Source organism: Triticum aestivum, chromosome 7A (assembly GCF_018294505.1).
Source record: "Triticum aestivum cultivar Chinese Spring chromosome 7A, IWGSC CS RefSeq v2.1, whole genome shotgun sequence".
Classification (NCBI taxonomy): domain Eukaryota; kingdom Viridiplantae; phylum Streptophyta; class Magnoliopsida; order Poales; family Poaceae; genus Triticum; species Triticum aestivum.
The window spans coordinates 592,937,045-593,008,204 of record NC_057812.1 but is presented as its reverse complement, the minus strand read 5'-3'; the positions used below and the strand labels follow the sequence as shown (position 1 = coordinate 593,008,204).

Here is a 71,160-nt window from a genome sequence, read left to right as displayed (position 1 = left end):
CTCAACAAATCAGCGCTTCTCGGGAAGAATTTGTTCCTCCATGCTTGAAGTGCATTGAACGTGAATCTGCTAATTCTTCACCTGAATGTTCAAATGCTGCTAATGTTTCAAATTCTTCACATGCCTCTGCTATCACTAATTCCTCATCTGAGGACATTGCTAGTATCACTGACAATGCAGGGCTGAAGGAATTGTACACGACAGGCATGTACAAAAGCCTCAAAGGGCATCAGGCTCTTTGTGATGTGCTTAAAAAGCAGATCCTCAACAGGAACCCTAGGAAAGAGGGTATCGCCTTTGAGAGGAAACTCAATGCTGATGGTACATATTGGAAGCCTAAGCAGTACCCCAAAACTACATGGGTTGCTGCAAAGGGACCTCCAGTTGATCCATCTAACTTATCTGGATTTGCATGTGAATCTCCTCATTCTGATGATGAGTCAATTGACTCCAACTATAAGCTATTCAAAAATCAGAATGGTGAAGTATTTGCTAGATATGTTGGCACTAACTGCAGGAACGGCTCCCCTATGAAGAAAATCTGGGTTCCCAAAAGATGTCTTGATAATCTTCAGGTGAATGTCATCATGACGCCACTTGTGAAGAATAGGAACCCCAGATCAAATTCTTCATATGGACCAAATTCCTCATATGGATCAAAGTCCTCACATGAACATCATCATGCTAATCCGTCTGTTCCGCAGGGAAGATCTAAGGATTATGTTTATGTGCATTATTCTTCAAATCATTATGTCCATAAGTCCTCGAAGAATTTCTCTGCTTACTCTTATGCTTACTCTAACCCCTCTTATGTGAAACGAAATGGGCTGGCTTCTATGCCATCCTTCTTGTATGGAGCTCGCAGAATGATGAACTCTTTGCCACCCCTTCAGATGTGGGTGGTGAAGAAAAAGAACTAATCTCTTCTGCAGGGTCAGGTCTCCAGACGCACATAATCGTCTGAAGAATTTGCTGGAGACCTGAGCATGCCTGAAAGGACGCAGGCTAACCATGAAGAAATGAACTTTCATTTCTCACGTCCTCATATTGCTTTATCAGTTCTTTTACTTGATGAAATTGATCTGATGAATTGATGTCATATTCTTCACTGATGAAGTATATGAGTTTGTAAGCTGCACTAATTCATCTGCAGGATGATCAACCCAAAGCCACTGAGTGGGTCCTCGATAGTGGATGTACAAACCACATGACTGGTGACAAGAATCTATTGATGGATGCTCCATTATCTCCGTCGCATCTGAAGCATATCATCTTTGCTGACAAAGGCAAAAGTCAGGTATTGGGTCTAGGTAAGGTTGCGATTACAAAGGATCGACACATGGACAAAGTCATGCTTGTTGAGTCCTTAGGATACAACCTTATGTCTGTCTCAATGCTTTGTGATCTTGATATGGTTGTTGTCTTCGGCAAGTACCGTTGTGTTGTGGTTATGGAAGCTGACAATTCCAAAGTCTTCGAAGGCTTTAGGAGAGGAGACCTGTATATTGTTGATTTCTCTACAGGACCACAACCAGCCGTGTGCTTACTTGCAAAAGCTTCAGAAGGCTGGCTCTGGCATCGACGACTTGGTCATGCAGGCATGAGGAATTTGCACACGCTTGCGAAGAAGAAGCATGTCATTGGCATCGAGAATGTCAAATTCCTCAAGGATCACCTATGCGGAGCCTGTGAAGCTGGGAAGATGACCAAGGCCAAGCATCCAGCGAAGACTATCATGACCACCACTCACCCATTTGAATTGCTTCACATGGATCTCTTTGGTCCTAATCATTATTCTGCTATTTCAAATGAAGCATCTCAATATGGCTTCGTTATTGTTGATGATTATTCTCGCTACACATGAGTACACCTTGTTACTTACAAACATGAAGTGCAGGAAGTCTTCAAACGATTTTCCTCAAGGGCTTCAACCAACTTTGGTGTGAAGGTCAAGCACATCAGAAGTGACAATGGCACTGAGTTCAAGAATTCTGGTCTCGATGACTATCTTGACGAACTTGGTATCACTCATGAGTTATCTACTCCTTACACTCCTCAGCAGAATGGCGTTGTGGAGCGCAAGAGCAGGACTCTTGCTGAGATGGCTCGCACTATACTTGATGAATACAAAACGCCTCGTCGTTTCTGGACTGAGGCAATTGATACTGCGTGCCACATCATCAACAGAGTATATCTTCACAAATTCTTCAAAAAGACTGCCTATGAACTCCTCACTGATAAGAAACCCAATGTAAGTTATTTTAAAGTCTTCGGTGCTAAATGTTGGATTAGAGATCCTCATCACAACTCAAAATTTGCACCGAAAGCACATGAAGGTTTTATGCTTGGTTACGGAAAGGACTCGCACACCTACAGAGTCTTCAACCACGTTCTTCACAAAGTTGTTGAAACTGTAGATGTGCGGTTCGATGAAACTAATGGCTCGCAAAGAGAGCACCTACCTACTGTGATAGATGAACCAGCACCTGAGGAAACTATCAAGTTCAAGGCTACTGAGGATGTCATTCCTACTGAAGAATCTGCTGAAGAATTCATTCCAGAACATGAAGAACGTCGAGCTAATGCACCTGAAGAAAATGCTGAAGAAAATGGTGCTGAAGAAAACGCTGATCAAACTCTTCAACGACAACCAGCTCATCCTCGCATTGCAAAAGAAGTGCAAGTTGAAAAGATCATCAATGACATCAAAGCGCCAGGTCCTCTCACACGCTCAAAAGCTTCACATTTGTCTAACTTTTGTGGGCAGTATGCTTTTGTCTCTATTACAGAGCCCACTAAGGTAGATGAAGCATTTCTGGAGCCTGAGTGGATTCAGGCCATGCAAGAAGAATTACATCAGTTCGAGCTCAACAATGTCTGGGAACTGGTCAAACGTCCAGATCCTCGCAAGCACAATATCATCGGCACAAAGTGGATCTACCGCAACAAGCAAGATGAAAATGGCCTTGTGGTGAGGAATAAGGCACGGCTTGTAGCTCAAGGCTACACACAGGTTGAAGGAATTGATTTCGATGAAACTTTTGCACCTGTTGCTAGACTTGAGGCTATTCGCATATTACTTGCTTATGCTAACCATCATGATATCACTCTATATCAAATGGATGTGAAAAGTGCATTCCTCAATGGTAAGCTTGAGGAAGAAGTATATGTTGCTCAACCCCCAGGTTTTGAAGATCCAAAGAATCCTGACAAAGTCTTCAGACTCAACAAGGCCCTCTATGGCCTCAAGCAGGCCCCACGGGCTTGGTATGATACTTTGAAGGAACTCTTCATGAAGAAAGGCTTCAAACCCGGTTCACTCGACCCTACTCTTTTCACTAAATCTTATGATGGTGAATTGTTTGTGTGCCAAGTATATGTTGATGATATTATCTTTGGCTGTACTGACCAACGTTATAGTGATGAATTTGCCTATATGATGAGTGAAGAATATCAAATGTCTAGGATGGGAGAGTTGAAATTCTTCTTAGGTCTTCAAATTCGTCAACAACACAATGGCATATTCATATCTCAGGAGAAATACCTCAAGGATGTACTGAGGAAATTCGGCATGCAAGATTGCAAAGGCGTCAAAATTCCTATGCCCACAAATGGCCATCTGTGCACTGATGAAAATGGTATTGACTTCGATCATAAGGTATACCGCTCCATGATAGGTTCCTTATTATACTTATGTGCATCTAGGCCAGATATAATGCTTAGTGTTTGCATGTGTGCCCGATTTCAAGCTGCACCGAAGGAATCACACCATAAGGCTGTGAAGCATATTCTTCGATATCTAGCTCACACACCAACACTTGGATTATGGTACCCCAAGGGCTCGGCTTTTGATCTTGTTGGATATTCTGACTCTGACTATGCTGGTGATCGTGTGGATCGCAAGTCAACATCTGGTACATGTCATTTCCTCGGACGATCTTTGGTCTGTTGGTCCTCGAAGAAACAGAACTGCGTATCACTATCTACTGCTGAAGCTGAGTACATTGCCGCTGGTTCTTGCTGTGCCCAATTGCTATGGATGAAGCAAACTCTCAAGGACTACGGCGTCAACATGAAGAATGTGCCTCTCTTCTGTGACAATGAGAGTGCCATCAAGATTGCTCACAACCCAGTTCAGCACTCGAAGACAAAGCACATTCAGATTCGTCATCATTTTCTTCGTGATCATGTGTTGAAGGGCGACATTTCTATTGAGCATGTGAAGACTGAAGAACAGCTAGCCGATATCTTCACAAAGCCCTTGGATGAGAAGAGATTTAGCAAGTTGCGGTGTGAGCTAAATATCCTAGAATCTTCGAATGTTCTTTGAAAAGGACACTCATCCTAACACTTATGCAAAATTGATGACTTAGATGTGCAACACATGAAGAAACGTTTTACTTCAATCAATGAAGAATAACACTCTTAGTGTGAAGAAATTAACAAAGAATTTGATTCTCAGAACCCTACGATAATTGTACGCGGTGTCTGAAATCATCATTCTTATACGGTGGGTCACGCCACCACCAAAAGTTGAAATTCCTCAAATTATTCATATTCTTCAACTTTGCATAGTCTTCACTGGTTCCGTCGTTTTTCTTCATTGGCTATATATATATATATATATATGAGTTTATGTCCTCTACAACATTCACTTATTGCTATTTCTTCAAGTTGGTTTTCTGCTAAGTGAATGTGATCGGACCCTTCCCCTCTATGCTATACTCAACCCAATCTGTTCACAAATTCTTCATGTGCGTTCTATTTGAAACTCGTTCAAAATCTTCACTGTGTCCTTGTCAGCTGAAGAAATTGCGAACGGAACTTTAAAACCTATCTTATCGAAATTTTCGGTTTGCCGCTCAAACCGTTCCGCATCCCACGATACACTTATCCACTCACCCACGATCTAACACGATCTCCACCTCTCACTACGTGGGTGACACATGTCATGCGAATGAGAAGGGTCAGGGGCACGTTCGTCCAATTTCTTCGGGCGAGCAGTTTTTCACCGTGGCTATAAATACCCCTCCTTCCCTTCCTCACTTCTTTTACTCCGCTCGACCTCTCTCTCCAGCTCGAGCTTCTCAAACCCTAGCGCCGCCGCTACTTCATCGCCGCCGGTGAGGAAGAGCTTCACTGCCTCGACCTCGTCGCCGACGTACTCGCGCCGACCGCGGACATCTTCACTCCGCCGCCGCCGTAGCCGTCTTCCTCCGCCAAGTTAGGGCGTGGAAGATCTGCACAGACGAACTTCACATCTCCTCACTCCAGTTCGTCGTGTTCTTCGTCCAGGGTAAATAAAAGTTACTTTTACTGCCCTCGTTGATTCGAATGATTATCTACAAAATCTTCAAAAGTGTTTTTCTTCATATCTTCACACACTGAACACCTCACAAGTCATCTGTTCTTGATTCGTTTCTCTAAGCATCATTTTTCTTCAAGATTCCTCAATTGTGTGGATCTTCGATCTATACAACTCTGGAACCTAAGACAAAGAACGCTTAGTGAAAATCTTCAAGACTCATCTGGTCAAATTCCTCAAACCTGTTCATTTTGAAAAACCTTCTAAGAACGCATATGACCTCTCCAAATTCCTCACAACTATACTCTGTTCACAGGTACACATGTTAGCTGCTGAATCACTAGGTTCTCATCAACTTAACTCATTTCCAGTGTTCCTCGAAAAAAAGTTGCATACTTCTTTAGAGAATTCGATTGTTCAAATTCCTCAACTGAAGAAAATGGCTGATGGTAAAAGGCCACAGAAGGGAGGAAAGAGGCCTGAGGAAAATACAGCGTTTGAGATCCCTGATGACATATATGCTGGGTACTGCACACCTCCTGAGGAAACCAAGAATGAGCGCAAAGTGCGCATTCAAAAGATAGAGAGGAGATGGGCAAGAGAATGGAGGGAGTACAGATATGTCACTCCTAAGTATATGAAGAAATTCGCACTCAATCCTCCATGCCCAAGAGCACCACTGGCACCTGGCCAAATTGCTGATCCCACCAGCCTCAAGCAAGGTGAGGACTATCGTGATGAATGGGCCAAGCACCAAGGCAAGTTGGCTAAGCAAGCCAAAGAAGCAGTGAGAAAATTCAATGAAGACTCTGCCGCTGCTGGTGCCTCTGCTGAGGCCTTTGCTGTCAAGCCAAAGAAGGCTATGTCAAAGAAGCCTGCGCGCAAGCCAAGTGCTTCCTCAGCAATGCCCTCACGGCCAGAATCATCAAAGCCCTCACGGCCAATTCCTCATGCTGCTCCTGTTCCTCCAAAGTCCTCAGCTCCTCCGCCAAAGCCTTCAGCTGTTCCGACCAAATCCTCAGCACCTGTGTATCTCGCTTCATGCCAAAGGACTGCCGGCATCTCCATTGCCTCAGGTGTCTCAGCTAGTTCCTCAGCTGCACCAAGTTCCTCAGCTGGCCCCTCACTGCTGAAGACAAAGGCCACTGCTGGACGAGGTCCACGCCCAAGTCCTCAAAAGAAGCAAGTCGCTTTCCAAGTGTCGTCTGATGAAGACGAAGCTGATGATGATGAACTTGCAGAAATCATCAGAGACAGGCAAGTCAGGGCCGCTAGAGCCAAAGGATCAGAGGTGCCACTACTTTTGGATCCCAAGCTGATCCTCGACTACATTGATGATTGGCACAAGGACCCCAACACTCCCTTGCCTGACTTCAAGCTGACTCCTGGCCAAAGTCACATGCTGACCCACTTCATTCAAGAAGAAAAGTGGAAATTTGAGAAGGCCAGGCAGATCAAGAAAGCGCAGTACAAGAAGGAGAAATTTCTGAAGAACAACGTTGTCACTATGACAACTGATGAACTTGTAAAAATCCAATCTAAAATCAGAACCCTCAGCGATGACTTCAAAGCCTACTATGCTGATTGGCAAGGAGCCAAAGTTAGATTTGTAAAGATAACTGAACAGTTCACTTCAAATGTTGCTGCCCCAACGCAACAGGAAATTCCTCAGGCTGAAGCATCTGCTCAGCCGACTGAAGAACATGCCAGTACCGCTGATGACAATCAGGCTGCTGAAGAAAATGTGAGTTCCAGGGCTGATGACTGCATTCCAGCCACTGAAGAAATTGCCAGGGCATCCACTAGTGGTGCGCCTGAAGAAACTGAAGAAATCAGGGCAACTGCATCAGTTGTGCCTGAAGAAAATCAACCAGATTCCTCTGCTCCTCCTGCGCCAACACCAACTCCGATCCTTCCATCTGCATCAGATGTGAAGAAGACCAAGGCTGCAGAGCGTGCTGCAGTGAAGAAAAGGAAAGCATCAGCTACTTCATATTCTTCAGCTCTGAAGAAAATGAAGCCTATGACAAGTTCATTTGCACATCCGATTGATGTTGTTCCCATCTCAACCAGGCCATCAAAGGACCTTATTCCTTTTGATGAAGAATATGTGATCCCTAGCGGATCTGATGAAGAAACTCATTCTGCTGCTTCGTCTGAACCATTGGATGAAGAAATTGAAGTAGATGCGATCCCTTCAACACCTATCATCTCCTCGCTTGTGCCTCAGTTCACAGCTGAAGAGGCTGGCATTGAAGAAATGGAAGATGATGATGTGGACATTGGCTGCTCCACGCCCGTAATCAGTGATGAATTCTGGGAAAGTCAGCATCCAAACTCTCCAATGTTCACTCCTCTACAGCAAATTCCTCAGTCCCCCACACAAACTGTTCACATGGGCTCTGAAGAAACTCATCCCACTGGATCTGTCCATGAGGAAATTCCAGCCACTAGCGTTGAAGAAACTGTTGCTTCTGAACAACCAACGACGCAGACTGCCATTGAGGAGGAACCAAAAATTCCTCAGCCTGAAGAACATGCGATTGAGATTCCTGAGGTCGTGATGCAACTCACTGACACTCCTCTGCCGAAGCCAAAGGATCCATTCTCACGCAAGCAAAAGTTCAAGGCTGATGATTTCTTCGGCGAGCACGTATTCTTCGAAGACTACAACCCATATGACTCTGCTCGCATTAGGAAGAGGCGTTTCTGGACTGCTAGTCAAGCCAATTTCTATTCCTCAGTGTTGTTCAATAACGAGAAGATTTTCTACCATGAGCATATTCCTCACGTGGATATGGAATCTCTGTCGTGCTTCGCACCAGTCCTCAGTGTTCTTCACTGGACTGCTCAACTTTTGCTCTGACATCTGCGATTGGAATGAAGAACTGTTTCTTCAATTTTATGCAACGCTGCACATCACCAGAGATGCTGAAGATATGAATTCATGGGTGCTGGACTGGATGTCTGAAAACACTCACTACACTACACCAGCCTCTGAATTGCTTCGTGCTCTACCACTCAGTCCTCCCCTTGAAGAAGCTCGCTACGTCTACAGTGAACCTGAGCTCACACATCATTACATGCAGGTGCTGATGAAGCCTTTGAAACCAGGTCAGGCACCAAGAACCAAATTCCTCATGAAGGAATTGATGTACGTGCCCAGAACTGTCTATCGTATTCTTACGAGGAAATCAGTCCTATCAAAGGCCACGACTCATCTGATGAGGAAATTGTTGGCATCATGAAGAATCTGGTATTCAACATCGTTCATGGCATTCCTGTCAATTATCACGATTTCTTCATGAGGACTATGGCCAATGTTGCACTGTCTCCGTTTGAGCTGAAGCCTTATGCACCTTGGATCATGAGATTCCTCAGGACAAGGTCTTCACTCAACTACAAAGCTGATTTCCAGAATCATCTCAGCTACTTGCCCCCAATTGAAGTCCTCAAGCAGACATATTCCTCAGTTGATGGAAAGGGCAAGGCACCAGCTGTAATTGATGAAGGCATTCGTCCATTGGATGGTCAGTTTCGCAAAGCTGCATCTTATTCCACCAATGATGACTCTGCCACACATGACTCTGCCAATGCACCCAAGTCCACTCCTCAAGCCACTGCTCCGCGCGTGATGACTGACCGTGAACTTCTGCTTAGTCTTCACCAGAAGGTGGATCGAAATCACAAATGGGTTAAGCGTCAGTTTGGTTCACTTCTTCACAACATGACTGCCACACACAATGCAGTGAAGAAAAACCACTACTACCTCCATCAAGTCTTCGGTCGCACCTGGGCAATCCTGTCACATCTGTATGGTGAAGAAGATCTGAAGAACATGGGTCTTAATGAAGATTTTGACTGGTCTGCACCTCCACCGAAGAAATTCAAGAAGGTCAAGGTTCCTTCTCTGGTGGCCAGCTCATATTCTTCATCGCGCGACACTGATGAACATGAAGATTTGGACGACACTGCGGCAGGCCCTACATCAACCAACGACCCCAACAACGCTGGCGCTCCTTCATCAACATGATTATCTTCAGGGGCGTTAGTCCTCATTTTCGATCCTTTTGGTCATTCGATGACAAAGGGGGAGAAATATGAGTTAGTCTTCAAGCGGGTCTACTATATGGGCGTTTTTTTTGCTAAGTTACAACTCTCGTTCTTCTGAAACTTTATTGGATCGAGTTGTAATCTTAAACCCGATGGTGCTCTGATACTTTTGATGCACTGTGCTCTGATACTCTTGATGCACTATTCTGCATGCTTATTCCTCGTTAATATTATTGCACGCATGCTGAATTTCATCAGGCACCATATTTCATCATGCATTTCAAATTCTTCATATTATATGTTAAATGCGTGTATGAATTACAAGATATAGGGGGAGATCTCCATGATTCAACTCTTCAAGTGTGCATTGCTTCAAAAGCAAATTCCTCACTATGCACATCTTCAGGGGGAGTTCTTCTATATCTTGCAATCAAATTCCTCAATATCAGTATTTACACTTCATATGTTTATCCCCGTTGAAAACTTAACCTATATTGTCATCAATCACCAAAAAGGGGGAGATTGTAAGTGCATCTAGTGCCCCTTAGTGATTTTGGTGTATTGAAGACTTATAGGTTAAGGGACTAATGCGTGTGTGAGTGTACACAGGTCTATAAGTCTATGAGGAGTTTGATATTTACAGGAAAAGTCGACCCCTAAAAATGAATATCTTCGACTGAAGATTTTGGTATTTCTGAAGACTTTCATGAAGACTTTGAAAGTGAAGAAATTGGTGTGTCCGTGAAGACTTGATATTCATGCGAGGAATATGAAGCTTGAAGACTTTCGTTTTCATAGTTTTGTTTTTCTCTTTCTTGAGTCATAGGAAACACCGTACTGTTAAAGGGGGTCGAGGAAATACTAAGGAAAAATTTCCATGTGATGCTCAACTCAAAATCCTACACCTACCAATCCCTTCGAGTGAAGCCATTGGAAATCTCATACAGTTCAGTCAATTTCTTCAGTGACAGAGACGAAGTTCTTCTGGTCTCTGAGGAATTTGTCCTGACTGAGGAGTTAGGAATTCGCCAGTGCGGATTGCCTACACAGTGAGGAACATGATAGCCCTGAGGATTTTGCTACTCAAAATTCCGACCGTTGCTGTGCTATGCGCCAGCTGTCCCAAAATATCTATCCACCTAACGGTCATATCATTGAAGGGCATTTATGTCTTATCATGTCGGGCTGCTCCCTAGGCTATAAATAGCCGCCCCCTACAACCACTAGCTGGTTGGCTGCTCCGAGAGAAACTGACACTTGTCATTTGAGAGCAACCCATCCTCCGAGGACTTTGAGCGAAAATCATCAAGTGAGGAAAAACCAAAAACCCAAAACCCAAACACCTACAAACCCCAAGTGATTGAGCATCACTGAAGAGATTGATCCTGAGTGGATCCGACGCTTGTTACCTTTGAAGACTGTGCTTCTTCCAGACGGTTAGGCGTCATGGTCTAGAGCATCCAAGAGGAATTGTGGATCGCCGAGTGACCAAGTTTGTGAAGGTTTGGAAGTCGCCTGAAGACTTACCACGAGTGATTGGACGAGGTCTGTGTGACCTTAGTTCAAGGAGAATACGGTGAGGACTGGGTGTCTTGGACTAAGTGTCCTTGACTGGGTGTCCGGGACTGTGTGTCCTCGAGTTTAAATACTCAGCCGCTCCAACCAGACGTACAACTGAGACAGCAGTTGGAACTGGTCTACCAAATCATTGTCTTCACCGAGCTTACTGGTTCTATTTCCTCAACTCTTTCATTTCCTCATAATTGTGTTGTATGTTTGTTCATATCTGTGTTTGAAGACTTAGACTGAAGACTTTCTCAATTTCCTCAGTTCAATTTCTTCAGTCTGTTTGTCTTCATCCTGTGGTATCCTGTGATTACGCTTCCTGTACTCTGTGCCTGTCTTCATTTCATCATGATGACTATGATTGTATTCTGTTGTGTTTACATTTGAGTACTTATTCCGCTGCTAGTAGTTCTTCGCTAAGGAATTTCCTCACCAGCAAATTCCTCAGTGAAGAATTTCGTAAAAGTCGCCTATTCACCCCCCTCTAGTCGATATAACGCACTTTCAAGTGGTGGCATCCATCTCCGCCCAGTATGTTTTGACACGGGCAAGGGTCATCCGCGAGCCTTCTATGCACGCCGACCTCTTCACATCATCGATGCGTGGCAAAGCGCCAAGGAATTGTTGCACTAAGCTAAAGTAGCTATTCGGCCTTGGCCCTCCTGGCCACAAATGATCCACAACGGACCTCATGGCCAGTCCGGATAATCTATGGAGCTCGGCCCAACCGGTCAATCGCTCATTCAGCAGCAGCAGACGGACTGGAGCGTGAAACTGTGACCAGAACAGTTTCTCCACTTCGGGACCTTTTTGATCCTTGAAGTACTCGGCGGCATCAGCAGCGCTGGCAGCCAAATCCATGTGCGCGTCCGCAGAACTCCATAGCCGGTCCAGAGGAGCATACTTCGGATCTCCGAACTTAGTCCGCAACAAGAAAGGCTTCCCAGACACGATATCTGCAGCCTGATTCAGCTCCTCCTTCGTCGCTCTAATTTTGGAGCGGGCCTCCTTGGCAGCCACCCGGGCCTTCTCCAGGTCCGTCGCTTTTGCCCGACTTTCCTCTTCAAGAAGCCAGTAACGGTCAGCAACATCTTTTAACTCCACGGCCATCTTGGCAATTTTTTCTTTGCTCCCGCAATGTGCAGCCTGTTCGGCCCTTAACTCTTTGGCCGCCTTTAAAGCGACTGCATTGCTACTCCTTGCTTTCTCCTTGGCTCGGGCAAGCTTCGCCCGAAGGGTCTCCACGGTGGCAGCTCCATCTGTAGTCACAACATATTAAAGATACTGGCATCATGCTGCTCTTACTTTGTGACATTCACCAGAAAAATCACCTACCATGTGCCTCGTCAAGCCGCTTGTTAACAAGCACGATGTCGGCATCTGTCAGATCCAGTTGCCGCTTTAGTTCGACAAACCCATCAGTCCGGCTAGCCACGGGAGCTTCAACCACTTGCACATAAAGGCGGTCTGGTTATTACCCGGGACTACGATCCTCTGTTTGCCGCCATTCTCGACGACAACCAGAGTCTCAGGGGCTACTATCTACACAGGGCACACCTAAAAATGTGCGGTACTGTCAAAAATGCACATCATTTCACGTATCTCAAAACCCGTCAGTAGACTCATAAAGGCTTCATGCAACCCCTTTCGGCGGACGAAATCCTTTCAATCACCATACCCATCAACGTACAGTGCTCTTCTGAGATAGTCGCTCGCTCTAGCAGATCCCTCAGCACGTCCGACCGCATACCAGATGGTGTCGGACTCTTTTGATTGCTCTCTTCAAGAGCCGGATACTGGGGACTTCGGGTGGCTATAGGATTACCTTCTGGCCTTGCCGGATCAGGAGAAACCCTCCACGATGACACCTCAGGGTCGCCCGCCTCGTGAGGCGGTGTGGCAGGGGGAGGCGTTTCTCTCTCCATCATCTCTGGAAGAAGATCCCCCGAAGACGAGCTCTGCTGAGAAGGGCTAAGATCCGAACTGCAAGATAAATGCTTCGGTTATTTTTCTCAGAAGTAAGATAGGATATCTTCACTATTAAGTACTTTTTGATTACTTACAGCTCGTTAGAGGGCTGATCCCCGTATGGACATTGTGCGGCAAGAACACCCTCCAAGGCAGGACCCTCTGGCAGAGATTTCTTCTCCCGTTTGGAAACCTTGGTTTCTGGATCTTTAGAGGTAGTCCTCTTCCTTCCCCGGGGAGAGAGAATGTCAGATTCTTCCCCTTGGTTATCCTCCCTCGCGGAGGCGCTCATTCCCTCGGTTGAAATAGGCAGCGATGGAGGCCCGCTTTCGTCCTCTTTATTCCCCCCTTCATCTTCCTTTGAGGGCACCAGGCAAGGTGCTGGCTCGAGCATCTTTTCCAGCACCGGATTGTCCAAGCCTTCAGGAAGGGGGGCCGAACACCTGATCATCTTCGCCTTTGTTATCCAGTCCTGGTCAAAGAGCGGTTCTTCAGAATGATGTCATGATAAATGAAAGGACAGTGTGTTTGGCCATGGGATTACTTACTTGGGCAGTGGTGTGGTTGCTGCTCAGGCCCACGTCCTCGGTAGTGTCCGGACACTCTATTTGGGGTCCGAAGAACGATTTGTACATCTCCTTGTGCATCATGCCAAGGAAATTCTGAATAGTGCGCAGTCCTTCCAGATTGAATTCCCACATGCGGAGGGGCCGGCGTTTGCAAGGCTGGACTCGACGGACCAGCATAACTTGCATTGCCATAACCAGACTGAAATCTCCCTCGAAGAGATCTCGGATACGGCTCTGCAGTATTGGCACGTCCTTGGCTGGACCCCAGCTCAGCCCCCTACTGATCCATGACATCAGTTGTGGTGGAGGGCCCGAGCGGAAGGTGGGGGCATCTACCCATTTGGCACTTCGGGGAGCTGTGACGTAAAACCACTCCCGTTGCCACAATCTGGACTCCTCTGGAAAGGAACCCTTTGGCCATGGAGCATCAACAATTTTGCTTATTAGATCAGCTCCGCACGCTGCGTACTGCCCCTCGACCATCTTCGGCTTCACATCGAAGGTCTTGAGCCACAAGCCGAAGTGAGGGGTAATGCGGAGGAAGGCCTCACACACGACAAAAAATGACGAGATGTGAAGAAGGGAATCCAGGGCCAGATCGTGAAAATCCAGCCCATAATAGAACATGAGACCCCTAACAAAGGGATCCAGAGCGAGGCCTAGTCCTTGGAGGAAGTGGGAGACGAACACAACGCACTCGTTGGGTTCGGGGGTAGGGACGACCTGCCCTCGGGTGGGAAGCCTATGCGAAATTTCAGCGGTCAGATATTTGGCCTCCCTTAACTTCTTGATATCCTCCTCCGTGACGGAGGAACGCATCCACCAGCCTTGAAGGCTGGATCCGGACATGATTGAAGGTCCGAAGCACCTGACCTTGGCTTTGGGTGTTAGAACTCGAGGCGGGGGAAGGATTTGATTGAGCACGGGAGGGAAAGAAGTAAAAGCCTTGTCCCTTTATAAAGAGGGTGAATATCAAGCGTCCTCCTCATGGCCGTTTGGGACTTGCCTAAAATCTAGGAGTCCTAGGCACGCTTGGGTTACCCACTCCCGTATTGATGAGAATCCCGTAATAAGGGGGACACGATCTCTGCTTTGACAAGACGTGTCAAGAAACCGCCTCGCGTTATGTGCGGGGATGGTTAAAGAAAAACGGTTCGAATAATTACCGGGCCATGGCATGATGTCATGCTGCCAAAACGTGTCAGCAGATTAGATTTGTGGAAATATTATTCTCTCTACGGTGGTATCTGGAACTTATTTTGCAGGGTCGGACACTATCCTTGTATTCAAACTCTTCTGTGGTGTATTCGGAGGAGGAACCCGCCTTGCAATGCCGAAGACACTGCGTGCCGGACTCATCGTCATTGAAGCCTGGTTCAGGGGCTACTGAGGGAGTCCTGGATTAGGGGGTCTCTGGACAGCTGGGCTATATCCTTTGGCCGGACTGTTGGACTATGAAGATACGAGATTGAAGACTTCGTCCCGTGTCCGGAGGGGACTCTACTTGGTGTGGAAGACAAGCTAGGCAATACGGATATGTATATCTCCTCCTTTGTAACCAACCTTGTGTAACCCTAGCCCCCTCCGGTGTCTATATAAACCGGTGGGTTCTAGTCCGTAGGACAACATACAATCATACCATAGGCTAGCTTCTAGGGTTTAGCCTCTCCGATCTCGTGGTAGATCAACTCTTGTACTACTAATATTGTCAAGAATAATCAAGTAGGATGTAGGGTTTTACCTCCATTAAGAGGGCCCAACCCTGGGTAAAACATCGCGTCCCCTGCCTCCTGTTACCATCCGCCTTAGACGCACAGTTCGGGACCCCCTACCCGAGATCAGCCGGTTTTGACACCGACACCCCCCCCCTTTCCTAGTTGGATTAGGACTTGGGAGGGGGAAAGAGGAGGGAGAGAGAGGAAGGAAGGGGGGGCGCCGCCCCCCTCTCCTTGTCCTATTCGGACTAGGGGGAGGGGCGCATGGCCCAGCCCTGGCCGCCTCTCCTCTTCTCTGTAAAGGCCCACTAAGGCCCATTAACCTCCCGAGGGGTTCCGGTAACCTCCCGGTACTCCGGTAAAATCCCGATTTCACACAGAACACTTCCGATATCCAAACATAGGCTTCCAATATATCAATATTCATGTCTCGACCATTTTGAGACTCCTCGTCATGTCCGTGATCACATCCGGGACTCCGAACAACCTTCGGTACATCAAAACATATAAACTCATAATATAAATGTCATCAAAACATTAAGTGTGTGGACCCTACGGGTTCGAGAACTATGTAGAAATGACCGAGACACGTCTCTGGTCAATAACCAATAGCGGAACCTGGATGCTCATATTGGCTCCCACATATTCTACAAATATCTTTATCGGTCAGACCACATAACAACATACGTTGTTCCCTTTGTGATCGGTATGTTACTTGCCCGAGATTCGATCGTCGGTATCTCAATACCTAGTTCAATCTCGTTACTGGCAAGTCCCTTTACTCGTTCCATAATACATCATCCCGCAACTAACTCATTAGTTGCAATGCTTGCAAGGCTTAAGTGATGTGCATTACCGAGAGGGCCCAGAGATACCTCTCCGACAATCGGAGTGACAAATCCTAATCTCGAAATACGCCAACCCAACAAGTACCTTTGGAGACACCTGTAGAGCACCTTTATAATCACCCAGTTACGTTGTGACATTTGGTAGCACACAAAGTGTTCCTCCGGTAAATGGGAGTTGCATAATCTCATAGTCATATGAACATGTATAAGTCATGAAGAAAGCAATAGCAACATACTAAACGATCGTGTGCTAAGCTAACGGAATGGGTCATGTCAATCACATCATTCTCCTAATGATGTGATCCCATTAATCAAATGACAACCCATGTCAATGGCTAGGAAACTTAACCATCTTTGATTAACGAGCTAATCAAGTAGAGGCATACTAGTGACACTCTATTTGTCTATGTATTCACACATGTATTATGTTTCCGGTTAATACAATTCTAGCATGAATAATAAACATTTATCAAGATATAAGGAAATAAATAATAACTTTATTATTGCCTCTAGGGCATATTTCCTTCAGTTTACGCTTCAAGTAAGTCTTTGTTGGGCATTCGAGGCCGTACTCTTCGGCTGCCAAGACATTAGTCCATCTGTCGTTGAGCAGATCCTGGTCAGCTTGCAGCTGTTGCTGTTTCTTTTTTAGGCTTCTAGTTGTGGCTATTAGCTGGCGCTTGAAGCGCTCTTGCTCCAGGGGTTCCTCTGGGATGGTAAAATCTTCATCACTGAGGCTTATGTCGTCTTCGGAGAGTGGTAGGTAGTTGCTGTCCTCCGAGTATTCGTTCCCTGTTTGTTCGTCGGGATCAATTTGCCCGTCCTCGCAATCGTCCTGTTTGGATGTTGGCCCAATGGGGGCTTCTTGGTCTTCGCGTTCTCTGGAGTATCATTGTCTCCGGTGCCAGTATCGCCGTTATTGCCGCGACGCGATTTAGGGTGGCATCGCTGACGTTGATGTTTTGGCGGTATCTCAGGAGGTTCACCCTCGACCTAGTTTTTATCGCCGTTTGTAGGTGTTTCCACCATGTATACATCGTACGAGGAGGTGGCCATCCAACATCCGGTCACTGGCGGGTGTTGGGCCTGCTCCTCTTCGGCATCGTCGTCCATACCGTCGATGTCTCAATCGAGCATGTCGGTTAAGTCCTCGACAGTGGCTATGAAGTGGGTGGTGGGTGAGACGTAAAATTCCCCGCTCTCAGCCCCTAGTCCGGGTTGGGCGTAGTTCGGACGTCGCTCCTCTGTAATGATGAGGGGTCGCATTAAGTCCAGAGCCTCGCTTAAAGGCGAGGTTCGACTAGGGAGAAGAGAGTTCGTGGAGTGCGACGGGAGGGAAATTCCTTGGCCGAACTCACATGCTGCTGACTCTGAGAACTCGGAGCCAGTGTTCGGAGAAGAGTCCGGCTTCATGATGATTGCCGGAGACGCTATTCTTTCAGTGTTGGGCTCTAAGGCCGCTGAGAGTCCAGCGGGTTCTAAACTCCCGTCTTCAGACCTGAAGAGACACTCCAGATCTATGGCCAGAGCAGAGGTTGGGATCGTGAACCCTTGGAAGACCAAATCTCCTCGGATATCAGCGATGTAATCCAGATTTCCAAAACTAATCTGGTGACCTGGGCGTAGCTGTTGATCTGCTCTGATGGCCAATCGAGTTGGCCCGCGGGGCGAAGCCGCCGAACATGAAGATCTAGCCAGGGAGAAAGACCTCCCTCAGGCAGCATTGTTGTAGATGATTGATGGGGCCATCGAACCTACTGGCGATGACACAGCGGAACTCTCAATGAAAGCACCAATGTCGGTGTCAAAACCGGTAGATCTCGGGTACGGGGTCCTGAACTGTGCGTCTAAGGATTGATGGTAACGAGAGACAAGGGACACGATGTTCTAACCAGGTTCGGGCCCTCTCGATGGAGGTAATACCCTACGTCCTGCTTGATTGACTTTGATGAGTATATGGTTTACAAGAGTTGATCCACCACGAGATCGTAATGGCTAAACCCTAATTGTCTGGCATGTATGATTATGATTGCCTCAATGGACTAAACCCTCCGGTTTATATAGACATCGGAGGGGGCTAGGGTTGTACAGAGTCGGTTTACAGAGAAAGGAATATTCATATCTGCACGCTAAGCTTGCCTTCCATGCCAAGGAGAGTCTCATCCGGACACTAGAGGAAGTCTTTTGTCTTGTATCTTCACGGCCCATTAGTCCGGCCCATGTCATATAGTCCGGACGCCCGAGGACCCCTTAATCTAGGACTCCATCACCCGCAAAATCTGTAGTTGCGGCGGCGGGAGGGATTTCAATGGCCCCTGCGGCGACCGCAATGCAAGCGGCGTCGCCTTCTTCTTCGGCTCCGGTGGCACCAACTCCACCTTCAACAACCATTGTAAGTACCTCAAACCGCATTCTTGCTTACATAGCTTTGTAGATTTGGACTTGGGATGAGTGGGGGATTGGATAGGTGGTAAGGATTTTTTAGGCCTCTAAGCGATGCTTGCCGCTCCATCTCCGATGACAATTTTATTTTCCCGGTGAAGATACACGAGTTTTTTTAGATCTATAGATTTGATTCATTATGTCAGGCAATGTGCATGTCAGTCCGGAACTTTGGGCTGCCATCCATCGCCTAGCTTCCAAGACTTGCTCTCGGTTAACCGCTTGGCACTTAAGCCCATAATGTCGGGGAGAAGGGAGGCAGTGGCGGTGCCTCTACACACCCATGACCGCCGACCCAAGTTGGGCCATGAGTTGAGAGAACAAATGCCATGCTTGTTCTGTTTCCAAATGGACATGCATTGATTCGCCGCGGGAAACGAGACGATGAGGACGACGAAGGGGTGAGAAGAGGGTAGAGTCGCTGACGCGGCGGGCCCGCGGCTGTTTCGCACCAAAACAGTTCGCCCCGGTGCCCCCCAGCGCGCCGGGTTCGGCCTGAGTCCGCCGGCGCTGTTTTCGGCCCAAGCCGGCGTAAATCAGGCTCTTGGGGGCGCGACTGGGCCGATTTTCGGCGCCGGCGCAAAAAAACGTCTGGGGAGGCCTTCCTGAGGGCGCGACTGAAGATGCCCTTAATGGCATAGTTTTTTTTCTCTCTCACGTCGTGTCACCTTATTACTGAACAACTGGGGGGATGAGAATGGAGCAGCGCTGGCCGAAGCAACACCTCACCATGGATCCAGCCAAAGAGTCCCAGAATAGGATTTCAACAGCTAGCCCTCTATGCACCTCCGCCGTTCTGCCGTCAACACGAGCTTGAGGGAGAGGAGCACTGGGCGCTCTGTTATTCACTGGAGAGAAGAGCACTAAAAATAAACCTACAACAGCTACCAACCAGACCTCTCCCCCGCTCATTGTCGACCACCATGGCCGCCGGCGACGGGAGGGAGAGAAGTTGGCCAAGGAGGTGGAAGAAGAGATCAGAAGTTGGGGCGCTGCAAAGGAGCCAGTCTCGGCACGAAAGGCCAGTCCAAAAAGTCCGAGTGAATCACTAACTCTTCTGAGACATTCTTAACTTGTCCGGTATGCATATGCCAACACATGGACACCACACCATCTGAAGGTGCAGGAAACATGGTCGCACCTCCCATTTTGTATGGATCATCGTGGTCATTTTGGCTATGGACCGCGATAAATGATATACTCCCTCTAAAAAATGTTTTAGTCACTACTTTAATAATCTAAAACGTCTTATATTTGCTCATGAAGGTAATATCTCTAATACTTAGGCCTTCTTTGGTTTGGAGGGATTTCATAGGAATTTCTTATAGATTTTTTTTTCCTTTAGAGCCCATTGGTTATAAGAATAGATTCCTATTCCTATATAGGATTTGTCCCTAACGTTCATATTTTATAAGAAAATAAACATGAGCCTGAATCAACAAAAAAATTCCTATAAGATCCAAATGACATCTATTTTTTCTATTTCTACTCATAATATTTGAGATACATGTCATCCCTCATTCGGTTTTTTTCGATAAAGGATGGATTTTATTGATTCATAACGTTGCATCAAGGAAATACAATCACGATGAACACACCCGACATCTGCATAACTAGGATGCACACAACCAGCACCAACGCACACACACAAAGAAAAAAGAAAAAACAACCTCTAAAAGTCTTGTTGAAGCGAACTCAGGCATGCAGTTGCAACCATCAACATCAACCACCACCGATCACAGTACCCAAACTGTGCGAAAAGTGCTTCAACAACGATGCCTTCAAGAAGGAAATAACATGTGAGTGTTGTCATCGCCAAATCCACCCACGGAGGCTAGATCTTGGGTTTTCACCTCGAAGAATAAGTCTGAGCAAACTTCACACAATGCATTCAACAAGGGTATGATGTAGAAACCACCATTGTCAAGTACAACCAATGTAGGTGAAACCTAGAGTTTTCACTTCGGAGCTCGAGACCATGTGCTCAAAAGCACCACCAATCTTTAGTCACCCTGTATTGTTACCCCCCCCCCCCACTTTCAATGAAGAAGTCACCACTGCAAGCCATGTCGTCACACCTCAAGAACCTTACATAGTAGAAAACAGGGCTTTGGTCCAGGCCGGGTCAGCCCATTAGTCCCGGTTCAGTCCAGAACCGGGACCAATGGGGGCATTGGTCCCGGTTCGTGAGCTCAGGGGGCCGGCCGGGCCACGTGGGCCATTGGTCCCGGTTCATCTGGACCTTTTGGTCCCGGTTGGTGGGATGAACCGGGACCAATGGGCCTCGCTCCTGGCCCACAACCATTGGTCCCGGTTCGTGCCTCAAACCGGGACTAAAGATTAGACCTTTAGTCCCGGTTTGAGGCACGAACTGGGACTAATGAAAATGGGACCTTTAGTCCCGGTTCGTGCCACGAACCAGTACTAAAGGTCCCATTTTCAAACTCTACCCCCCTGGATCGCCTTTTCAGTTATAAACAAAATAAAAGAAAATGATGGAAATGTCAAAAAAATAAAAGAAAATAAGTTTCCCATGTGATATGTGGTCTAGTTGTTGGGAAAATTTGCAAATGTGAATTTTGACTTTATTTGCAAAATCTCTCTGAAATTTGTAAAAATGGGCATAACTTTTGCATACTAACTCGGATGAAAAAGTTTTTTATATGAAAAATCATCTACTCGAAAAGTTACATTCGAATTTAACTGGGGGTACCCGTTAAACATTTTCAAAATCCTCAAAAACCTAATAGAAAAAAAGTTACGGGGCTTTTAAGATCTAGAGTGAAAAAAATCGAAAAAAATTCAAACAGTGGGCAAACTGTGGTCAAACAATGGTCAAACTAATTATTCTAGAATATTAGTGTTACTAAATAATTATTTCTGTTATTTCAATTTTGGTCAAATCTGGTCAAACTGTGTCAACTGTGGTCAAACAATGGTCAAACTAATTATTCAAGAAATATTAGTGTTACTAAATAATTATTGTTTTTTAAAACAATAGTTTCAAAATAAAACTATGAAATGTGTCACTTCATGCTCAAGCAAAATTCCTGAAGGTTAATAGGATTGACATCTTAGTATTGTCAGGAAAACAACAAGTGCAGACTTGGAGCGAGGGAGAATAGAACCCGGAAGTTAAGCGTGCTCAGGCTGGGGGAGTGGGAGGATGGGTGACCGTTCGGGAAGTTAGATGATTTGGAATGATGAGGGGTGATTAGAGAATAAATTGAGAAGTGATGAGGGGTGGTGATTACAGACTAGAGGTAAAAATAATTCAGAAATTTGAAAATCAAAAAAAAAATTCAAAAAAAATCATAAAATTTCCTTTAGTCCCGGTTGGTGTTACCAACCGGGACTAAAGGTGGAGCTCCACGTGGCCGCGCCCTTTAGTCTCGGTTCTGGATTGAACCGGGACTAAAGGGATAGGCATTAGTACCGACCCTTTAGTCCCGGTTCCAGAACCGGGACTAAAGGCCCTTATGAACCGGGACTGAAGGCCCTTTTTCTACTAGTGTTACATGTTCACATCCTTAACATGGAGGATCACCACGCAAACAGGACATACCACGTATATGTAGAGCAGATCAGAGCAACACCGCTAGCATCAACAAGGTTATCAACGCTGCCAAGAACCCACTGTAGGGACCATCCAGCAACCTCAAGTCTTCAACAATGGCATAGACCGCAGACATGAAGTCGTGTGAGCCGCCAAGAACCCATACAGGGCCATCCGGCATGCACATCCCATCTTCACGAAAGTCCACAGGTGATAGTTCTGGACATAGTGTTGATCATTTAGGTAGTGGAACTAGCAGGGAAGCCTTGGGCCTGATCACCTGTCATCCGCCACCATATGTGACGCTCACATCATCTAACTGTCGCATGACTCGTGTCCGTTGTCATCACACGCAGAGCCAAGCATACATGGGCCACACGTGCGCCGATCTACCACAATCCCATACCTTGTGTCCGCCGCACATGTGTCACACTCGCCGCCACAGCAGGCCAAGCATCATCGCGGATAGAATCTGACAAGCCGCCGCTGCCTTTGACCGGCCACAAACATCACGATCATCCTGGGTCGAAGTTGCACTGTGGGGGCACCACGTGAACAATGGGCAGGCCATAGATCGACCAAGCAGAGGCGTAGAGCATCCCGAGGACAACATCTGTCTAGACGTAGGAGCCGCTCCTAGCTATTTGTACAGGCCGAAGTAGCAGCACGGGGGGCCTCATCTACAACGAGGTCATAACCACCTCCAGCAGATCATGAGCAGCAGCACTGACATCTGCACGGCGATGCGTATGATCTGGCCGACCATATGGAGGGAACTAGATGGGAGGAGAGGGTAGGCGTCACAGGCAGGCCCACCGCCACCGGCAAGCCGCCCGGGGAGGCCATCGTCAGCAACGGTGAGGAGGGCTGACGAACATGGGGGGCGAGGTAGGTGCGATGGGGGTGCCTCCGGACTCGCCCGAGAGCGAGCCTGAAAGTGCATTATATCGACTAGAGGGGGGTGAATAGGCGATTTTTATGAAAGTCTTTAAAACGTGGAAGTTATGAAGACAAACGGTAGAAATAAATTTATTACCATGCAGCGGAAGGTAGACTACACTAGGCAAGCCATAGTCAAGTATTCAATAGAGTGAAAGCACAATGACTAATAGCAGCAATGTAGTAAGGATCAGGTAGGAAGATATTATGAAGCCTAACAGAACACGCAGTCACTCAGTGAAGACAAAAGATAGTGCAGGCATATAATGACTTCACAAGGAGTAATAGTAAGTAAAGGAAAGGGAAGATGAAACCAGTGACTCGTTGAAGACAATGATTTGTTGGACCAGTTCCAGTTGCTGTGACAACTGTACGTCTGGTTGGGGCGGCTAGGTATTTAAACCTTAGGACACACAGTCCCGGACACCCAGTCCTGAACACGCAGCTCAGGACACCCAGTCCTTATCATATTCCCCTTGAGCTAAGGTCACACAGTCCTTGCCCAATCACTCTGGTAAGTCTTCAAGGTAGACTCCCAAACCTTCACAGACTTCGTTCACCGGCAATCCACAATGTCTCTTGGATGCTCAGAACGCTACACCTAACCGGCTGGAGGATGCACAGTCCTCAAGTGTAATAAGTCTTCAGATCACACAGACAATAAGACTTAAGTGATGCCCAATTCTCTTTGGCTCTGGATGGTTAGGGCTTTATCCTCGCAAGGAATTCTCTCTCAAAGGCTTCGAGGTGGGTTGCTCTCAAACGACAAAAGCCGTACTCTCAATCTGAGCAGCCAACCGTTTATGGTTGTGGGGGTGGGCTATTTATAGCCACTTGGCAACCCGACCTTATTTGTCCGAAATGACCCTGGGTCACTAAGGAACTGACACGTGTTCCAACGGTCAGATTTCAAACTCACACGGCAACTTTACTTGGGCTACAAGCAAAGCTGACTTGTCCGACTCTGGACAAGATTCGCTCTCATAGTCTTCACTCGAAGACATAAGTTTTGGTTAGGCATCACTTCAGTCATTCTGACTGGTTCTCTTGGACCCCACTTAACAGTACGGTGGTTCCTATGACTCAACACAAAAGAAAAAGAACTACGAAAGATCTAAGTCTTCGAGCTCCATAGGCTTCATGTGGTGTCTTCGCTTGTCATAGTCTTCAATGTGAATATCTTCATATACCACCTTTGACTTCAATGTCTTCATACATTTTTAGGGGTCCTCTTTGGTAGGAAAACCGAATCAATGAGGGACTTCTACCTGTGTTATCCTGCAATTCTCACAAACACATTAGTCCCTCAACTAGGTTTGTCATCAATACTCCAAAACCAACTAGGGGTGGCACTAGATGCACTTACAATCTCCCCCTTTTTGGTGATTGATGACAAACTAGTTGAAGTTTTCAACGGGGAATATAATCTGTGAAATTGTAAAGGATAGGAATTGTCTTCATAAGTTGCAAGGGCTCCCCCTGAAGATGTGCATATAAGTAATTTGCTTTTGGAATGCAAATGCACATGACAGGTTGTACTTGTGGAGATCCACTTCAACTTATGATGACAATCCACTATGCATGTGAAAGTACATGAAGATAATGACAATGCATAATGGAAAATGGACATCTGCAGAATGATCTAAGTGCGGTATTTATCGTCGCACATGCGGAATTTATCATCGCAAAACAAGGTGGCAGATAAGTAGCAGACGACCATCGAGTTTAAGTGTTACAACTCAAAGAACCAAATGTAGCAAAACGAGAGTTGTAAGCATGAAGCAAAATATAAAGCACCCGCCCATATGGACCCTCTTGAAGACTATCAACCTCATATGCTTCTCCCCCTTTTGTCAGTAAGGACCAAAAAGGTTTGAAGACATAGAGTATCTACTCGTTCCCATGCGGAGTAGGTGAAGTAGCAGGGTCGTTGGTGGTGTTTGGCGGTGTTGAAGAGCTTGGAGCAGAGTTGACACGCGCTGAAGGAGGTGGTGGTGAAGTAGCATCATCTTCATCCTCGATAACTCTGGCAGTCACTGTTGCAGCAGATGAAGAGAACTCAGAGTCTTCAAGGGATGGAGTTCCTAGCAGCACAGCTCTTCGAGGAGGTGTGGAGTCAAACTTGAATCGCTCAGTGAAGCCATCCTCTTGGAGATCATCTTCAGAACACATCATCGTTAGCCCTTTCCATGTGCGGCGACAGGTTTCATGGGCAACGAAAGCATTCTTGGTGGCAAGATTGCGAATGCGATTAACTTCCACCAAGAGGCTTTTCATCTGACACTTCAGTCAGTCATGATGCCTATCCTGTTTCTGATGAAGAGCCACAAGAAGCTCTCGGTCGTTGAGAACACGAGTGCGCTTCTTGGGTCTTGGAGCAGTTGTACTATCGGTGGCTTCAGTAGACGCAGGGTGTGGTGCACGTGTAGTGCCAGCCAAAGGATACACCCGAGTGACTGCTTCAACTCCTTCAATGTTCTGTGAGAAACTCTGATGCTCTGCATTCTGAAGACTTAGAGGTTCCTTTGCAGGCTCAGGATAGATGGCTTCAGTAGATATATCCATATCAGGCAGAAAAATCCTATGATTGCGAGCAGATGGCTGATATGAGATATCGGAGTGAAGTTTAATTAGCCGCATTACCCATGGGGCGTAGAACTTTAAGCCAAACAGATCAGAGCCTGATGCAGCAAATTGGCGGATGAATAAGTCATGTGCATTGAAGCATTTTCCATGAAGAATATAGAAGACCAAAGTCTTCATTGCACCCTCAAGCTTGGCATTTGGAGAGTGCCCTTTGATGGGCCAGAGAGTTCGCCTGATGATGTGATAGATGGTTCTTGGCAGATACTCAAGGTCTTCAACGAAGAACTCTGTTGGATAAGCAGCATCTTGGGACAATGGCTTCATCATGCTGAGCATCTGACCCATATCAAGTTCCAGCCTCTTAAAGATGCTCTCAATAGCTTCACTATGCAGCTGACAGCCATGCTCGTAGAGATCGCCAGGAGTGGGCAAACCAGTGAGCTCAATGATGTCAAATGCATTGGCTTCATGATGAACGTTCCCGGTCATCCATTCCAGGAACCAAGTCTTCGGATCTCTGCTGTACCCACGGATATGAAGTGTGGCATAGAATTGGAGTAGCAGCTCTTCATTCCAATGCTCTTGGTCAGTAACGAATGGCAGCAGTCCAACTTCCTTGAAGCAATCCAAAGCTTCTTCCAGACAGGGCAGACCAGCGATGGCTTCAATGTCAAGGCACTTGTGTGGGAAGATGCGACCATGGTTGTAAAGAATGCATGAGTAATAGCTTCGCTGAGGATAGCTCCAGAACCGATCAGATGATATCCTTTCCCTTGAGTAGGGGTTCCTGGAGCTATCGAAGAATGTGTTGTCTGCCCTGAAGCCATTGATATTGAAGGAGCCAGGTGCTGATGCAGGACCTGGGAACCTTGGCAATCTTGGGATTGGCTTCTGTACCTGAGGCCTGTGCTCAACATGATAGTTAAACTGGGGACCGGCAGCAGACTCTGGAACAGAAGTGACGGGATCAGTGGCTTCGCTGTCTTCTTCTTCCATTGGGGAGGGCTCCACATTAGCTTCATTGGTGGTTGTGGCAGCCGCAAGATTTTCATCCTCCACTTGACGAGCTGGAGGGTCGGTAACAAGCACGTTCTCCTTGAGAACTGCTTCTTGGTGGGACAGGGGAGTGGGAACTCGTGGGACTTCTTCTTCCGCGGCTGATGCAGCCGGATTGTCTTCAGCAGAGACTTGAGGCCTTGGACCTTTGCGAAGCCTGCGCAACACGGGCGACGCCTGTGGAGTTGGAGTGGGTTGGGCCTCATAGTCTTCTTCCTCTTGTGAGCGATCTACCCATGAAGCATCCTGTGCAATTGGCGTCAGTGGACGACCAATGCTGATGAGTTCGCTGTTCTGAGGAAGGACCGCACCGTCTTCTACATTGTCATGAGCCTCTGTGGAAGTAGGCTCATGGATAGTCAGTTGGCGTTCAGCTTCAGGATAGACCATAGAAATGGGTTCAACTATCAAGGGCTCTGTGGGAGCAGCCCGATCTTTCTTGGTCTTCCTCTTCTTCTTGGAGGGGGCAGTTGGAGAGGTTTCAGAATGTTTCCTCTTCCTGGCTTCAGCCTCAGCAGTCCTTGTCTTCTTGAGCTCTGAAGCGGTTGACCGGCTTTTTGGCTTTGAGCCAGTCAGTCTAGTTGGCAAGACAATCGGAACTGATTCCTGCCTTGGTGCTTTGGGTTCAGCCGTAGCAGGCTTTTTCTTCTTCTTTGCGGCCATCCTGGGGTCGATGCTAGGATGCCCAAGGGCCTTGCGCTTCTCAGCCTCATTATAGGCTTGCACACATCTGTCAGCCAGAGTCTTCATGCGCTCACGTGAACCCTGAGCTTCTGCATGTTTCTTCAGAAAGGCTTCCTTGAGCTCGTGCATCATGATCTTGAAGTTCTTCACTTCTTGCACACTGAGCTTGGCCATATGCTTCTTGAACTAAGCCTTTTCATAGTCAATCGTTTGCTTCAGTTCAACAATGCGCTGGGCAATAGCTAGCTCTGAAGCAATTGCGCCTTGGAAGGCGACACTGAGGCCAATGGGTAGCTGCAGATCTTCAAAGCTGATGTTTGGCGTGTCGAACCACTCATCAATGAAGTTGTGTATGATGGTTACATCAAAGAGAGGCAGATCATTGAAAATTTCTACTTCTTCTTTGCTCTTGAGGAGTTGCTCAAGATCGTCATCTGCAAGATCTTCATCACTTGATAGATCAATGTCGTCATTGCGCAGAATGGCAACAGCAGTTAGCTCTTGGCCGGTGTGTGGTAGAGGCATCTTGGCCTTCTGGGGCTTGGAGATGCGAGATAAGTCTTCGGACTGCACACTGTCTTCAGGAGGTGCAGTTGCCAGTTGCTTCGCCCGTGCTATTTTTGGTGAAGGGGCAGACTTTGAAGCTTTAGCCTTCTTCAGCTTCTTTGTCTTCAGCGCTGCAGGCGCTTCATCTGATTCAGCTGCAGCTGCAGGCTCATTCACTGCAATCCCTTGAACTAAGATGCGGGTGATGAGGCCTTCAAGGTTGTAGAATGGACCGATGACATTTGGTTCTGCATCACGTGTGCCATCTGCCCTTGGTACTGAGGGACCAGGGTTGAAGTCTAACCCCAAAGTCTTCTTGTTCTGCTTCGCTGAGTTCTGGGCAAACTGGAAGCTGCGCTTGAACAGATTATCGTCACGACACCATAGTAGTGACGATGGGTGTGCATCAGCAGGTTGTGGCCCACGGACCATGCAGGGATAGAAGCCCTGTTCAATGGCTTCATCTCTGGACCTGGGCAGAAGATTCTTGTATAGGATGTCTCCCCACGGTCTCTTGATGGTGTTTTTCTCAGCATATCCCTGGTTACAAATCGGTATTTGAACCATTGTTCTGCCCAATATCTTCGAATCCATTGGATTCGGGTCTTGCGCTGATTGTAATCCTCTTCAGGATATGTCTTGTACATTTCTGAGAGTTCATCTGGCAGATCTCTGGATGTTCCGCCACGACGTTGTCTGCCACCCTTCCTTGCTGCTTTCTCTGAAGCCATAAACTTTAACTTGAAAGGCTTCAACACGTTCAAAGGCTTCAAAGGTTTTCTCTTGCTGGACCAACAGGAACTGGCTTCGGGAGAATTTATGTGATGCTGTAAGAATTTTGCAAATGAATGCAGACTATGAGAATCAAAGGATTCTCCCACAGACATGTACCTGTGACAGCATTAAGGTGCGAGGGAAGGGGAAGAGGTCATATGCATTCTCAGAAGATTTTGAAGATAAATAAGTTTAGAAGACATTGACCTCATCGTGCGAAGACATTCACTCATAGATAAGGAGTTGGTTCCAGATTTGTACGAATCCGCAGATCAGTACAAGTGAGGAATCTAACTACTTTGTGAAGCACAAGTGAATATACTAGGCATATTATGAGATGCAGTATGAGAGAGATCTAACTTGTGTGAATAGAAACTGCTTGTGGTAGAAAGTGACATATCCATAGGATCAACGGTGTTGTAAAAAGGAAGTTTTATTTACCACACTAAGAACTGCTAGACGGAGTGGAAGATGAGGCCGAGCAGTTCGATCTTCTGTGCCCTAACTTGGCGACGGAGGACACCTACGGCAACGGCGGAGAGGACGATATCCGCGGTCGGCGTGAAGACGGCGTTGAAGAGGTTGCGGCAGCGAAGCGCTTCGTCGCCGGCATCGTCGAGGGCTAGCGGTGGCGCTAGGGTTCGTGCGAGAGTGGAAGAAGAGATAATGACCGCTGTGAAGTGTGTATTTATAGGTACATGGGTGGCACTGCGCTATTACACAGGTGCCCCTGGCGATTCGCATCTGAGGAACACGTGGCCATTATGCGGATATTTTCGGGTTTGTTCCACGTCCCACGCACGCCTTGATTGTCGGATGGTCGTTCCTACTTCTCCGGGTTTTATGTGGAGGAATGAGCATTGAAAACGGACTTAATGGTTGTCTCTATATCTTCTACTGACAAAGACACAAAGAAGACATTCGACAGTTTCAACAGAATGCATATGATTTGGAGAGATAGAATTTAAGATAGAAAGCATAGAGAGGTTAGGGTCCGATCACATTCACTTAGTTCAAAAGATTCAACAATGAAGACATAGCTATAAGTGAATGTTGTAGAGGACAGAACACTAATATATATATATATATATATATATATATATATATAATCAACATAGTGAAGATAATCATGAAGATATGTTGAGATCGAAGCCAAACCAAATGTGAAGACATTGCAAGGTAACGCCATGAGTGAAACACTTCAAAATAGAACATTTGGTGGTGGCGTTACCCACCGTATAGGAAGAATTAGATCCAGACACGGCGCACAATTATCGTGGTGCTCCGAAGTCAAATTCCACATTAATGTATTCACACTTAGAATGTATGTCTTCATTGATTGAAGATATACTTTACCTCGTGTGTTGCACATCTAAGTCATTAATATGCATAAGGGTTAGGATGTGTGCCTGATCACAGGACATTTGAGGATTCCAGAATATTTAGCTCACACCGTAACTTGCAAAATCTCTTCTCATCCAAGGGCTTGGTGAAGATATCTGCCAATTGCTCTTCAGTGTTGACGTGTATGATATCAATATCTTCCTTCACAACATGATCTCTGAGAAAGTGATGACGAATTTCAATGTGCTTTGTCTTCGAGTGCTGAACTGGGTTGTTGGCAATCTTGATGGCGCTTTCGTTGTCGCAGTAAAGTGGCACTTGCTTCAGATGAATGCCATAGTCCTTGAGTGTTTGCTTCATCCACAGAAGCTGAGCGCAGCAAGATCCAGCAGCAATGTATTCAGATTCAGTAGTGGAGAGAGATACACAGTTCTGCTTCTTTGAAGACCAACATACAAGTGATCGTCCCAGAAAGTGACATGTGCCTGAAGTAGACTTGCGATCAACTTTGTCACCAGCATAATCAGCATCCGAGAATTCAACCAGATCAAACTCCGAGCCCTTTGGATACCATAATCCTAGAGTTGGGGTGTGAGCCAAATATCGAAGAATTCGCTTCACGGCTAAGTGATGCGACTCCTTTGATGCCACTTGAAATCGAGCACACATGCAAACACTAAGCATAATATCTGGCCTAGATGCACATAGATAAAGTAAAGAACCAATCATGGAGCGGTATACCTTTTGATCGAACTCTTTACCATTATCGTCGGGACCCAGATGATGCTTGGCTGGCATAGGTGTTGTGAAGCCTTTGCAGTCTTGCATACCAAACTTCTTCAGGTAATCTTTGAGATACTTCTCTTGAGATATGAAGATGCCGTTGCGTTGTTGTCGTATTTGAAGACCGAGGAAGAACTTCAGCTCTCCCATCATGGACATCTGATATTGCTCTTGCATCATATATCCAAACTCTTCACTGTACTTTTGATTGGTGCAGCCAAAGATAATGTCATCCACATATATTTGACACACAAACAGTTCACCATCATATGTCTTTGTGAAGAGAGTGGGGTCTAGGGAACCAGGTATGAAGCCTTTGCTCTTCAGGAAGTATTTGAGTGTGTCATACCAGGCCCAAGGGGCTTGTTTGAGGCCATACAGTGCCTTGTTGAGCTTGTATACCATGTCAAGATGTTTTGGATCTTCAAAGCCAGGCGGTTGTGCAACATACACTTCTTCTTCAATCTTGCCATTGAGAAAAGCACTCTTCACATCCATTTGATATAGAAGTATGTTGTGATGATTTGCATAGGCCAGCAGTATGCGTATGGCTTCAAGTCTAGCCACAGGAGCAAATGTTTCATCGAAGTCAATGCCTTCCACTTGAGTATATCCTTGAGCAACGAGACGAGCTTTGTTTCTGACAACTTGACCATGCTCATCTTGCTTGTTGCGGTATATCCATTTGGTGCCTATTATATTGTGCTTCCGTGGATCAGGATGCTTAACTAGTTCCTATACATTATTCAGCTCAAACTATTGAAGCTCTTCATGCATAGCTTGAATCCATTCAGGTTCCATGAAGGCTTCTTCAACTTTCTTGGGTTCTGTTATTGAGACGAATGCGAAGTGCCCACAGAAATTTGCTAGCTGAGTTGGCCTTGAACGAGTGAGTGGACCGGGTGCATTGATGCTATCAATTATTCTTTCAATCTGCACTTCATTGGCAATGCGATGATGTACAGGGCGAAGACTTTGCTCTTGCTGATCATTGTCGTTGTTAGAAGGAATGTCTTCAGGCTGAGCATTGTCTTCATGTTGATCAGGTGCTGAGATGATAAGTTCTTCTTCAGGATGAGCTTCAGAAGGTATAATTTCTCTAGTTCCCATTAGCTTGATTGATTCACTGGATGGAACTTCATCTAGCACATTTGGCAGTTGCTCTCTTTGTGAACCATTGGTCTCATCGAACCGCACATCCACTGTTTCAACCACTTTGTAATGAAAGAGATTGAAGACTCTGTAGGAGTGTGAATCCTTTCCATATCCAAGCATAAAACCCTCATGTGCTTTTGGTGCAAACTTTGAGGTGTGATGTGGGTCCTTGATCCAGCACCTTACGCCAAATACTCTGAAGTAACTGACATTTGGCTTCTTGCCAGTAAGGAGCTCATAAGATGTCTTGTTCAGAAGCTTGTGAAGATAAACACGATTGATTGTATGGCATGCAGTATCAATGGCTTCAGGCCAGAATTTTCTTGGGGTCTTGTATTCATCTAGCATCGTTCTGACCATCTCAATGAGTGTTTTGTTCTTGCGTTCAACGACGCCATTCTGCTGTGGCGTGTACGGGCTGAGAATTCATGTGTGATGCCCAAGGTATCAAGATATGTATCAAGGCCAGTGTTCTTGAATTCAGTGCCATTGTCACTTCTGATGTGCTTTATCTTGGCACCATAATTGTTCATAGCTTGATTGGCGAAGCGTCTGAAGACATCCTGCACTTCAGTCTTGTAAAGGATTATGTGCACCCAAGTGTATCTAGAGTAATCATCAACAATAACGAAGCCACAGAGGCATGCAGTAGTAGTAAGAGTTGAGTAATGAGTGGGACCGAAAAGATCCATGTGAAGCAGTTCGAAGGGTCGAGTAGTGGTCATGATTGTCTTCGAGGAATGTTTGGCCCTCGTCATCTTCCCTGCCTCACAGACACTGCATAAGTGATCTTTCTTGAACTTGATGCCCTCGATGCCTATGACATGCTTCTTCTTTGCCAGGGTGTGGAGGTTCCTCATGCCAGCATGCCCAAGCCTCCGATGCCAGAGCCAGCATTCTGAAGTTTTTGCTAGAAGACATACGGCAAGCTGTGGTCCTGCTGAGAAATCTACCACATACAAATCATCTTTTTGATACCCTTCAAACACTAGAGACTTGTCAGATTCCATTAGTACAAGGCAACGATATTTTCCAAATATTACGATCATGTTCAAATCGCGAAGCATTGAGGCAGACATTAAGTTGAAGCCAAGGGATTCAACAAGCATGACTTTATCCATGTGTTGATCCCTTGAGACTGCAACTCTACCTAGACCCAATACCTTACTTTTACCAGTGTCAGCAAATGTGATGTGGCTCTTGTCGGATGGACGTAAGGTTGAGTCCATAAGAAGGCTTCTTTTGCCAGTCATGTGATTTGTACACCCACTATCAATAATCCATTTTGAAGACGCTGGTGTCGTACCCTACAGTGCAGTTAGGGGGATAGGCTTCACCAAGAGCATTGTGAAGCAAAAACATTTGACGAACCAATGGGTTATGAAAGCTTAGATCCGGATTAGGACTAATAGGGAGAGTAGCAAGCGATTCAGGAACGAAGTACATAGTAAGACCATTCGGGCATTTGATCTTGCGCCCTACAAGATGTTTAAGGTCCCCAGCAATAGCGTCAGACGATTTTGGTTTTCTGCTGGAGACCTTTCCCTGCAAAAGAGAGTTAAGCTTTCTTAGCCACCCACATCTTCAAGGGTGGCTTAGAAGCAATAAGTCTAAGTGCAGCATCTGAGAATTTTGGCTTTGGAGCCCTAGCAAACAGTCTTGCAGGCGGACAATAGTACTCATAAGAATAAGCAGAATAGTTCTTGGTCTTATGAACATGGCGGTTTGATGAACCGCTCTCATATTCATATGCCTGAGTATGGTTTCCCTGCAAAACATTTGCGTTAGTGCGACTCAGGTGAGTCCTCTGTCTGTATGAAGCCTTTGGACCGTATGAAGCCTTTGGTCTGAGGTTTGTCTTCTTCACGTGAGGTGTCATGATGACATTCACAGGAAGATTCTCCAGACACCTTTTCGGAACCCAGATCTTCTTCATAGGCGGTCCATTCCTGCAGTTAGTACCAATGTACCTGGCAAACACTTCACCATTCTGATTCTTAAACAGTATATAGTTTGCATCAAAGGATTCATCAATGATAATGGGGTTAGCACAAGTGAAGCCAGATAGATTGGATGGGTCTGCTGAAGGTTCCTTTGCAGTAACCCACATGGTTTTGGGGTACTACTCAGGTTTCCAGTAATAGCCATCAGCATTCATTTTCCTTACGAACCCAACACCCTCTTTCCTCGGGTTTCGGTTTAGTATCTGCTTTTTGAGGACATCACAAAGTGTCTGATGCCCTTTAAGACTTTTGTACATCCCTGTTTCAAGCAATGTCTTCAACCTAGCATTCTCATCAGCAATAGCAGTGATATCCTCAACAGAGGGGTTAGTTACCACATCAACAGTTGAAGATATTGCAACGGTAGTAGCAGTAGAACATTCAGCAACAGAAGTAGCATTGTCACGCTCAATGCATTTAAGACATGGTGGTTCAAATCCTTCCTGAGCGGGACTGATTTGTTTGGCGCGAAATGACTCATTTTCCTTTTAAAGATCTTCATGAACCGCTCTCAATTCCTCAAGATCTTGCTTCCTTTGAAGATAATCATAGGAAAGCTTTTCGTGAGTTGTTGAGAGAGTTTCATGATGACTTTCAAGTTCCTGATACTTAACGTGAAGATTTTTTATGTCTTCAATTAAGGATTCAGATCGAGTCATTTCAGCACCTAACAGATCATCGCTTTTGTCTAGCAGTTTTTGAATATGTTCCATAGCTTTCTGTTATTCAGTTGCAATTTTAGCAAGTGTTTTGTAGCTGGGTTTTGAGTCACAATCAGAGTCATCATCACTAGATGTTTGATAGTGAGTAGTGCGTGTGTTTACCTTGGCACCGCGTACCATGAAGCAGTAGGTATAAGCGGAGTAGTCCTTGTCATTTGCATCGGTGTCGGTGACGAGGTCATTGTCTTCAGTATTGAAGATGGACTTGGCAACGTATGTTGTAGCCAGACTTGCGACGCCTGAATCGGACTCCTCCTCAGACTCCACCTCCGCCTCCTCAGAAGCGAACTCCTCCTCTGAATCCATTTCCTTGCCAACAAACGCACGTGCCTTGCCAGATGAGCTCTTCTTGTGCGATGAAGACTTTGAGGAAGACTTGGACGAAGACTTTGAGTATTTCTTCTTCTTCTTGTCGTCAGAGTCATATTCCTTGCTCTTCTTCTTCTTTTTGTTCTCATTGTCCCACTGTGGACACTCAGAGATGAAGTGGCGAGTTTCTTGCACTTGTGACATGTTTTCTTCTTGTAGTCGTGAGCAGAAACTTCATCATTCCTTGAGCTTGATCGGGAAGCCTTTCTGAAGCCTTTATTCTTGGTAAATTTTTGGAACTTCTTGACAAGCATAGCAAGTTCCCTTCCAATGTCTTCAGGATCATCAGAACTGCTGTCAGATTCTTCTTCAGATGAGGAGACAGCTTTTGCCTTTAAGGCACGAGTTCGCCCATAGTTTGGACCGTAGATATCTCTTTTCTCAGAAAGCTGAAACTCATGTGTGTTGAGCCTCTCAAGTATGTCAGACGGATTGAGTGTCTTGAAATCAGGACGTTCTTGAATCATCAGGGCTAGGATGTCAAACGAACTATCAAGTGATCTCAGTAGCGTCTTGACGACTTCATGTTTGGTGATCTCAGTAGCGCCGAGGGCTTGAAGCTCATTTATGATGTCAGTGAGTCGGTCAAATGTGTGCTGGACATTCTCATTGTCATTTCGCTTGAAGCGGTTGAAGAGGTTGCGAAGGACACTGATTCTCTGATCTCTCTGGGTTGAGATGCCTTCATTGACATTGGAGAGCCAGTCCCAGACCAACTTAGATGTCTTCAAGGCACTCACACGGCCATACTGTCCTTTGGTCAGATGACCACAGATGATATTCTTGGCAGTAGAGTCCAGTTGAACGAATTTCTTGACATCAACAGCAGTGACACCTTCTCCAGCCTTGGGAACGCCGTTCTCGATGACATACCATAGGTCGACGTCAATGGCTTCAAGATGCATGCACTTCTTATTCTTCCAGTAGGGATATTCAGTTCCGTCGAAGACGGGGCACGCAGCGGAGACTTTAATTATCCCTGTAGTCGACATAGATAAAACTCCAGGTGGTTAAACCGAATCACACAGAACAAGGGAGCACCTTACTCTGATACCAATTGAAAGTGCGTTATATCGACTAGAGGGGGGTGAATAGGCAATTTTTATGAAAGTCTTCAAAACGTGGAAGTTATGAAGACAAACGGTAGAAATAAACCTATTACCATGCAGCGGAAGATAGACTACACTAGGCAAGCCATAGTCAAGTATTCAATAGAGTGAAAGCACAATGACTAATAGCAGCAATGTAGTAAGGATCAGGTAGGAAGATATTATGAAGCCTAACAGAACACACAGTCACTCAGTGAAGACAAAAGATAGTGCAGGCATACAATGACTTCACAAGGAGTAACAGTAAGTAAAGGAAAGGGAAGATGAAACCAGTGACTCGTTGAAGACAATGATTTGTTGGACCAGTTCCAGTTGCTGTGACAATTGTACGTCTGGTTGGGGCGGCTAGGTATTTAAATCTTAGGACACCCAGTCCTGAACACGCAGCTCAGGACACCCAGTCCTCACCGTATTCCCTTTGAGCTAAGGTCACACAGACCTTGCCCAATCACTCTGGTAAGTCTTCAAGGTAGACTCCCAAACCTTCACAGACTTCGTTCACCGGCAATCCACAATGTCTCTTGGATGCTCAGAACGCTACGCCTAACCGGCTAGAGGATGCACAGTCCTCAAGTGTAATAAGTCTTCAGATCACACAGACAAAAAGACTTAAGTGATGCCCAATTCTCTTTGGCTCTGGATGGTTAGGGCTTTATCCTCGCAAGGAATTCTCTCTCAAAGGCTTCGAGGTGGGTTGCTCTCACACGACAAAAGCCGTACTCTCAATCTGAGCAGCCAACCATTTATGGTTGTGGGGGGTGGGCTATTTATAGCCACTTGGCAACCCGACCTTATTTGTCCAAAATGACCCTGGGTCACTAAGGAACTGACACGTGTTCCAACGGTCAGATTTCAAACTCACACGACAACTTTACTTGGGCTACAAGCAAAGCTGACTTGTCCGACTCCGGACAAGATTCGCTCTTATAGTCTTCACTCGAAGACATAGGTTTTGGTTAGGCATCACTTCAGTCATTCTGACTGGTTCTCTTGGACCCCACTTAACAGTACGGTGGTTCCTATGACTCAACACAAAAGAAAAAGAATTACGAAAAATCTAAGTCTTCGAGCTCCATAGGCTTCATGTGGTGTCTTCGCTTGTCATAGTCTTCAATGTGAATATCTTCATATACCACCTTTGACTTTAATGTCTTCATACATTTTTAGGGGTCCTCTCTGGTAGGAAAACCGAATCAATGAGGGACTTCTACCTGTGTTATCCTGCAATTCTAACAAACACATTAGTCCATCAACTAGGTTTGTCGTCAATACTCCAAAACCAATTAGGGGTGGCACTAGATGCACTTACAGAGCCGGGAGGCTGCTAGGCTGGGGTTGTCCCTCATTCGGTTTGGATGAACCAAAACATAGGATTTAAGAATACTACATGAAGTTGATAGGATGACATTTGCCATTCTAAGGAATTGCCTTGCCTCATTCCCAAAATGAGCTTTGAGTGGATGTGTAGATTCCGTCAAAATCACAGGGAATGAATAGTAATTCCTACAAAATCCCCGTACGCGTTTCCTACAAACCGAATGCATCTATAGAAAATTTTCATCTGGAATCTTTGTTCTTATGTTTGTCCTACAAATTTTCTATTTCTATAATAATCCTATCCTATGAACCAAATAACGTCTCAAAGGAATTCAACCAAACCTATATCAGGACAAAAGGAAAAGCATATGCAGGGTTCCAACCCAATTTTTTCCCTTTTTTTTATTCCGAACCCCCGCACTTTTCACCCCACACGCCGTTTTCTCTTCTCCCTGTCGTCCGCCTCCTCACTCCCCCCTTTGACTCCGCCCCTCCCCCACCTCTCTCTCTATCTCTGTCCTGGCGGCCGTCACCTCACGCGCGCCCCGCGGTTGCAGAAACCGGAAGCCTTGCCGCGAGAGCACGAGGCCGAGAGGAAGCAAGAAGCAAGAACCCTAGCCCGGCGGGCAGCCCCAAGGTGAGGACGCCTCCGCGCCGCCATTGCCCCCCCCCCCCCCCCCCCCTCTCCCGCGGCGCTTCTCTGGTTTCCTGTCGCCTCCGCGGCGATCTCCGCCCGAAATGGGCGCCCCTGGGGTTTCTTGGCGACTGGACTAGGGGTCAGGGGCGGTTTCTTGGTCCCGTGGGTGGTTTCTTTCTAGGGATTTTACTCCGGATTCCGTGGGGTTTTGGGAGGGTTTTGTCGGGTTTCTTGATTTTTTTTCTTTCTTGCGCGGCGCTCGGGTTGGTCGTTTCAGCGATTTCGTTGTGGTCTCGCGCGTTCGTTTGCCTGTTTGACACTCTGAAGGGTCAGATTGGATCTCTGGGTGCAAGAACTCGCCGGAAATTTTGGACCTTTTTTTGTTGGAATTTAGGAGCTTTAACGGAATCGGGTAATTTTGGCGCAGTCGGCTGTTGGAATAGCTCGTATGCCTAGAAATTCTGAGAAGGTCGTTATGGTTTTCTCGTTGCTGTTCTTTGTGGAGAATTGTTAAATCTAGTGCCAAATATTATCGCCAGATGGAATTTACTGTTCAGAACCTGAATGCTTCAACATTATCTGAACATCCATAAATGTATGGTTGAAGTGAGGCAATGCATGCGTGGGTCAGCAGATGAGTGTATCAGAATGGCCCATTCGGCTTATCACCATTTCTTGAAAGTCTGGGAAGGTCTGTGAGAGAATTCTTCTGGCAGAATTGTGTGCCATAGCCTGTATTGTGTAGTCTTGCCCATCTATCTTCATGGATTTGAGCAGCTTATGTTTGCAACTGCTATCGAAGTGATTCAGTCTGCTTTCAGAGTATCACAACAATACATTTCGTGGTATTTAGTTTGTACAACAGATTATTTGCTAATGGTCTAAAGTTGCATCAATGCCATGAAAATTCAGGCTCTAGTTTCATTGTTTTTCTTCTGTTTGGGTGTGAGACAGATGTAGCTTCATTGTTTGTGTAATGTGTGTAGCTTTTAGATTTTTATGGCGCTCGAAGTGAACATGCCTTGAACCATGATAGTTTCAGAGTTAAATTTGCCCTGAAATCTTGTATATGCATGATCACCTATTGCCATCATTGCAGATTTTGACCTAAAATGGGAGTGGTCGGTCATAATGATCCTTTGTTAGGTGAAACCACATGTGGGTCTTTGCTGCAGCAACTACAGGTGCTTTGCCAACTCTCCCTCCCTCTTAAGAATTATCATTTTTTTTCCTCGCACTTTTTGAGAGGTAAACTGAAAACAGTGGCAACACAAACACCATTTCAACTCCTTTGCATCAATAAGAGTGAACATATCATGTTTAAGCAGGAAGATATCAGGTTTTATTAGTAACTGGTTTGTGTTATTTCAGCTGATATGGGATGAGGTTGGTGAGAGCGATGATGATCGCGACAAGATGTTACTTCAGCTAGAGCAGGAATGCTTAGATGTTTACAGGAGAAAGGTTGATCAGGCTTCTAGTTCCAGGGCTCGTCTTCTTCAACAACTTGCCAACTCCAAATCCGAGCTTAATAGACTGCTTTCTTCACTGGGAGAACTGTCTATTTCTGGTGTTATAGTTGTAAGTATCTGGGAATAGCCCCCCAACTCCCATCTCAACCTAGGTCATTTATATATACACACTACCCAACTATACTTAGTTGATACTCTGTACTTAATAGTTTGTCATACATTTATTTTACTTCTGCATTTCTGCTAGAGTTTATCTTCGAGTATAACATCTCTTCCGCTAATATAGTACATATGTCCCCTTTCCCCTGATTTACAGCCTGACAAGACAACTGGTACAATCAAGGAGCAACTAGCAGCGACATCACCATTCTTGGAACAGCTCTGCAGGAAAAAAGAGAAGAGGGTGAAAGAGTTTGCTGATGTTCAACTCCAAATTCAAACAATACGTGGTGAAATTGCGGGTACTCTACAAGTTGGTGACCACTTGGAAATGCCCCATGTCAACGAGGATGATCTTTCAATGAAGAAACTAAATGAATTTCTTTTTGAACTACAAGCACTTCAAAAGGAAAAGGTTGGTACCGATTCCATAGTTTGCTTTGCACAAGAACTGGTTCTGTTCTGTTAATGTGCTAATATTCCAAACGTCAAAGCTTGCTGGAGCCTGAAGGCATTGTATGTTTGTGTAGTACACACATAATTTTAAATGTTTTATGTGTTTCTCAAATCCACTTCATATGCCAAGTCTGCATAACTTAAGTAATCATTACCCCCTTGATGTTGAAGTCTAAACTGTGGCATTAACACATAATCCTGTACCATATTAATGGCCAAAGCAATAGGCTACTGATATTGCTGATGACAGTCAGCGTAATGCCTTTGGTCTGGATTATCTAAAATGACCTGACTTGAAATGGCACTCTTAATTTCTTTTGTATTGCAGAGTGATAGATTGCACAAGATTCTTGACTTTGTGAGCTCTGTGCACGATCTTTGTTCTGTCCTTGGGATGGATTTCTTGGCTACTGTTACTGAAGTTCATCCTAGCCTCAATGACTCTGTGGGTGCTCACTCCAAGAGTGTTAGTGATGAAACAATATCCAGGCTGTCTAAGATGGTGACCGAACTTAAAGAAGAGAAAGTTAAGAGGATTGGAAAGGTAAATTTGCAGTGAGCCTCTTGTTATTGCTTATCCTCTCTTTAGGTGTCTTTGATATCATTTCGTATGTGATCTTATTTCTGACGTAGTGCTATGCTCTCTTAGATTCAAGCTCTAGCCTCCCAGCTAACTGACCTTTGGAACTTAATGGATGCCACTGTTGAGGAACGACAACTTTTTGATCATGTCACATGCAATATGTCCTCAACATTGGATAGAGTGACAGTTCCTGGAGCTTTGGCTCTTGATGTACTTGATCAGGTTAAGATGTGTTTTCTTCTCTCAGTGAGTTTGGCGTATTGATAAAGTAGTCCTTGTTCACCTGTGACCTGACATATTTTTGCATTCTAAAGGCTGAACATGAAGTTGAAAGGCTGGATCAGCTAAAAGCTAGTAGGATGAAGGATATTGCATTCAAAAGGCAGACTGAACTTGAAGATATATATGCCCAGGCTCATATTGCAATAGATACTAGTGCTGCAAGAGATAGAATACTGTCTGTTATTGATTCTAGTATGTTCGAGCCATCAGAGCTACTGGCCGATATGGAGAACCAGATACTTAAAGCAAAAGAGGAGGCCTCAAGCAGAAAGGACATATTGGAGAAGGTTGACAGGTGGATGCTAGCATGCGAAGAAGAGAGCTGGCTTGAAGACTATAGCCAGGTATGCAAAATTTGTCATGTTACCCTTTCTCTGTCTCCATTTTAATGCTCGAAAGGGAGGATATCAAGTGTGCTTCAGGCATATGGTGCTCCTTTGCACCAGCATTGTTCTGCCATTTCCATTCTCCATGAAGTTGAAACCACTTGCTTGGCTGTGGACTCTAACATTGATGTTCTCTTATCGGCAGGATGATAACAGATACAGTGCAACTAGAGGCGCACATCTGAACCTCAAGCGTGCAGAAAAAGCTCGTGTTTTGGTTAATAAAATCCCAGGTATGTTCTGAAAATGGTTTCTTCCTGGGAAATGCATCACACTACCTTATGGCCGCTGGCTTAGGGCTCATTATATTACACATACTTGCATGATACGTGAAGGGAACGTGAGTGCTAGTCTTAAACTGACCTAACTTTTCATGCATATCTTCACTGCAGCCATTGTTGACATGCTGGTGGCGAAGACCCAGGCTTGGGAACAAGAACACAACACAGCATTCACCTACGACGGTGTCGCACTTCTTGTGATGCTGGACGAATACAGAATCCTGAGACAGGAGAAGGAGGAAGAGAAGCGAAGAATGAGGGTCAGTACTCTTTTGTGCCGTTCCTTTTTGCCATGTCCAACGGCTATGTCCAGCGAATCATCTCTGCTTTCCATGTTTTGCCTCAACTGTTCTATCTGCCGTTCATCCCAGGACCAGAAGAAGATAAACGACCAGCTAGCCGCCGAGCAGGAGAAGCTGTTCGGGTCAAAGCCGAGCCCTGCCCGGCCCCAGTCTGCGAAGAAGTTGCCTGGCCCTCGGGCCAACGGCGGCGCTGTCAACGGCACGCCGAACCGGAGGCTCTCGGTGCAGCAGCAGAACGGCGTGCGGTCGGCGAGCCGGGACGGCCGCAGGGAGAGCGTCAGGCCATCGGCGCCGGTGAACTACGTGGCCATCGCCAAGGACGACGCGGCTTTGCAAGCGTCTTCGAACTGACACCTGGCCTATCAGTGCCGGTTGGAGAAGTATAGCTGTGCAGTAGTCGGGAGATTATAGAGCTTAAGCTTAGCTTAGCTAGGTGGAGCGAGAGTTTAATGTGATGATAGTCATGGCGGGAATCGCCTCTGTAACTGGATGGATTGATGGATGTTGGTCTCGTGTTGTAGATCGAATGCAGCTGGTGCTATGAATAACTGACACTTTTACAATGTTCCATCACCTGCGTGCGTACTTTATTTAGTGACCAACTTTTACACGACCGACTTGTCAGTCTTGCAGTAACGTATTCAATACTGTAATGAGAATACGCTGTATTAGATCACAGACTGAGCGATTACACGATGTGTTTGGTTCAAGCAACGGAAAAGGAAACCGTAGTCTGCCGCCGGCGGTCTTGTAGAAGATGCTCGGCTGCTGGGGATGACTTGCGGCCAAATCAGAGAGCGCTAGCTGTTCATGGTGGCGCCACTGCTCACGGTAGAGAAAGGAAATCGGCCACGCTGCTGCCCGTGGCGGATATCAGCGGCGCTGCTCACGGCAGAGGGAGATCGCTGGCGCGCTGCTTACGGCGACGACTCACGGCGGCGAATGGAGATCCGGTGTTGTTTTTGAAGGGGAGGAAAATCTCCGGTCCTGCAGGCTGCTACTCGATCGGTGCTCGTGGTGAAGAAAAGATCGCGCAAGCAGAGAATAGAGAGAGGGGATCGATACCGGACGAACGGCGTTATTCCATGCCACAGGGTATCTGCTGTTTTTGCTTTTACGAAGAACCTTTTCCGATTACAGGGGACCCGAAATCGGTCTGACTCAAACAAACACAGGTAACGTATTCCTAGCCGGTGTAATCGGAAGACGGCGGAAAAATCATCAACCAAACGCGTCGTTAGATCAGCTCGAATCATCTAACACTTCAGCACCAAGCAACTGAAAAGTAAGAGAGAAATCATGGCGATACAAAGCGAACACAGCAATCAGGATCTGAAGAAACCTATGTACATCATTCCATCGTCTCGGTTTCAGTAATCCGTCGGAGGCTGGCGGGGATCGTAGGCCACACACTCGGTCTCTACTTGATGATCCTTCTGCAGCTGCTTCTCCTCCCTCTGCCGCGCCTTCTTGCTCACCTTGTCAAACCAGAGCGTTTCGGAATCAGTACAGGACGACATTGCTGATGAGGCGTAAATCATGGCGGTGCCTCGAGGGGTTGGACAGGTTACCTTGTGGGATCTTGGTTGGAGCCGGTGGTCCGACGACGCGGCCGCCACCTTGCGGCGCGGCAGGTTCCTGGGCCCCCTGAGCCGGTTCTTGCCGGGCCTGTAGCAGCTGAGGCCGCTCCGGGCGCCGGCGCTGGAGCCGTCGAAGCTGATGGCGGACACGTCGTTGGAGCCGCAGCTCTCCTTCTCCTCGACGGCCACGTCCTGCCGCCTCCTCACCACCACCACCCGCCGCCCGGCCACCGCCGACCCGGCGTCCGTCGCGTTCTTGCTCGCGCTGTCGTCGGCGCCGGGCTCGGCCTGCCGCGTCGCCATCCACCGCTCCAGCCAGCTCCACCCCACGTTGAACTCCCCCTGCTCCGACCGCGACGACCGCTTCTTCGTGCCGCCGCTCCTCAGCTGCGGCGATCAAGACGAGTTCAGAAGAGAGAGACCCAAATGAAATGTACCTTGGCTCTGTTATCAGCGTGATGATGTGCGTGCGTACCTGCTGCGAGAAGGCGTAGGCGAGGGCCCGCTCGCGCCGCGTGGTGGCCTCCATCTTGCTCTGGATCCTCATCCTCAGCACGTTGGAGCTCAGCGTGCTGTCGTCCCACTCCTCCTGAAACATCACGTTTAATGATAAGCTCACTGTTCATTCAGGTGCCAAATTAAGCCGTAACACTGTTTTTCTTGACCAAAGCGATGCGATTGCGGTCAAGTCCCTGTGTGCTACAGTGACACAGTGTAGCAGCAGCGAAAGCTCTGCAGGACTACCTTGGCTCTGAAGACCTGGGGCCGCGGCTTCTGGCTCTGGCCCGCCCGGTGCTGCGCCGACACCGACGCGCCGTCGTCGCTCAGCCGGAGGTTGCTCAGGGACTCCCCTACCTGGACCTCCACCGACGCGGCGATGGTGGACGCCGAGGCAGGGCTCTTGGGCGCTTCACCGTAGCAGCACTCTTGTCCGGAGCTTCTCCTCAGCTCCTCCTGCAGCAAGCGCCCCCTTGCCTGCAGCACGGCAAACGCACCATGATCTTCATTCAGGAAACGTAGCTAGCTAGACGCAGTTTGAGCTCTGAACCATGATTTTCAGTCAGGAAACGCACCATGAACCTCCTGAACGCGGACTGGATCAGCTTCGCCGCATCGTCCTCGGTGAACGGCTTCGTCGGCTCGCCGGGGCTCCACTGAACGCGCACTTGTTCAGCGTGGCTGCGTGCGCGGCCGTTCACGTCGCGACGCTGATCGGCTGCCCCCGGAGCTTGGGCGTCCTGCGTCATCGCGCAGGTCTCGAAGCTCCTGGCCGAGACCGTCCCGTCGTCGTCGTCCTCCCCGTCCTCGGCACCCGCTCCATTCTCGTCGCCGCACAGGTACAGCTTCAGAGAGCCCCATCTCCTGTTGTGGTCGCCCGGGCTCCTTTCCTGCGAAGAACAAGAATGTCACATTGCGGCGGCAGACTGAACTCTCGAGCTGCCGTTGAGAATGCACTGCACGCACGCTGTGGCCTCCGCGTCCGCCGCCGGCCGACGAGGAGGAGCCGCAGGGGCTCTTGGAGAGGACTCTCCGGACAATGCCGCCGGCGAGGCCCATGGCTCAGCCCGGAACGTACAGAGCACCGTGCCAAGGCCTTGACGGAGCCGTGCGTGTGGCTAGCTGGGTGCCCTTATAGCGACGGCACCACCACCGGGCTAGCGGCCACGGACTCGCTGGACTCGCGCGGTACGGAGAGGAGCAGAGGGGTGAATCCAACCAAAACAGAGTCTGCGTGCGCGCGGATGGGATGAGATGCGATGCGGTTGCTTTGGTTCGGTGCAACTTTTGTCCGCGTAAAGGCGCGGGCGCGCGTCTGATTGGCGGATCCGCACACGCCGCGGTGGCCTTGATGATGACAGACAGGGAGAGGCGAGGCGGGCGAGGCCCCATGTGTTGGGCTTTCTTTTGGGTCTGGCAGAAAGAGGAGAGGAGGCAGGCAAGGGGGGCTTTAGAGCTGGACCGGAGCGTCTTCTTCCACACTGCTCTCCCTCTCTTTTGGACATGTTCTAAAACGCTCTGATTCCCGGTAACTCCAGGGGGAGGAGGGGGTTAGTGGTTAAGAGCCCGTGTTTCGCCATGGCTATCATCACTTGGCATCCGGACAGTCACCGTCAGTCCATTCATTCATCATGAAGGGGTACAGGCTTCGACCTCCGGCTGCCGACCTCTTGCCTGGGTGGTTGCCGCCTGTAAGACAATAAGTTTTGGGGAACCAGCACAACCCTCTAGGGGTGGCTTATCTCATTATATATAATGGTTGTATTACAATATGTACCATATACGTACATAGGTACAGAAGCTATACATAGTCTAACACCCTCCCTCAATCTTAGCCACTTTCTAAAGAACCGAGAAGGGTAAGATTGCGCCTACAAGCCTCAAACTATGGCAGCGGTAAAGGCTTAGTGAAGATGTCTGCAAGTTGATCCTTAGATGAGATAAACTTGATCTGGAGTTGCTTCTGTGATACACGTTCCCGTACAAAGTGATAGTCAACTTCAATGTGTTTCATTCGGGCATGAAATACTGGATTTGCAGAAAGGTATGTAGCACCGATGTTATCACACCAAAGAATAGGAGGCTGTGGTTGAGACAAACCCAACTCCTGAAGCAAAGACTGCACCCCAAATAATCTCTGCAGTAGCATTAGCCACAGCCTTGTACTCAGCTTCAGTACTGCTACGTGACACAGTAGCCTGTTCCCGAGCACTCCAGGCGATCAAATTAGAGCCAAAGAATACTGCATAACCCCCCGTGGATCGCCTGTCATCTGGGCTAGCAGCCCAATCTGCATCAGAGAAGGCCGAAAGGACCCGAGAGGAAGTCGGCCGAATATGCATACCAAATGTCAGGGTGAACTGAACATAACGAAGAATGCGTTTAACAGCAGCCCAATGAGTATCTCTGGGAGCCTGAAGATACTGACAAACCCTGTTAACAGCATAAGAGATATCTGGTCTCGTGATCGTCAAGTACTGAAGTCCACCAACAATGCTCCTGTACTCTGTGGCATCCGCAGGAGACAAAAGCTCACCATCAACAGCTGTTATCTTGTCGGTAGACGACATGGGTGTGGTGGTCGATTTGCACTTCAGCATGCCAGCTCTCTGTAACAACTCCAAGGAGTACTTCTTCTGCGTAAGGACAAGACCAGTAGCACGAGAAGTGACCTCAACTCCAAGAAAGTAGTGAAGCTTCCCAAGATCTTTGACCGCAAAATCAGCACCAAGAGAGCAGACAAGAGCATCAGCAGCATACTGAGAAGAGCTGACAAGGATAATATCATCGACATATACCAAAAGATACATAGTGACTTCTGGCTTCTGTAGAAGAAATAACGAAGTGTCAGCAGTAGACGGCACAAACCCATGAGCACGAAGGCAGAGGCAAGGCGGGCATGCCAGGCACGAGGAGCTTGCTTCAAACCATATAGTGCTTTGGAAAGACGACATATATAGTCAGGACGATCAGGATCAGAGAAACCAGGCGGCTGTTTCATATAAACCTCTTCCTCCAAAAATCCATGTAGAAAAGCATTCTACACATCAAGTTGACGAAGTGACCAACCACGAGAAACAGCAATGGAGAGAAAAAGCCGAATAGTGGTAGGCTTGACGACAGGACTGAAGGTGTCCTCATAGTCAAGACCATGACGCTGCCGAAAACCGCGAGCAACAAGTCGCGCTTTGTAACGCTCAATAGATCCATCCGAATGCTTCTTCACTTTGAATACCCATTTTGAGTCAATAACATTTACCCGTGGTGGTGGAGGAACGAGAGTCCATGTCTTGTTACGAAGAAGAGCATGAAACTCCTGCTCCATAGCCTCTCGCCAATGTGGAATGCGCAGGGCAGCCTGATATGAGCGAGGCTCAGAAGATGGATCCACAACAGCAGCAGCCAAACAAGCAGCCAACCAAGCAACCGTACCATCCTTACGTTCCTTAGGTTTGAAAATGCCACTGCGACTGCGTGTATGTGGTCGGGACACAGGAACCACCGAGGTCGACGGAGCAGCCTGCAACGGGCTGGAGGACGGCGACGTTGATGAGTCAGCCGGTGACGAGGATCCAGTCACGGTAGCCTCGGACTCGATTGGCGAAGAAGGCCGACCCACCGGTGAAACCGGCAGAGCAGACGAAGCAGCTGGCGACTCCGGCATCACAGACCGGGCCGATGGCGAGCTCGGCATAGTGGGCCGTGGCGCGGCCGGTGTCGCGGGCCGATCCGCTGATGAAGGCGACGTGAGGACCCGAGCCGCGGGCGAAGACGGCGTGACAGGCCGAGCCGCAGGCGAAGACGGCGTGACGGGCCGAGCCGCGGGCGACTCAGCGGCCGCTGGCGAAACGGACCGAGCAGTGCAGATGCTCGGCGCGACGGGCTCGTCGGGTGACCATGCATGGGCACGCGAATCGATGCCATGCAACATAGGGCGATCGACGTGCCCACCAGAAGACGACGATGATGATGGTGAATCCTCCAACAGCTCTAAACGAGCTCCACGTCCGGTTCCTGCACCATGGTTAGGTAACAGCAAAGGAGAGTATGCAACATCATCAAATTGGTCAGAAGCAACAGAGGATGAATGCAGGGATGGTGGTTCGACAGTGGACACAGGAAGGTTGGCAAAGGGAAAAACATGCTCATCAAACACGACGTCCCGAGATATATAGACACGATTAGTGGGAACACGAAGACATTTGTAACCTTTATGAAGAGAGCTATAGCCAAGAAAAACACACTTCTTAGAACGAAACTCAAGCTTGCGCTTGTTATATGGACGAAGATGCGGCCAGCAAGCACACCCAAATACCTTGAGAAAGGTATAATCAGGTTGTTCATTAAGGAGAACCTCAATGGGAGTCTTCATGTTTAAAACACGAGTAGGAGTACGGTTGATGAGAAAGCATGCAGTGGTGAAAGCATCACTCCAAAACCGAAACGGAACAGATGCATGGGCCAAAAGCTTCAACAATATGACGATGCTTACGTTCGACTGAACCATTCTGCTGATGTGTATGTGGACATGCTAAACGATGAGCTATCCCAAGCGACTGAAAGAAAGAGTTGAGGTTGCGATACTCGCCCCCCCCCCCAGTCTGACTGGACATGAACAATTTTGTGCTTGAGAAGACGTTCAACATGTTTTTGAAACTGAACAAAAATATCAAACACGTCAGATTTGCGTTTAATAAGGTAAAGCCAGGTAAAGCGACTATAAGCATCAACGAAACTGATATAGTAATTATGACCACTGACAGAAGTCTGAGCAGGACCCCATACATCTGAAAACACAAGTTCTAAAGGATGTTTCACCTCACGACTGGACTCCGAAAAAGGAAGTTGATGACTCTTCCCCTGCTGACAAGCATCACACACTGCTACATCTTTATGACTAGACAAACTAGGAAGCTCATGACGACGCAAAATATGACGGACAATAGGTGTGGCCGGGTGACCAAGACGAGCATGCCACTGTGACGGAGAGACCCGAACTCCACTGAAAACACGAGCGACACCAGGATGCTCCAGACGGTAGAGGCCCTGGCACAACCGCCCACTAAGAAGAATGTCCCTCGTGCCCCGATCCTTAATAAAAAGATCAAAAGGGTGAAATTCACAAAGCACATTATTATCACGTGTGAGTTTAGGAACTGAAAGAAGATTACGGGTCACAGATGGAACTCGAAGAACATTGCGAAGCTGAAGACTCCTATTGGCATGTCTAGTGAGAAGAGATGCTTGACCAATATGAGAGATGTGCATACCTGCTCCATTGGCGGTGTGGATCTTGTCGGAGCCATGATAGGGTTCACGAGTGTGAAGCTTCCCCATCTCGCTGGTTAGATGCTCTGTCGCCCCAGAGTCCATGTACCAGTGTGGATCGATGGAGTAGGACTGAGTGTGTCCCTGTTGCTTCTGCGGCGCGGGACGATCAGCCATGGCGACCTGACGGGCATTGTTGCGTGTATCTTTGCCGTCATTGCCAAGACCAAGGAAGCTTCGCTGGAAGCGCTTATGACACTTGGAGGCCCAGTGCCCATCGCGGCCACAAAGCTGACACACACGTGGACCGCCAGCCCCCGGTAAGGTCGCAGTAGGTGGGGGGGCCGAGGCGGGCGACGGTGGCAGCCCCAAGGGAGACCGGGGTGATGAAGAAGAGCGGCCACCCTTGGTGGCGGCGTTGGCCGAGAGGGAGCCAGTGCCCCTGGTGCGGCGAGTCTCGACCCGTTGCTCAGTGAGAAGGAGCCGAGAGAAAACCTCGTGTGCCAGCATGGGTGTCGAGTTACCCCGCTCGTTGATGATCTCGACTAAGGCATCATACTCCTCATCAAGACCATTGACAATAAACGAGTTGAACTCGGAGTCGGTGAGGGGCTGTCCAATGGAGGCCAATGTGTCGGCGAGGCCCTTGACCTTGTTGTAGAACTCAGTGGCAGTGGAGTCAAGCTTCTGACACTCTCCAAGCTGACGACGGAGTGCAGAGACACGAGCCTGGGACTGCGCTGCAAAGGTGCGCTCAAGGATGATCCATGCCTCATGAGACGTCTTCGCAAAGACAACAAGGCCGGCAACTGCCGGCGAGAGCGACCCCTGGATGGAGGAGAGGTTCGCCTGGTCCTGCCCCGTCCAGACGCGATGGGCCGGATTGTAGACCGGACCGTGCACGCTGTCTACCAGCGCGGGTGGGCAGGGAAGCGATCCGTCGACGTAGCCTAGCAGGTAGTGACTCCCCAAGAGCGGGAGAACCTGCGCACGCCAGAAGATGTAGTTGTCGGCGGAGAGCTTGATGGTGATGAGATGACCGAAGTGAAACGGTGGCGGCGAAGACAATCCCATCGAGGAGGCTGCCTGGGGTGCAAACACCATGGAGGCAGCCGGAGGCACCGAAGCCGATGCGGGAGGAGGCGGGACCGCAGCCAGGGCGGGCGCCGCAAAGCTCGCGGCCGGTGCGGACGCCGCAAGGCCCGCGGCCGGGGCGGACGCCGCCAACCCCGCCAGCGAGGCAGTGTGATCCGCTTGCGGCAGGAGCGGCGGGACGACGCCTGCGGAGTCCGCAGCGGACGGCGGCGCCGCGGTGTGGACCACGAGGTCACGCCCAAGCGAGGGCGCCGGCGGCGTGGAGAAGACGGAGCCGATGCTCCTTGTCCCGATCGGAGCCGGAACAGAGACGGCATCGAGCGGGAGGTTGAGCAGAGCCGCAAGAGAGGCCGGGAGGAAGCCCGCAGCAGTGGAACCGGTGGTGGCGGCGCTCGACATGGCGGCGGCGCGATCGGTGGCGCGGCGGCGGCGGTGAAGGCGGCGGCGGCTGCGGCGGCGGTGCGGGTATTAGGGTTTAGAAGTGGAAGCGATCGTAACCTAGCGTGATACCATGTAAAACAATAAGTTTTGGGGAACCAGCACAACCCTCTAGGGGTGGCTTATCTTATTATATATAATGGTTGTGTTACAATATGTACCATATACGTACATAGGTACAGAAGCTATACATAGTCTAACACCGCCGTACGCAGTTCGGGTACAGTACAGACATGGATCTGTCGGCAGGAGCTCACTTTTATTAGCCTTCTGACGAATGAGGAAATAAAGGAGATTAGCGGGGAAGAATGCCCGGAGATAAAGGCTCTGGACGTGCGCCCTTTTACACTGGATTCTCACATGGCTTTGCTCGCCCTTGGCCTTGTGAAAATAAATCCAAGTCATACCGTTGATCATCCGAAGACCAAGCAATCACACGAGCACGACACCGAGATTTCTTAACGAGGTTCACCGATATGGCTACATCCCCGGGGCCTGACTACGGGCGCTCCTCCCCATGACACCGCTACAATACCGCACCCGGTCGCCCTGGACACCGGCACATGTCGCCGGCTTCCCCTGCGTTCCGGTGCTATTATGTTGGCATAGGTTACATCGTGTGTCTACCCCCGCTATATATGAGAGGCCTAGGATACAAGTGTCCTATTATGACACAACTCCACATCCTATGTAAACACAATACAACTCCTAGTACAACTGTAATCTACCGTGTACACAATATTTGACACAACTCTAACAAACTCCACCTTGGCGAATATTCTCCACCACCCTGGATTTGTCCATGCGTCAAACTTCCATGTACATTGGACTTGAGCTTATCCCATGAGTATCGCTGCTACTTCAAAGACTCCATGTGACTCCACCTGCAACTTGTAGTCCCTTCTTTTCTTGACCACTGTCAACACTCGAGCAAAATTAAGTTCCTCTTTACTCTAGTGTATGCTCCCAACTTCCAGAGCTTCGTTCAACACATCATACACTGATCACTGACCTGCGTGAAATTGAACAACTCACGTATTGGGTGTCACACATAAGAGTTATCTGAACTCAATATCACCGCTCCTTTCTTGACTGTCTGTCTGAATTTGGAGAAATTTCACCATTGCTTGTAATCATCCCGAGTCAAATTCACAGTTGTCTCACCACATGTATGACCATCAGAGCCTTGGCCCGTCTCCATGCCCCGTGCGTACCGCACGCCTCACCGCTATTACCGCGTCGAGCCTCCGTGGTCCCGGTCGAGTCTCAAGGGTCGCGAAACCACACCACTCAACCCCCACTGCAGAGTACCACCGATCAACACCGACCGATGACGAGTTTCACGTTTCCATCAGACCACTAGGCTCCAATCCGAATTACGTGTCCCTCGCTTTTCCCGCTGAATAGACTTCGACTCTCTGTGCACTTACGCCGTAGCCCCTCAATCAGCACCGAGTGAAGTCCTCCAGACTCCAGCTCCACCTTCAACATGACTCCATGGTGGTTGTACGTGCCACCCCGCGCCCCGTCGACTTCAAGCTCCGTGTGTCATCACCTTGAATCAACCCCGCGTCATAGTCTTGTCGAAGCCACACAAGCCATCGGGCTGTGCCACGTGTTTCCACGTCTAGAAATTGGTCACCATCGGCATCACGCTCCTATGTCGTCGTCGCCGATCCCATCACCGTCTTCTGTACCAACCGACTCGCGTCGATCCATCAGACTGTCCAGTTCGACCCAGCCGAACTTGTTCGACTGCATGACACGCTCGAGGCTCCCAAATCGTCTTTCAAGAATTTCCATCCATCACATGATAATTCCATCTTAACTGAATTGACTTCCCGCAACGCCTTCAAGCATCTCTGTTGTGCCAACAAAAATTTCATCCGTGTCTGTCATAACCCAAGGTTTTTAGTTCCGATGAACTTCTCCACCTCAAACCCGATGCCCAATAGCATCATGATTCTTTGTATGGTTGACCTTGCGAAAATTAACCGAGCTTCTTTCCACTATGACAAAGTACATAAGCAAACCTAACGTGGTCACCTCCCACTACTAGTAGCAATTCAACCAAAACAATGTTGGTCTTCACGTGGTGTAGCTCCTAGGCTCAACTCTCAATGCTAGCTATTTGCTTTGTCAAATCCCTTGATAGACTTTTTCCTTGCCGATTGATCTGCCTCCGTCCGTGTCACACAAGGACCCGGTCCTTTTCTTTTTTTACAAACAAAACTCGTTTCGCTGCTTTGTTGCGCTTCCTGCGTGCTTCACCGGCCAACTGAACCTGCTCGCGTTGCACGCCTTGCCCTGCCCACCTGCACGGATCGCTACGGCCAGCCCCGCCTGGGCCTGGGCTTGCCTGCCCAATGAGCCACCAAGCGCCAGCGATCTCAGCGCCCGCCTAGAGTACGCTCGCACCATCAATCCGTCGACCGACCGCCGCACGACTCTCCTGACGCCGCTGATTTCGATCGCACCTCGTCGAGACTCTGAACAAACCGCCGCCAGCTTGCACGCATTACGCCCCGCTGCTTCCATCGATTTCTTCGACCGCCGCTTTCGTCCGCTGATACACGATCGTCTCCCATGACGAACTAAATCAACGAACCAACTCGGCTCAACACAACAGCCTCTTCGTAACCTTACTCATGATACCATTTGTTAAAATAAATCCAAGGTATACCGTTGATCATCCGAGGACCGAGCAATCACACGAGCACGACACCGAGATTTGTTAACGAGGTTCACCGATATGGCTACATCCCCTGGGCCTGACTACGGGCGCTCCTCCCCATCACCGCTACAATACCGCACCCGGTCGCCCTGGACACCGGCACATGTCGCCGGCTTCCCCTGCGTTCCGGTGCTATTATGTTGGCATAGGTTACATTGTCTGTCTACCCCCGCTATATATGAGAGGCCTAGGATACAAGTGTCCTATTAGGACACAACTCCACATCCTATGTAAACACAATACAACTCTTAATACAACTGTAACCTACCGTGTACACAATATTCGACACAACTCTAACAGGCCTCATCCAACCTAATCTTTTGTTCTGTTTGGCCTTGCTTGCTCCAGGGTGCACCCATATCCCCCCCCCCCCCCCCCCCCCCCCTCCTACAGCCCTACTCTGAAGCTGTAGCATGCTGCAGATTTCTCATCATCATATCGTACGATAAAAGCTCACAGGGCAGCACACTAGGTTCGGTACCCGCCTGCCTGTTGCCAGCAACCGGCAGAATATCAGAGCCCGGACCTCAACTCAAGTGAAGCCTCAACTCTGAACTGAAGCCTCGAAAGTGGCCGACGCATGGATCCTGTGGCACCGGTCTTCATTTCCCTGTGCCAAACCCCAGCCGGTCAAAAAACACAGCTCCGAGCCTCAGGTCGAACCGTGCTGACGGCGCCGCTCCCTTGATCTGCTCCTTCAATTATAGTCCGTGGACGGGCAGAGGAGTAACGGCAGGGTTTTCACCGGCTTGGTCAGTTTCATCCGAGAGGCGAGAGCCCTGAGAGCAGCTGAAAATTTTCCCCGCCGCTCCTGGCTGAATCCACCGCCCGGCGTCGGCTGGTGCAATGGGGGAACCAAAGCAGAAACTGAGTTAGGGTGTAGATGAGCATGTGAACGACGTACAACTGGTGAACTGGGTGCCGCATCTGTCGGAGATCTGATGACATGAGCTAGGAGTTTGAGTTTGACAGCTGGGTGTCCTAGACTGAAGCCCAGGATGAAGCGTCATCGACATAGGCAGGCCAGGCGTGTCTCCGAATTGTCCCTCGTTTCGAGCACATCTGACGTATGTATGCTACAGTACCAATGATCGGTTATGGGGATCAGGGAGGGCCATCAATCATCATGCTAAGTAGGAGTACTTACTAGTGGCTCCACGCGTTCAATCATTCTGCATCTCTGCTGCACCAATCACGATCGGCCGCGGGGTAAGGGCTCTCTCCTCGCATCCTGAGAGCACTGCCTCTGGATTTATAAGTACCATTAGATCAAGCACGGAGGTCATGAAATAACCAAGCATCGATCAAGCGCCTGCGATTTAGCATAGGGCCATATGCTTCAGTTAGTACCATTGTCTAAGGCTTAACCCTTTTTTTCTCTCTCTCAAACACACATCAAAATGCCTGTCGTTTGTATATATTCACTAAAATGGCGTAATCTGAGGTTAAACCTATACATTTTCTTTGTTCCATGGAAGAGAATTGAGATGGCAGGCAATAGAATCATTGATATCATACATATAGATGCTCATCATTACTACTCGTGACAACAACTAACAATGTTCTGTGATTTCAGTCTCATGAATGTTAAGAGGAAATAAACAGGTAGCACCGACTACTATTCCTCATTATCACCAAAAGAAGCTTGTCTACGAAAACTATTTACATGCATCAAACTGTACAACTGTGTTCAAATCAAGCATAATACGCAGGAAATGTTTTGAGATTCTTGCATATGCCATATACGTTAAAGATTAATTCAAGCTACCCTACACAGTGACACACAGATGCCTTTGAGAAAAAAAGAATACAAAGCTACCCTACAAAAATATTCTAAAATGCCTCTGCAGTTGGATTAATATAGCATGTTAGCCTGCTAGCAGCTACGCTATCCATTATTAATGGAAGCAAGCATTTCATCTCTCTGAGCAGAGACATAAGAAAAACAATTACAGAGCCAAGTACAGAGAAAACGTACTTGTCATTACAAATGAAGCCAATAAGTAGACAGCCTGTCTGAGAGTCCCACTTTTGTGTTAATGGTGGCTAAGGCCATCCCATCCAAGCCTGCCATGTCAAATAAGGGCATCGCACCCACATAAACACATATGCCGCAAAGCATATATGAATATATGTGCTCGACAAATTATTCATGTCTCTATCAACTGACGCATTGAACTTTGCAAGACACCAGCTGGTATCAATTTTCAGGGATGCAGCTATAACAGTAGAGCATTTTGGGAACAATACATGCCAGAATTCATCCCAAACTCCAAATGACTCATAAGCCAATCACAGGACAGAATCGCAAAAGCAGAGACAGAAAATGTTAAGGTCAGTTGTCACATGTGATGATGTCCTCGGAGGCTACTAGTTCTGAAGCTGCCCCATTAACAGTTGACATATGTTGTTTGCTTCTGTTTACATCAATCCAGCTCATTCCGGGCTCCTTTTCGACCTTTCTTGATCTCATCAGCCTCCTTATCTCTAAAGCATCTTCCCACCGTCCAACTGTTCTGTACACATTTTCAAGAAGAACGTAGCTCAAGTGGTACTGAGGCTTTAACTCCATCATTTTCTTGGCAACCCTTTCTGCTACATCTGGGTTTGAATGTGTGGAAGAAGCACCAAGGATTGGTGCCCACAAGGACGAATCATCTCTGAAAGGTGACTTGTTTATCAGATCTTCAGCCTCCTCCAGAAGTTCTACTCTGCTGAGAAGATCAACAATGCAATTGTAGTGTTCGATTCCGGGGGCAATGCCATAGTCTTTGCTCATAGATTTGAAGTAGTTCCGTCCTTGCTCAACCATTCCAGTATGATTACACGCAAAAAGAACACCAATGAAACTGACGTAGTCGGGTTTCGCCCCTTCGCTGACCATCCGATTGAACAAATTGATAGCGTCCTCAGCATGGCCATTCTGAGCGAAGCCGCCAATCATGGCATTCCAAGTAATTGTGTTACGGACACTGCTCGCTTCAAAAACTCTATAAGCATAGTCTACAGCGCCACATTTTGCATATAGGTCTACAAGTGCAGACTCAACAACCACATCTCTCCAGCCTCCACTCCTCAGAAACCGGCAATGGATCTCTTTTCCTGGTTCTACAGAAGATAGACCAGCACATGCCCTTAGAATAGTCCCCAAGCTATATGAGTCATCGTATTCCCTATCCATCTGTCGAAACAACACAAGAACCTTCTCGTACTCCGCATTCTGGCAGTAACCTCCAAGCAACGCACACCATGAAACTGCATTCCTAACCTGCATCTTGTCAAACACCTTGCGTGCCTCCAACATCGCCCCACACTTGGCGTACATGTCGAGCGTGCTGCTCTCCACAATCACATTCCCACAAAGACCGCGGGTCAGTATCTGAGCATGTGCCTCACGGCCCTGCCTCGCCCTCTTCAAGTTCCCTAGCGCTGTCATCATCGAACCAAATGTGCAGCCATCCGGCTCAACCCCATTCGTCATGAACATAGTCCGGAACCACCTCACGGCTTCCTCATACCAATGGTTCCGCACAAATGCTGATAACAACGATGTGTAGCATATCCCGTCAGGGGCGCGCATTTCCTCGAACGCCTTCCGTGCGTCACCTGGTGAAGCCGCATGGCCATACATGTCCACCAGCGCACTCAGCACGATGTCGTCGTCGTTGAATCCGCGGACAAGGATGCTCCCGTGGACGCAGGCGCCCGCGTTGCGGTCGTGGAGCACAGCGCAGGCCTTGACGGCGGCGGAGAGTGCGTGGGCGTTGGGTGAGACACCGTCCGCGCCGGCAGCCATGGACCTGAGCGACTGGAGCGCGCGGCGGGGAAGCCCCGCGCGGAGGAACGCGGCGAGGATGGAGGAGTGCGCGACGACGTCGCGCTGAGGGAGGTCGTCGAACGCCCTGAGCGCGTGGGGGAGGTGGCGCGGGAGGCGGACGTAGAAGGCGAGGAGGGCGTTGGCGAGGTAGCGGTCGGCGAGGAGGCCCGCGCGCGCGGCGCGGGCGTGGAGGCAGTACCCGAGACGGGGCGGCGGGTGGCGGAGCAGGACGGCGGCGAGGGAGAGGGGGGACGAGGCGTGCGCGGCCGCGAGGCGCGCCGCGGCGGGTAGGTCCTGGGCGTCGAGGAGGCGGAGCACGTCGCTGTGGGGCGCGGACAAGGTGATCCTCGGCGGTGGCATCGGGACGCGGCGCTCCAGCCGCCGGGGCGTGGCGCGGTGTCCCGGCGTCGTGGTCTTTTCTTTTTCTCGCGGAGGAATGCAGTGCACAAAAGAGACTTGAAATTTCATAGCGGACTTTTCATGGGGCCGACCGATTGAGGCCAAAATTACCAGTAGTACTGTTTTTCTTTACCCTTATATAAGGATGGATTTTTCTAAAGGACTTTTATAACTATCAGATGTTCGGATTTTAGCAATAGACAACAATGATTTTTACTTCACTCTAATTATATACATGCATGCATTAGAATGACTAATTTTTCTTTCACGTGCACTCCTCCCTTTAATTACACGCATATATGCACTAAAAAACAAAAAGTTGATGTCATTCTAGATTCTTTTTTTTCAAATTTCAAAATATTTTGTAGCTCAAACCGTCGTTCCGATTGAAAAGTTGTCTTCATAAAAAAAATCGTCTCGACGAGATTTTCGAAACTCAATCCCATATTGATATATTCTAATGACTTTTTTTTTTGGACCAAAAGTTACTACATCTAGACTATGTAAGTTATCACGTATGTCATACATAAGTTACCATGTGATTTACATAAAAGTTTCGGGGTATGTTTTCGACAAACTTTTATCGCAGGGTCAAAAAGTGACTATGACGCAGTGAGTTATCAGCTTTGTTGTGTATATTACTATGTTGCACAAAAATTATCGGGGTATGTTTTTCAACAATTTTTATTCCCTCGGTCAAAAAATTACCGCGATATTTGTATATGAGTTATCAGCTCTCATGTGCGTGTATTATCATGTTATTTACACATGAATTATTAAGGGGTATTTTAACAACATTTTCCCTGGTCAAAAAGTTACCACGTGTGGATTAAGTAAGTTATCAGCTCAGTTGCATGTATATTATCATGTTAATTACACACAAGTTATTAGGGTATGTTTTCAACAAACTTTTATTCCGAGGTCAAAAGTTACCGTGGTGTTTGTAGTGAGTTAACAACTTTATTGTGTGTATAATACCGTGTTATTTGCACACAAAGTACCGAAAAAAATGTTTTTAACAACCCTCGCCCCTCCCCCCCTCCCCCCGCGGTTCACCTAAGTATGAGGTATGCAGTGCTTCTATAGCCATGATATTCACGCAAATGTTATCGAGGTTATATTTTTCAATAAATTTTCCTCGGGGTCCAAGTTATCATGGTGTTTATACCCAAGTTATCATGTATATGATGCGTTATTATCATGATGTTTATATAAAATTTATCGGGGTACATTTTTGACAATTTTTTTTCTTCAGGTCAAAATTGTCGTGGTGTTTGTACCTAAGTTATCAGGGTTGCCATGCGGAAAATACCGTGTTGTTTACACATAAATTATCGGGGAGATGTTCAATATTCTTTTTACCCCCGGTCGAAGTTACCATGACATTTATATGTAAGTTATCGGGTCCCGGTACACAAATTACCATGCCATTTGCACAGAAGTTACCGGTGTATGTTTCAACCCAAAAAAATCCCTCATGTGAAGTTGCCATGATATTTAAAACGAGACTACATGGGCAAGGTATACAGCCCGTTGGTATATAGGAGACTACAAGACAACTTGGAAAATCTAAAAAAACACAAGAAGAAAAATGTTTTTTTTTTTTGCTCATATGAAAGGGAAAAAAGCTAAGGCAGGGTGAGTTGGTTAGTACACTGCTACTACATTGTAGGAGTTGTGGGTGAAAAATAAATCCTGATCTGTACGTGGGCTGGGCTAAAATTCTGCTGCATGTGGGTTGCACCATGAGAGTAAAGAGACAACCATGCATAAAATTTACACAAGAAAACTGGACTTAACCATGAATGAAAAATGACAGGAAAAAAGAATAAAATAAGAATGGTGAATAAACTGAATAATTAGCTGGTCCATTTTTTGGTTTGTACAAAGAATGCACGTGTGTTTGAGTCAAATAATGTTAAAAGCGTAACTTCACAAAGACAATAGCTGGCCGAGTTGATAACACCATCTTGCCCTCACGCTATCAACCTGGGTTCGATCCCCATGATCGGACATTATTTTTCTATCCTGTTTGTCCGGATCTAATCATAAAATCCTAACGTTTGGAAGTTACAAATTTCGTTTTCTAAAAAAGAAAGGATGAGATTAGCATGAAATGACCTTGTTTTGAAAATATTTCAAGATCTGACTTTTTTACCGGACATTATTTTTCTATCCTGTTTGTTTGGATCTAATCATAAAATCCTAACGTTTGGAAGTTACAAATTTCGTTTTCTAAAAAAGAAAGGATGAGATTAGCATGAAATGACCTCGTTTGGATCAAATAGTACCTGGTATTCCATCGAAATGGCTCGAATCTTGTTGTTTTGGTTGCATTTGTAGCACTAGATGAAACCCTAGCTCTTTGATTTCCTAATTTTTGGGCCATGTTTGTTCCTCTCCATTTATTATAATTTTGGTTCTTGTACCACATATAATCATTGACTTGGATTTGAGATAGAATATTTTTAGTCATGAACTAAAAATAAAAATGTTGTATTTGTGTGTATAGGTGCAAAAAAAATTGAATGTCATGTTGTTTTGGCACATATGTGATGACCGTGTCATTGTTGAAGGCGTGTTTGAGTGAACACATTGCTTTCATTCATGGCGGTGCATCATTGAGTATGTGACATAAGTAGATATATGTTATGTTGGTTGCAATGTATCTATATGGTGAAACTTTAGTAATGTTTCCCCCAATGTATGGATGTAAGAGTCAAGTTGAAATAGATGTGTCATGTTCATATGCATGGATGTTTAATGTTGTTTTGTCATGTGTGTGGTGTTCATGACATATTCAAATCCATGTATATGTTTGGCTCAAAGGCTACATTACACATCCATGTATGTCTTACTAAATTTGTTTGCAAGTATGGATGTTTTCATAGATGCATGTATAAATTTGTTTGCAAGGACCACCTTCCTTGGCATCAAGGTCTGGAGGAATGAAGTTGTTTGCCATTCACCTTGAGGATTCAACAACTTGTCGGTGGAGGCGACCAACCATCATGGGTGTTGTAGCTCCTTTAGAACCACCGTCGCTCGTGCTCAGGATCCCCATCAGAGGCCTTTTCTAGATTAAGGGAGCATACCCCCATCAATGAAAGCAAAAATCTACCGAGGCAAAGTACCAGGAAGCGGAGCCGAGGCTGGCCTTCCCACCTAGTCTCTCTCTCTCACCAAGAGGGTAGACAAGTACGAAAATGTCCACGACAACAGCTCGATCTGGCGTGACCTAGTGCTTATTCAAGCAGGATTCGCCAGATCCATCACTCCTACTTCACTTTCACCACAGAGGAGTAGATAATGACATTGGCGACCACCGCGTGCTGCATGCAAGCAACGGGCAACTGCAATTGGCCGACATAACAACAAACAACCCTAAGGCCAACCTAGACCATAGTCTACTTCTAAATCAATGTTGTACATGGGTAGTCCGACCTCCTCTCCCACCCCATGTCGCCCAAGGAGGGGAGAGGAGTTGAGGAGACTATGGAGACTCTCACCTAAGGGAGGGAGAGGAGAGAGAATGGGAAATTAAAGTCCTCTTTGTCATGAGCTTTGTCTCTACATTCTGTATTGCCTTGGTGCTAGCTTGAATTTGTCTCCCATGTAATCCCCTGGTATAGAATTTGTCTCCACATTCTTATTGCTGCCATGAGTATCTCTTTTCTGTCTTTACACATCTCTGGTACATAATTCTTCAAATTGTTCATCTTCAATATAATCAAAGTCTTGATCATGTTCTCATCATTTCTCACCCTCCTTCATTTTTCTACAACTTTTATCTTGAAGTATATATTGACACATCAACATTTTTTGGATACGAAATGCTAGACTTACGGAAATGCTAGACTTACGGAAGGAGGTTACGAAATCAACCTACTGCCCCCCTCATGATTTCAACCATCCACTTGTTTTCTGCCACATTAGCCCGTAATAAAATTCCATAGCCCCCATCCGGTAAGTATAACATTGTTCTTTCGGACACTTTGGTCATGGGGGAATATTGGCCACACCCACTTTGTTTCTAACCTGCCCATTTCGATCCACTATCTCCATATTTATCTCCAAGACATTAGACATGCCCAGTGTTGATCCAACTTCACATAAAACCATCATATGTTTAGCAGTTTTATAAATAGGTGACTGAATTAGTACATATATATACTCAGAAATTTATAATTCGTAATCTCCGGATTTTTTGAGTTTCAGCTTCCACCTTTTACTCGAATTTTGAGAAAAATATGTAATTCCACAAGAAATCTTAGGGCATGTACAATGATGATATCTTAGGGGTGCCACATAGGATAAATGCTGAGATGAAGGAGAGAGAAATCATAAAAAAAACTTGTCTTCTCTTATTTAAGAGATGATCTCATAGCACAATATGTCTCACCATATTTTTAGAAATAGCTACTAGTTATTAAAGATAAGGCTAAAAGATAACCCATTGTATACATGTCTTTTTTGTCATTTGTAAATTACATGCAAGACTTGAGATAAGACTCTCTTATCAAACATTGTACATGTCCTTAGTGGTTTCAGGACATCACTTGCGCCTCTGTATTTTTAGTGTGTGTTGTAGAAGAAAACACCACACAATGTTATTGTAGGCAATACACTACAACTCCACCTGATTGCTTCACTTACAACCTTACACCTGACCGAATTAACTACTCCATGTTTTTTGACACTACACTAGTGTCTAAAAACGTTTTACATTATGAGACGCTTATTGAATCTGACAAAGCAAACCACCACAATACATCCCCTATTCCTCGTGAGCCTTCTCCTCACACTTCGTGCCACCTTCGCCCGCTTCCTCGCTAGCTGACTCTGCCTCCTCAAGAGCAATAGGCGCTGCCCCCGCAGCGGCCTCATCTCCAGTGTCATCGTCGACGGGGACTACCGCCCACTTGGCCGCCGCTTTCTCGGTCTTCTTTGCCCCTTTCGGCTCAGCAGCCTCACCATCATCAGTGTCGTCGTCGACAGGGACGACAGCCCCCTTGGCGGCCGCTTTCTCAGTCTTCTTCGCCGGGCGGGGCCTTCCTTCCTTGGTTTCCTTTGCTCTATCTTCTGCAGGCTCGACAGCGAGCTTGGCTTCGACTTCCCGTGCTAAGCCCCGCCCCTCATCGGTATCAGCAGCGATCGTGACCTCCTCGTCCATGGAGTCGCCGTTGTCACGCACCTTTGCATAAGGAGCTTGTTCTTCCGCCTCTGTGCAGGGCGTGTCTTGGATGATCTCACGGTTCTTCTCCTCCTTTGAGCGATTGTCATTGTCATGAACAGGTGCTGCCATGACCTGCTGAACATTCGATCGAAAAGTGAGACACAAAAGTGACTAACATCCGGCATCAAACCAACAATCGACCACAAAGTAAGTCAAATAGGTCATGTATATATGCATGGCACCATTAGTTGTATGTTCATTGATTAGTACATATGCAACACAATATCAGAGGCTGATCAAGAAGATGCAGGTAGCTATAAAAACCTGAGCCGCCGCCATCGTGCAGGGCAGCAGGAGGAAAGGCACTGCCACCGTTTCGTGAGCGAGTGGTATATATGATCGCAAAGGCCTGATTCAGAAGAGTAGCTTTAGCTGGATGGATTTCGTATGTGAGGGTCCGGGTGCTTATATAGAGGTGCACGGGCAGTTTGGGCACTGAGCAGCGCATGTTACCAGGACGAACTAGAAGCAGCTAGCAGGCAGTAGATCGATCTCCGCACGCTTGAACCAATAATCACGAGATCCCCTTGGATCGAGTACTTTAGTTGGGATTATATATTTACACATACAGTGTCCCTTTGTATCAATGGCAGCTCACTGAAGATGCGGGGTGATGTCCTGCAGAGAGGCGACATGAGACCGATCGGGCTCTGTGTACGCGCCGGGGGCCTCGTGCCGCGCGGTGTAGAGCCTGTACGGGACAGGCGCCACCAGTCCCCCGTTCTCCCGGATCGCTCGCTCATGTGATGTGATCGACCACACACACGTACACACATCGATACACGGCTACCCAGCCGTGCCATCCCCTTGAAGCACGACGGCCGCACGAGATGCCGCCTCGGCCGGGACGCACGCTTTGGGCCGTGAGCGAATCCGTCGAGCGAGAGGCCGGGGCCACCCTATCAAAATATATGTTCCACGCATAGTAAGGATATATATCACGAAATCACTAGCGCAGGCTGCTGCTTTTACTTCTTGTGTTTTTGTCATATTTATATAATCTCAAATGTCGAGGCACACGTGAACCAACCTGTGGTTGTATGGTTAGAAGCACTGTGGTATCACCAGCCCATCAGGGTTCAAATCCTGGTATTCACATTTATTTCTGGATTTATTTCAGAGTTTCCGACGATGCGCATTCAGTGGGAGGAGACGGTCTTCTCGATGACGAGAGTGCATGCGCGTGTATATAAGTGCTTGTGTCTGTACTGATGTGCCCGGTTACCTTTCTTTCGTCCGTGTAAACATTGCGACGATCTAATAAAGCTTTGCAAGATTGCTAAAAAAAACCTAGTACCCCTAAAAAACACACTAGTTAGTTAGAAAATCCCCTAAGAAGCTAATTGGTTCTGAAAAAAAAGAAATAAAGCTGTGCAATATTGCTAAAAAAACTAGTACCCCTAAAACACACTAGTTAGTTAGAAAATCCCCTAAGAAGCTAATTGGTTCTGGAAAAAAAGAAATAACTAGGTAAGAACATCTCAAAGGGACTCCCCAAAACTGCCCGATATATGTCCAGGTGACAATTCGGACTGAAAATTACGACCCAACGACTCGCCACTCCAACCATCCCCTTTTGTCCCGCTCCCTTGCCCGACCTCTCCTCTTACGTATTAGCCCTCCGCGTCCGCACTGTCATTCATCTCTATCCTAGCCACTACCCACCTTCCTCATAGACATCGTGCCCACACAGGTGTTGGATCGGTAGAGTTCGTGGGGCTGCTGTCCGCGCCATTGTGAACGCGGAGCACCTCACCGGCAAGGACGTTGTGTCCCCCAGCACGCCTGGATGGCGGCAGAGGAAGTCCACGACCTAGACGTGGACATTGTTGTGTTTGCGCCGGCACCATCCTCGACCGCACCCATGCCCGTGGACGACTCCGGCATGACTTCGCAAGGGTGGGGCATCTCGAAGAAAAACTGTCTCAAGTTCGCACCAATCTATTGGATTGGATGAAGAGGATGCGATAAGTGGACTTAGGATCATGCCAAAGATAAGTAGGAGCACGAGGGGGAAGAAGTGGGAGAAAGATAGGATCCTACATGATGGAGCGACGAGCAAAATGTTGGCCATGTTGGCAGAGTTCCTTTCAAACAAAGATGTGATTTTTTTAAAAGGAGGACATCAAGAAGGAGTAGAAGGAGGAGAGATACACACTCTACTTGAAGGTCCAAAGAGGGAGGGGTGAAATTTGACAAGGAGAGGGTGATGGAGAGGATGGAGATGGAGAATATGAAGGCATGATAGAATATGTAGCTTGAGAAAACGAAGGCGATGTAGTCATGTAGAGCATTAAGGGTGAGATTTACATATATAGATAGATAGAGATTCAGTAAGGATTCGAGGATCATGTTGGTTGCACAAGCCCAATGTATGTCGATGCCAAGGAGGGATCATCAATGTGCGCAAAAAGACTATGCATGAATTGTTGAATTTTATTGTCATGGATCATATTGGCTTGTGTAGGACCAGATATCGACAATAAGGGGGGGGAGTGGGGTGGGGGGGTGAGAGCGATTTGAAAATTCCTTTAAAAACAATTTCTTAGAAGAACATCAGAGTACATAGAACACCATCAGAACTGAATAGAGGTAAAACTAAGCAGTACTGGCGATAACTTAGAGCAATAACAAGCCAAAACATATCAGACATAAACATAAGCTCGCTAGATAGAAGTAAACCTATGGGACTGGGTGGCCCCTTGTTGGTTCGGCAGGGGGACGACACGTTGCACAAAGAGCAGATCAGTGCACGACAACGCGACAGAGAGCACACAAGCAATTTACCCAGGTTCAGGCCGCCGCGAGGCGTACGTCCCTACTCCTGCTTTAGTGGATTGATGGTGAGATGAATGTGGTGGTGCGTAGTACACTTGCCCGGCAAGGTTTTGCCTCGGGGCCGCAGCGACTACGCGCGTATGGTGGCTTGGGTTTGTCAACTTTCCAACCCCCTAACCCCCTCCTACAAGTGCCATGGGCCTCCTTTTATAGATTAAGGGGTCACCACAGTGACAAAGTGGTCATTATCCACTGATATGATAGCGAACAGTGCTATCATACCTAAATCTGTGGGCTGATAGGATGCATTAAATGCGCCGCTTAGTGTCACATCACTGGTCGCCCGACAAGGCCTGCCGGGCTATCTCGCCAGCTCCGCACCTGCTCTCTTGACACGTCGTAGGACGGGTGTTATCTGTGGATTTCTTCTATAGGAAATGGCTGCCATGTGGTGAACGACTGCCACTTAATCCATCTTGCGGCTTGACACCGCACTGATTGACAACGTCAGTCGTTGTTGAGTGGTTGGTGGAGTGGTTCTTCCCCCGCGAGCTCCAGCAGGCTCTGCCGGGGAGCCTTGGTTGCTTGCTTCTGGTGGTGGCCTTGCCCCTTGCCGGGCTCGCCTGCCCAGCAAGGGAGGCCCTTCTCTTGCTGGCATCTTGCTTCTTAGGCTCGGTCTTGGTCCTTCTGAGCTGCATGTTGGTTCTTCAAATCTCTTGGGTTGGTGCTTCAATCTTGATTTTGTGCCTGTGCACAGTTGGTCAACAGACCCAGGGTTTGTTGCACCGATAGAAGCCTCCGGGCCTGCCCCGAACGCGCTGCTGAGTCTCATCGGGGTAGGGCCTAATAAGTGCACATGCAAGGTTGCTGAAGGGGTTGTCCCCTTGAGTTTTCCGTTGCTGCTTCATTAGCCTTGATTCCAGGCCAGTTTCCAGTTTTCCCGTGTGCGGCGTAAAGCCAATAGTGGTGGGGCCGCTCCAGTGATGGCCCGTGAATGACTTTAACGCACGGGGTAGAAACTGCCAATTTACTCTTCCCACAGCGCGCCCTTATCCTTAGCCACGTATGCGGCATGAATCGTGCGGGGTAGGTAACGGAAGCGCGTGGCGCAGGAGAGTACCTTGGAAAGGGCCCGCCTACCTCGAATTGGCAAAGGAGGGCGGTGGTCACCCGTTGATGGAGCAGCCGCCCTTCTCCGCCCGATCTATAAAAGGGGGAGGCGGAGGAGGGCAGCGTCATCCATTTCTGTGTTCTCCTTCTTCTTCTCTTGTTCTGCTTCTGCTGGTCATGTTTGAGAAGGAAGCCTGGGGCCAGCCCCCGGGCTCTGGCTCGGGGCATTCATTGCCTCATGACAGTGCTGACGCTCGAGGAGTGAGCCTGGTCCTTGGAGTGGCGAATCTTTTGATCTCTTCGATGCTTGACCAGGAGGCGGGGCTGGAGATCATTGGTAATCCCAGCATCGCCCCTCCCGGAGGTCTTGGAGCTGTTGTCGATGAGAGGCGCACCTTCCTGCCTGCCGAGGTGATGGTAGCGCTCCATGCCCGTTGTGGGTGATGCTGCTACCGTCTCTGCCCCTTCCCCTTTTTCTTCCCCTCTTCTTTTCGTTTGGGGAGGGGTGACAGGCCTTGCTCGTCACCTTGCGCAGCTCCTGAGCACACGCCTCCTGCAGCCCGCGACAAACGACCACTCCGCCGACCCCTTCATTGCCGCCCCTCCTACGCCCTCCTTTTACTCTTCTTTCCCTCTTGTCCAGATATCCTAGGGAGGAGGAGCAGAGAAAGGAAAAGAGGGGTTATAGGAGGCTTATCTTTTTTCAACCTTAAATTAGCCGGCAATTGCCAAATTTTAACTCCAATAATGTAATCTCTCGAGTCCATCTTAGTGTTCTGTAATGCCTGTACTTGTATCCGCATGTCAATGAAAGAGATAAACCTTGCCGGGAACCCGTGCATGTGTATATCCATGCAGAGGTGGAGTGCCTCTTTATTGTAATTAAACGAGTTTTCCCCAGCAAGATATCCTACTGGCAGCCCTTTTCGTCTGCCGGAGAGCTCTGTCTGCCGGGGAACAAACTGAGTGCCAGCCCCCCGCCCACTCCTTTTTTACCAAGGGCCACTGCGACCATCCAGGCCGAAGCAGCATTCGAGCCAAGGATGGGAGCACCCTAGTTCCAAGAGAGCAACAAGGTTTCTTTATGCACAAGTTATAGCTGTGACGCCCTCGATTCAATCGTACACTAATCATACACGCAAATGTGTACGATCAAGATCAAGGACTCACGGGAAGATATCACAACACAACTCTAGACACAAATTAAAATAATACAAGCTTTATATTACAAGCCAGGGGCCTCGAGGGCTCGAATACACAAGAGTTAGCGGAAGCAACAATATCTGAGTACAGACATAAGTTAGACAAGCATGCCTTAATAAGGCCAGCACAAAGCATTTACGATCGAAAAGGCAAGGCCTCCTGCCTGGGAGTCTCCTAACTACTCCTGGCCGATGGCGGTCTTCACGTAGTAGTAGGCATCAACGGTGGCATCTGGTTCCTGGGCTCCAACATATGGTTGCATCAACCAGAAAGAATAAAGGGGGAAAAAGGAGCAAAGCAACTATGAGTACTCATCCAAAGTAATCGCAAGAAAGGATCTGTTGGAAATATGCCCTAGAGGCAATAATAAATTGATTATTATTATATTTCCTTGTTCATGATAATCGTTTATTATCCATGCTAGAATTGTATTGATAGGAAACTCAGATACATGTGTGGATACATAGACAACACCATGTCCCTAGTAAGCCTCTAGTTGACTAGCTCGTTAATCAATAGATGGTTACGGTTTCCTGACCATGGACATTGGATGTCGTTGATAATGGGATCACATCATTAGGAGAATGATGTGATGGACAAGACCCAATCCTAAGCCTAGCACAAGATCATGTAGTTCGTATGCTAAAGCTTTTCTAATGTCAAGTATCATTTCCTTAGACCATGAGATTGTGCAACTCCCGGATACCGTAGGAGTGCTTTGGGTGTGCCAAACGTCACAACGTAACTGGGTGGCTATAAAGGTACACTACGGGTATCTCTGAAAGTGTCTGTTGGGTTGGCACGAATCGAGATTGGGATTTTGTCACTCCGTGTAAACGGAGAGGTATCTCTGGGCCCACTCGGTAGGACATCATCATAATGTGCACAATGTGACCAAGGGGTTGATCACGGGATGATGTGTTACGGAACGAGTAAAGAGACTTGCCGGTAACGAGATTGAACAAGGTATCGGTATACCGACGATCGAATCTCGGGCAAGTACCATACCGCTAGACAAAGGGAATTGTATACGGGATTGATTGAGTCCTTGACATCGTGGTTCATCCGATGAGATCATCGTGGAACATGTGGGAGCCAACATGGGTATCCAGATCCCGCTGTTGGTTATTGACCGGAGAACATCTCGGTCATGTCTGCATGTCTCCCGAACCCGTAGGGTCTACACACTTAAGGTTCGATGACGCTAGGGTTATAAAGGAAGCTTGTATGTGGTTACCGAATGTTGTTCGGAGTCCCGGATGAGATCCCGGACGTCACGAGGAGTTCCGGAATGGTCCGGAGGTAAAGATTTATATATAGGAAGTCCTGTTTCGGCCATCGGGACAAGTTTCGGGGTCATCGGTATTGTACCGGGACCACCGGAAGGGTCCCGGGGGCCCACCGGGTGGGGCCACCTGCCCCGGGGGGCCACATGGGCTGTAGGGGGTGCGCCTTGGCCTACATGGGCCAAGGGCACCAGCCCCTAGAGGCCCATGCGCCAAGATATAGGAAAAAGGGGAGAGTCCTAAAGGGGGAAGGCACCTCCGAGGTGCCTTGGGGAGGATGGACTCCTCCCCCCCTCTTAGCCGCACCCCTTCCTTGGAGGAAGGGGCAAGGCTGCGCCTCCCCCCTCTCCCCTGCCCCTATATATAGTGGAGGGGAGGGAGGGCATCCATACCTGAGCCCTTGGCGCCTCCCTCCCTCCCGTGACACCTCCTCCTCTCCCGTAGGTGCTTGGCGAAGCCCTGCAGGATTGCCACGCTCCTCCATCACCACCACGCCGTTGTGCTGCTGCTGGATGGAGTCTTCCTCAACCTCTCCCTCTCTCCTTGCTGGATCAAGGCGTGGGAGACATCGTCGAGCTGTACGTGTGTTGAACGCGGAGGTGCCGTCCGTTCGGCACTAGGATCATCGGTGATCTGAATCACGACGAGTACGACTCCATCAACCCCGTTCACTTGAACGCTTCCGCTTAGCGATCTACAAGGGTATGTAGATGCACTCTCCTTTCTACTCGTTGCTGGTCTCTCCATAGATAGATCTTGGTGATACGTAGGAAAATTTTTGAATTTCTGCTACGTTCCCCAACAGTGGCATCATGAGCTAGGTCTATTGCGTAGATTCTTTGCACGAGTAGAACACAAAGTAGTTGTGGGCGTCGATATTGTTCAATATGCTTGCCGTTACTAGTCTTATCTTGATTCGGCGGCATCGTGGGATGAAGCGGCCCGGACCAACCTTACACGTACGCTTACGTGAGACCGGTTCCACCGACAAACATGCACTAGTTGCATAAGGTGGCTGGCGGGTGTCTGTCTCTCCCACTTTAGTCGGATCGGATTCGATGAAAAGGGTCCTTATGAAGGGTAAATAGCAATTGGCATATCACGTTGTGGTTCATGCGTAGGTAAGAAACGTTCTTGCTAGAAACCCATAGCAGCCACGTAAAACATGCAAACAACAATTAGAGGACGTCTAACTTGTTTTTGCAGGGTATGCTATGTGATGTGATATGGCCAAAAGGATGTGATGAATGATATATGTGATGTATGAGATTGATCATGTTCTTGTAATAGGAATCACGACTTGCATGTCGATGAGTATGACAACCGGCAGGAGCCATAGGAGTTGTCTTTATTTATTTGTGACCTGCGTGTCAACTTAAACGTCATGTAATTACTTTACTTTATTGCTAACCGTTAGCCATAGTAGTAGAAGTAATAGTTGGCGAGGCAACTTCATGAAGACACGATGATGGAGATCATGATGATGGAGATCATGGTGTCATGCCGGTGACGATGATGATCATGGAGCCCCGAAGATGGAGATCAAAAGGAGCAAAGTGATGATGGCCATATCATGTCACTATTTGATTGCATGTGATGTTTATCATGTTTATACATCTTATTTGCTTAGAACGACGGTAGTAAATAAGATGATCCCTTACAACAATTTCAAGAAGTGTTCTCCCCTAACTGTGCACCGTTGCGACAGTTCGCTGTTTCAAAACATCACGTGATGATCGGGTGTTTTATTC

General features: G+C 47.6%; 4 protein-coding genes across 5 annotated transcripts; 1 reads left to right on the top strand and 3 right to left on the bottom strand.

The window, feature by feature from the left end:
- The first annotated feature begins 37,761 nt into the window (after window positions 1–37,761).
- LOC123148490 (65-kDa microtubule-associated protein 1) lies at window positions 37,762–42,537 on the top strand. Its single transcript, XM_044567916.1, has 10 exons — window positions 37,762–38,046; window positions 39,146–39,230; window positions 39,418–39,627; window positions 39,835–40,092; window positions 40,462–40,677; window positions 40,783–40,938; window positions 41,031–41,342; window positions 41,530–41,617; window positions 41,777–41,925; window positions 42,037–42,537. The coding sequence occupies exons 2-10, from the start codon at window positions 39,159–39,161 to the stop codon at window positions 42,316–42,318; spliced, it is 1,743 nt and encodes a 580-aa protein (XP_044423851.1). The 5' UTR covers window positions 37,762–38,046; window positions 39,146–39,158; the 3' UTR covers window positions 42,319–42,537.
- A 646-nt stretch (window positions 42,538–43,183) lies between these two features.
- On the bottom strand, window positions 43,184–45,409 carry LOC123148491 (protein IQ-DOMAIN 33). Its single transcript, XM_044567917.1, has 6 exons — window positions 45,012–45,409; window positions 44,621–44,935; window positions 44,292–44,522; window positions 44,023–44,136; window positions 43,539–43,934; window positions 43,184–43,445 (listed from the first exon to the last, which is right to left on the bottom strand). Exons 1-6 carry the CDS (start codon window positions 45,102–45,104, stop codon window positions 43,338–43,340), a joined length of 1,257 nt encoding a protein of 418 aa, XP_044423852.1. The 5' UTR covers window positions 45,105–45,409; the 3' UTR covers window positions 43,184–43,337.
- A 10,021-nt stretch (window positions 45,410–55,430) lies between these two features.
- LOC123148489 (pentatricopeptide repeat-containing protein At1g03540) lies at window positions 55,431–57,884 on the bottom strand. The gene has a single exon (XM_044567915.1). It carries the CDS (start codon window positions 57,863–57,865, stop codon window positions 55,916–55,918), a length of 1,950 nt encoding a protein of 649 aa, XP_044423850.1. The 5' UTR covers window positions 57,866–57,884; the 3' UTR covers window positions 55,431–55,915.
- Window positions 57,885–62,343: 4,459 nt separating this feature from the next.
- LOC123152462 (recombination repair protein 1) lies at window positions 62,344–63,400 on the bottom strand. Of its 2 annotated transcripts, none has more exons than XM_044571995.1 (2): window positions 63,297–63,400; window positions 62,344–63,107 (listed from the first exon to the last, which is right to left on the bottom strand). In XM_044571995.1, the coding sequence occupies exons 1-2, from the start codon at window positions 63,309–63,311 to the stop codon at window positions 62,574–62,576; spliced, it is 549 nt and encodes a 182-aa protein (XP_044427930.1). In that variant the 5' UTR covers window positions 63,312–63,400; the 3' UTR covers window positions 62,344–62,573. The 2 variants fall into 2 exon arrangements, with proteins under 2 accessions (XP_044427930.1, XP_044427931.1); XM_044571996.1 differs by having other exon boundaries at window positions 62,344–63,104; window positions 63,297–63,398.
- Window positions 63,401–71,160: the final 7,760 nt, after the last annotated feature.

What these genes read in the sequence shown, in the direction of transcription:
- LOC123148490 (XM_044567916.1), top strand. Translation starts at nt 39,159, where the DNA reads ATGGGAGTGGTCGGTCATAATGATCCTTTGTTAGGTGAAACCACATGT. An exon ending in CTCTTGATGTACTTGATCAG is followed by an intron (nt 40,939 to 41,030) that starts GTTAAGATGTGT and finishes TGCATTCTAAAG; the next exon opens with GCTGAACATGAAGTTGAAAG. An exon ending in TTTGGTTAATAAAATCCCAG is followed by an intron (nt 41,618 to 41,776) that starts GTATGTTCTGAA and finishes TCTTCACTGCAG; the next exon opens with CCATTGTTGACATGCTGGTG.
- LOC123148489 (XM_044567915.1), bottom strand. Translation starts at nt 57,865, where the DNA reads ATGAAATTTCAAGTCTCTTTTGTGCACTGCATTCCTCCGCGAGAAAAA.
- LOC123148491 (XM_044567917.1), bottom strand. Translation starts at nt 45,104, where the DNA reads ATGGGCCTCGCCGGCGGCATTGTCCGGAGAGTCCTCTCCAAGAGCCCC. An exon ending in GCGGACGCGGAGGCCACAGC is followed by an intron (nt 44,936 to 45,011) that starts GTGCGTGCAGTG and finishes TGTTCTTCGCAG; the next exon opens with GAAAGGAGCCCGGGCGACCA. An exon ending in CCTACGCCTTCTCGCAGCAG is followed by an intron (nt 43,935 to 44,022) that starts GTACGCACGCAC and finishes TGATCGCCGCAG; the next exon opens with CTGAGGAGCGGCGGCACGAA.